The following is a 72,089-nucleotide window of genomic DNA, read 5'->3' as shown; positions in this document are numbered from 1 at the left end:
CTTGTAGTTCACTCTTTGCTTTTCTCTTGCTGCCTTTAGAATCATTTCTTTATCCTTGGCGTTGGCCATCTTGATTATGATATGTCTTGGTGTGGGTCTATTTGAGTTCTTCCTGTTTGGGACCCTCTGAGCTTCCTGTACTTGTATATCTGATTCCTTCTTTAAGTTTGGGAAGTTTTCAGTCATGATTTCTTCAAAAACCTTTTCAATTCCCTTTGATCCTTCTTCCCCTTCTGGGACCCCTATTATGTGAAGATTGGGACGCTTTATATTATCCCATAGGTCCCTTATGCTATTATCATTATTTTTTATTTGCTTATCTTGTAGTTCTTGTGAATGGGTGCTTTCTGTTGCCCTTTCTTCTAGATCACTAATTCGTTCCTCTGCATTAACTAGTCGGCTTTGCACAGCTGTTAGATCATTCCTCATCTCTGTCAGTGAGTTTTCCCATTTTGCTTGGCTCTTCTTTATAGCTTCAATTTCATTTTTGACATATTTTATTTCTCTAAGCATTATCTCTTTTAATTCCTTCAGCAATTTGATCACTCTTTTTTTGAAATCTTGATCTAGTAGGCTATCGATGTCTATTTCATTGAGCTTTCTTTCAGGGGATTCCTCTTGTTCTTTTAATTGGGAAAGGTTTCTCTGCTTCGTCTTGCTCATACCTCTCTGGCACTGTGGTTTATGGAGTATCAGTTGTCTATTTTGGATCTTAAGGATTTTATCTATCTAATGCGTATTTAGGAATAGAACTTAGGAAAAAAAAAGAAAAAAGAAAAAACAAAAAAAGAGAAAAAAATAAGAGAGAGAGAAAAAGAGTTTTAAAAGAAGGGAGAAAGAGGGTTTGAAAACAATGTATAATGAATAATAGAAGAGGGAGTTGAAGCAGAGTATTAATCAGGTGGAGACGTCCTTTTAAAACCTTTAAAAAAAAAAGGGGTGGGGAGATGAATATATGTGTTTGAAGCCTGTGTCTAATCTATAACAGGATATCAAAACCCAAGAGAAATAGAAATGAATTAAGAAGTAAAAATTAAGAGAGTAATTGAAAATAGAAGAGGTTAAAACAGAAAAAAAAAAACAAAAACAAAAACAAAAACAGAAAACAAAAAACAAAACAAAGCAAAACAGAAACCAAAAAAAAAAAAAAAAGGGGGTTGTCGGTGTCGGTGTTCTCCTGGAGTCTGTGTGCTTTTAATGTGAAGTCCTTCTGTCTTCGTCCTGTTTTGGAAGCTCAGCTTGTTTTCATAGGCCCTCCGTTGGCGCCCTCTTCTGTGCTGCTCCCAGCACCTGTCAGCAAGCAGATCGCGCCTCCTCCTAACATGGGGTCAGATGCAGCTCTCCTCTGCTGCGGGCGGGCGGGTCACTGTCCCTCTGGATGCCGCAGACAGATGTTGCAGACTGGCCAGGCAGGAGGACGGGTCGTGCCCCTTCCCAGCACCTCTGTCAGGGGTTGTGTTCCTGCCCGACAGCCGGGGGGCCGTTCTCCCCCTGCCTGTGCCGCCGGTAGCTCCGCTGCTCTGTGCGGCTGCGCGCTCTGCGCCGGCGCTCCACCCTGGCCGGCGCTCCGCCCTGGTCGCGCTCCGCCCCAGTCGCGCTCCGCCCCGTTCGGCACTCCGCCCTGGTCGCGCTCCGCGGGTGGGCTCGGGGAAGACCGAGGGGCAGCCTCGTCCCTGCGCCGAGCCAAGACACAGCTGCTTGTTTGTCTTTGTGGAGCAAGTTCTCTGGGGTACCAGAATGGAAGGGTCCTATCTGCCCAGGGCTGTAGGCCCGTCTCAGTCTGGCCCTTGAGGCTGCTAAGCCCTTCGGTGCGGACGCAGGTTTCGTCTCTGCCCCTGCCTGGGTGTTAAGCGCCGGGGAATATGGCGGCTCTGCCTGGGCCCCGCCCCTCTTCCCCTGAAAAGTTTCCGCGTGTTTTCAGAGATGGGGGTATGCACCCTTCCCCCGAGAGCACATCAACCTTGCTGTTTTATGGAGGGCCCAGGTTGTTCTGTCCTGTACACCCACAGCCCCGGCGCCCAGCCCCTTGCAGTCCCCCGGAGTTTCCTCCGTGCAGCCGCCCCCGTCCTCCGCCCAGATTATGCAGCCTGGCCCTGCCCGCCGCTGCTGGCCCGTGTCTCAGGCTGGGTGTCGGGGGGACGCTCTGTGCCCGTTTAACTTAGTTCTGTCAGACAAGGGCTGCTCTGTACAGATCCGAGCCTCGGAGGCTCCCCCTCCGTCCCGCTGGCCTCTCAGTTGGAGAGGGGAGACCCAGCGAGCAAGCGCCAGTCCTCCTTTGCCGCTCCCTCCCCGCGGGACCCGTCCCGCGCTGCTTTGCCTTTTGTTCTTTCTTTTTTCCTTTTCTCCTACCAGATTTTTGGCGTCTTTGTCTTTTGAAGAGGGCGATGATCTGTTGGAGTTCCGCAGGTGCTCTGGTTGGCTGAGTGGGTCTGTAGATGTGGGTCTTGGTGTATTTGTGGGAGAGGGTGGCTTACAAGCGTCCTTCTACTCCGCCATCTTGCCCGGAAGTCTGGAATTTCCTTTAAAAACTGAAAATAGACTTAACTCATGATCCAGCCTTCCCACTCCCGGGCATGTATCAGAAGAAAACTCTAATTCAAAAAGTCACATGCACCTCAATGCTCAAAGCAGCACTATTTATAATAGCCAGGACATGGCAACAACCCAAATGTCCATTGACAGCTGACTGGATAAAGATGTAGTAGTATATTTATACAAAGGAATACTACTCAGCCATGAAAAAAACAAAATAATGTCATTTGCAGCAACATGGATGGATGTAGAGATAGTCATTCTAAGTGAAGTAAGCCAGAAAAAGAGAAAAATGCCATATGATATCACTTATATGTGTAATCTAAAAAATGACACAGATGAACTTAACTACAGAAGAGAAACTGACCCACAGACATAGAGAAACAAACTTACGGTTACCAGGGAAAGAAGGGGATGGGAAGGGATAAATATGGGAATTGGAAAAGTGTCCCTCTTGGGGAGTTATGGAAATGTTAGCTATCTTGATTGTGGTGATGGTATTCTGGGTGTAGACATCTATCAAATTCATCAAATAGTACATGTGAAATATGTGTAATTTACTATACAGGAATCATACCACAATAAAGTTGCCTTTAAAAAAAAGAAAAGAAAAGATTGGTGGCATTGTGTCCTACGTTTTTATGTGTCTGCAGTGAGTGGGTCTTCAAGTTTCCGGTCTGCCATGTTTTCTGAACCAGAAGTGCCCTCCTTCGCTTTTCTTTGGTAAACTGTCAGTGGGTGGCATTTATTCCCATGGCTTCAACTTCTCTCTGTCCACTGATTAACTGTCAAATCTTTTCCAGCAAGGACATTTCATTTCAGTCCCAGAAATATACTTATAATTGACAAGTAAACATTCCCACTTGATTAGCCCATAAAAATCTCAAGCTCTGTGTGTTTGAATTTACACCCGCTCAGAACTAAGTTTACTTCTTCAAACAATGGCATCACTATCCCATCTATTTTCCGTGCCATACATCTGGGAGTTTTCCTTTACTTTTCCACTCCCTCACCCCCATCAGTACTAAAATTCTCTTCCTTAATAACCCCCAACTAAGTCCCTTCTTCTTGCTTCCCACTGCATTAATTCACACCCGTTGCTAGTCTCCCCAGTGCTGTTCTTTAGAGTGAACAATCCACTTTTCTCACTTTTAATGACTAATCTGTGTCACTCTCCTCCTTAAAACCCCAAAGAATTCCCCGTTGCGTATGTGAGGAAGTCCACGCTCCCTGATTTAACGTCACACCTTCTCATCACCTAATTGTTGCTTTTTTTCAGCCTCAGCTTCCGTTAGTTCCCCATAGCCTCTAGCCTCACTGACCTTCCTTCCCTAAGTGCAAAGGGCTCATAGACACGACCAGACCTCTGCACGAGACACACAAGCTGCGGAGAATCCCGTCCCCACCACGCACTCTCCTGGTCTAGAGATTTGCTGGAATCCTTCAGATGTCAGTGCAGAAAGCTTTTCTCCTCTGACACCTTCCCTACCTTCTAGAACCCTGCCCCAGGCAGTGCAAGAGCCCCTCTGAACATACAATATACATGAAGCCAAGTGACGCTTACCACATTGTTTTGAAAACCTATTTAAATTTGTCTCTTCCACGACACACTGTGATCTCCTTGAAGGATGGGGGGCTGTGTGGTATTTGTCTAGACAGCTAATGTCTGGCACAGATCCCAGGCCATCGGAAACAGTCTGCTGACTCATCAAGAAGAATTGTCGTCTTTGCGACGTAAGAAAGACTACATGATCTCTGATCTTACACCATCCGGCAAGGGTCAAAATAATTTCACATAGAACTACACAGGCAAAATATGTGTATTCTTTTCCTCTTTGTGAGCCCGAGATCATAGGCATCCTGGAACGTAGGTGTCACTCTAAGCTGTCTGTCCCCTAGGCTGTCACATCCAACTTCAACATATTTTTTAGAAGTTGAAGGGATACATGTACATCACCCCGTCTTAGAACAAACGGCGCTTCAGCCTGACCCAGTTTAATGTCCATATGAAAATCAGTAATCTTCCAAACTGAAGCGTGAGGAAAGATTTCCCGTCTCTCCTTCCAGTCTGTCTGCCATCTGCATCCCACATCCCCACTGCTCACCTGCGTCAGACCACCTTCCATCTAGAAACATTTTCGGTGGGACACTTGGATGAGAACTAATTACAGCAGTCATGAAAATAGTCCCATGAACGTAGGCTCTGCACAACAAGGATGCTTTGACCGGAGGCCTCAGCCGTGGCCTGCAGGGTCTGTTCACGTTTTCTGCCTGGCTTCAATGCAGACGTTGTGCAGAAAATCAAGCCTGCCATTAAAGTCGTAGAAGGCCCAAGAAATCCAGGAAAATAGAGTGAGAGTCATCTCCTTGGGAATATTTTTGAAAACAATCCACAAATAGGAAGAAGAGCTTTAAGAAGTTCGTTTCAGAGCAGATGATGCCCAACTGCAGGTGGCTCAGTTTTGTTATTGTTGCTCGCTAGTTGGCTTTCTGCTGCTTCTAACACGCCTCTGTTTAGAGAAGTGGCCTGAGTCGGCCCTCAGAGCAGAAAGGTGAGCTGGGCCTGGCGAGAGCCGAGCTCCTCTGCTGTGTAGTAACCCGCTGAGAAGGAAGGGATGGCCCAGGGCTTCCTCTGACTCTCTCTCCCTCCGTTATAAACTCTCTGAAGGGAAAATGGAGTAAAAAATTCTTAATTCAGTATGGTATTGTGAAAGTGAAAAATTAACTGTCTTTGGAGGGGATGGTATAGTTGAAGGGGTAGAGTACGTGCTGGGTTCAATTCCCAGTACCTCAATGTAAAAAAATAATAAGAAAAATTCTTTTTTTTTAAAAAAGGAAAAGGACAAAGAAGAAAAGAGATCTCAAACAACCCAAATTTAAAAGTAAATAAAAACATTTTATACATAGTAATCAGTTCAGTCTTTTGCTAGATTAGGAGTTTGGGATTAACAGGTACACACTACTATGAATAAAATAAATAACCAACTCCCAGGTCCTTAATAACCTAGTTCAACCTGAATCCTTTCTCTTTTTTCCCCTAAGCAACCCGTGGAAACCCCTGAAATTCTCACCTTATAAAGAATTCATTTAAAGGTGGTTTGAAAGTTACTGCTTAAAATATTTATTTGTGATTCCGTGAATATAGGTCTAGTAAGAAAGATAGACAATAAACCAGTAAGCAAAAAATATATTATGTACTGCCAAGTACTAATAATTTCCACAAAGAAACATAAAACATATTAGGAGAGAAAATGATTGAATAGGAAATATGTGCATGCTATTTTAAATAATGTGGTCAGATAAGTCCTCTCTGAGGGTAAAATAATTTGAACAAAGTCCTGAATGAAGCAAAAGAATAAGCCACGTAGGTAACAGACAAGAAAAGCCTCCCAGGCCGGGAGAAGTGTAAGTACGAGACTTGGAGTTACAAACACAGCTGTCCTGGTGGAGACCATCTGGGCGGTGAAGATGGGCTGGAGCAGAACGGTGAGAACTGAGGCTGCAGAGACGGGTGAGGGTCCGGATCACACAGGGCCTTGGTAGGGACTCTGGATATCCTTCTGAGTACAATGGAAAATCATGAGAGTATTTTGCAAAGCGGAACAACTTGATCTTATTCATAGTGTAATGAGACAGCTGTGGGTAACATATGGGGAATAAGCAATGGAAGCAGGGCAAGGTAAGCTGATGGGAAGCCAGTGGGAAGAGTGCTGCTGACCTGGAGAGAGACACCGCGGTTGGGCTGGGATGATGGCGGGAGACGGGCTGAAATGGGGACACGATTTGGCAGTAACGGTCACAGGCCTTAATGCTCGAGTTGGACACAGACACAGAGTGCTTCAGGGTGATGGGTATGTGATATCCGGGGCTGAGCCACAGCTTTTGTGCAGAGACCTGACAGGAGAATAAAGTGGGGACGTTGACGTCGGTAAGAAGAGTTGGTGGGTGTTGAATTCCCCCTAGAGCCGCGTCTCTGTTTCTCTGTAGATGAAGTCAGCAGAGTAGGGTTGGGTGTTCCTACTTCTGCAGAGAATTGCGTGTCCTCCTCATCGACAAATTCGAGAGGCCGACCTGCCCATCCAATTGCAGCATCTTGAATCTGCTTCTTTCTATGCAGGAGGAGATTTCCAACTAAGATGCCAATCAAAAATTCCCGTGTCCAGGGTTAGAGCTGTGTGAGTTTGGGATGATCTCAGAGATGCCTCCACAGAGGCTCAGTGTGCTCTCTCTCCCTCAGAGCACACAGTTCCCTTCAGTCTGCTGGGTCTCAGCAGAGAAGATATCACAAATAGCCCCTCTCAGGCCCTGGAGACCAACCTCCCACTTGGCCAAGCTCTGAAAATGAGTACGAGTTCTGGGCAAAGGGCCTTCTCCAGGGCGCCATCTTGCAGATTACATGGGGACAGTGTACAAAAGAGTGGGAGGGTTGATGGTATAAATGGATTTTAATTTTTGCTCTGAATCTGATTCTGTCCTTCCGTTTTGTTAAGGAAGTGTTCTTAGGCCAGACATGATTCTCCTTTTTTCTTTCTATTTGATCATCCAAGGAGTTTAGATAGGGTATTTGTTTTAGGATAAGAATCTTTAAAAAAAGAAAACCCTTGCAAATAGCGTCTTGTTAGGCATTTGGACAAGACAACCAGTAAATTCTCCCAGCAGTATTGAACCCCCTTGTTCCTCCAGGGGTTCTCCAAAGTATACATGTTCCAATTCTGACCCAAAACCAATGAGACTTTTCTTTTTTTTAATCACTTCACCATGGACAAAAGATATCACTAAAGAAGGTGAGAAAAGAACAGGTCCCCATCATCCAGAGTCCCTACCAAAGAGCCCACAGAGGTAAAGAGGAGATGAAAGAGAGAAACGTTTTATTTATACACACCGCAGGAGCCAACCAGAAAAGTAACTACCATGTTAAATGGTGAAAGTTAAAAGGCTTTGTTATCAACCTAACTGAATAGGGCAAAGGGAGAGGAGAGAATTGGCTTCCATGACAGGTTTTCTTCTACATCTATTGAATCTCAGGTATCTTCAGCTAAAGGGCTTTTGTATTAACCGTGGGTTCCATCTGACTTTCCATTCCTCGAACTTTGTTCTTCTTTTTCAAGATTCACTCATGTATTCTGAGCCCCTGGATTTTCCACGTGAATTTTAGATTGATTGTCAATTCCTGCAAAACACCACCTGGGATTTGGGTAGGCATACTTTGAATCCTTAGATCTATTCGTGGACTACTGTCATCTTAGTAGAATGAAGCCTTCTGTTCAATGAATATGGGATTAATCTCTGTGAATGTAGGTCTTAATTTCTCTTGACAGAATCTCTCATGTATTGTAGTCTTCAGTGTCCAAGTCTGGGACTTATTCCTCACTTCCTGTGGATGCTGATTCAGAAGATACATGACCTCCTGGAGAACCTCTACTGCCATGGAGCTGACATGGAACTGAGTCCTGAGAAGGCTTTAAATTCTTTTAAAAATAGGATTAATGTACTTTAATTACTCCATAGATGAGTAATAAATGGGTCACATTAACATAGGATTTTATTCCTTTTAGAATTAGTAGAGTAATACACAGTACGAAAAATTGAAATATTGCCTAAAAGAGAAGAGATTAGTAATTCCCACACACAGAGGTGACTGTCATGAATGATTTGGTGCTTATGTCTCAGTCTCTGTGTCTCTCAGTATGTCTCTCTCCATCTCTTTCTCTCACACACTCACAATCAGATCAATTTACATCTATACTGATTTCTCACGTATGTGGTCGTGCAGATGGGACCTTGGATGCAGACTGTGGGTCTGCATACTTCCACCCTGAGGCCTCCCTTGACATTGGGTTGAGACCAGGCACCCACTTTTCCAACTGCACAGCATTCATTCATCCACATGAACCAGAACGAGTGGACCCCATCCCCTCTCCATCAACATTAGTGTTTCTTTAATTCCAACTGTTTCAACCAGTGCTGTGATGAACACCCTTGAAAAGGCATCTTTGAATAGGTGTGTAACGATTTTAGTGGGATGAACTGTAAGGATCAGAACTTCTGGGGAAGAGATGCATCTGTGGCCCTTTGATGCATCCTGCACCCTGTTCTCCTGAAGTGGAGCGTCCCTTCACTCTTCCCTCCAGGGGATCTGCTGGAGCCTCTGCCTGCTTACATTGTCACCAGGGCTGGTTGTCACCTGACTAAAGACCCGCCAGTGTGATGGTGACCGGTGCTGTCTCTGCAGTGTTTCCCTCTGCCTGTGTTCTCACCTGAGAGGTCAAGCATCTCTAACACACACTGGCCACCTGCATTGCCTCTCATTGGAACTGCCCATGTCTGCTCTGTTTCTGTTTAGAACACTGGGTTTCAAAAGATTTTTGGACTACAGGGATGGGAAACCTTTCTCCAACCTTGGGTTATGAGGAATGCTTTTTCCAGGTTGCGGTTTGTGTTTCAAGCAGTTTTTCTGGGCTTTTTCTAATTTTTTTGATTTGTTTGGTTTTGTTTTTGCCACAGGAAGAGCTAAGCATCTCCCTTCTGTCTTCTGGCTGTGGTGTCACAGGGGGAACAGCAGTGTCTACCCTGAGATCATGCACAGAGTTACTAAAAGGGCTTCATTTTGTACATCACATCTTTAATCCTCCTGGATATCCCCTTAAAATAATAAAAATGCTGTTTCAAGTGGAAACAAAAAAATCACCAGCCCCAGCTGAGAACATGTGGGCAGGCACAAAAAGCCAACTTTCATAAAGTTTCATTGAAAGGGAACACCCAGGAGAGGTAAAGACAAGCAGAGAGAAAGAGGACTTGGGGTTGTCAGGGGCTGGGTGAGGAGGGAGGGGAGTGCACTCTCTGGATCCATGGTTTCACTTTGAGGAAAGAAATAGTGTGAAACTAGATGGTAGTGATGGTCGCACAACAGTGTGAATGCCCCTAATGCTCCTGAATTGCACAATTTAAAAGGGGAAAAGTCTATATTTTAGTACATGAAACTCTAAAAAGAAAATTAAAGGATGCCATAAATGATGTGAAACAAACAAAGGAAACTAAAGAAAACCAAACAAAAACATCTCCAGCGGAAGGGACGTCAAGTTTGGGGGGGGGACTGACGGTGGGATATTGGAGATCATTTTGGAGAAGAAGGTGTGGGTGGGTGCAGAGGGGGCTTTGTCCCAGGTGTTGGTGATGCCTGAACTGGTTCTCCGTTGCCCAGCAGTCCAGGTGCAGATGCAGGTTCAGGAGGAGCTGCAGGAGCGGCAGGAGGGAGCTCGGGGTCTCCTGCTGGATCCAGATCGTCCTTTTTTTGGTCTCTGACATCTTCCCCTGCCCCTGCCTCCTCTGTAACTATTGGATGTGGAGAGAGTTTTAAGTCTTGTGGAAGAGCTTATGCTGTGAGAGAGGAAAAATTTATCCACCTGCCTCCTTTTCCATGTGCCTCTTGAAAGACAGAAAACTTCCCAGAGCTTTCCAGACAGCTCCCTCCCAGAAAGTGCCCACAGGATGTGTTCTGTGACTGAATTTTTCCAGACAGGTGGTCTGAGGCCATTCTTTGCTCTGGTCCCAACAGTAGCCTCTGGGGACTCCTCCCTGTGTGGCCCAGCCCTCACCCCTCCCTCACCTACACACATGCACCAGCCCTGCCTTTCTGACCTTCGGGCTCTGCTTCGGGGGCTCCTGGTCCTCCACCTGACTTGCAGCGAGTTGGGCACGGTGCTCTAGGTCAGAGCCGGGTGTGCTGAGCTACCCGTCAGCCCCGAGCAGGTCCCTGGTAGAGCCCTGGGTGATGTCTGGGTCGGAGGCTTGCCCCACTGATTTCTGGGCCATGGTGGTGGGGACTCATCATTATCCAGACCCACCTGGAGCCTGCGCTGGCCCTCAGAAGAGTGGCACACCAGCCCTTCACTTGGGGAGGGGGCGTTGGTGTCCTTATTCATCAGCTTCTGTTCAGTATGTGGTATCTGGCTCTGCAATGACAGTGACCAGCAGCTGACCGGCCTGGAAGTCTCAGAGCCCTGCCCGATCAGGAACACACCTCATTCTGTCCACTCGACCCTCTACTGCCAGATCAGACTGGGATCTTGTTCAGCTCAGACACCCGGGAGGGAAAAGACATACCCAGAGAGCATGGGCTCCACCTCGGGCAGCAGGACCCTTCCCAGGTTCTCCACATCCCAGCCAGCCAGCTTTGACCTGGGCTGTGGATGTGACCGGGCCCCCAGGCCTCTGACTTGCTCTTGCTTGAGGCAGAAACCCATCCCCAACATGACTGCTCCACCTCCACCAGCCAGGAAGGGGCCGTGGTTCTACCTGGGTGGGATCTGAATGGTGGCCCGGCCTGGGCGGGCCTGCCCTGGGCCTCCCTGTGTTTCCTGTGGGTCTCTCTGGCCAAAAGGCTAGAGGCGCCTTGAGTGAGACCTGACCCAGCGCTGGCAGCGTTGGTACAGCCCCTTGCTGCGGGCTTTCCGGGGGCTGCGGCCTCGGGATACTGGGATGCAGCAGAACATGCCTCTGTCTCCAACCAGGTGAGCTGAGTAGGGACTTCTCTACAGAGTGGGTGCCTGGTCGCTTCAGTTCCAAGTTCTGTTGGGCTCTATTGCCAGGGAAGTGAGGTCACTACCTGGGGTCCACTTATCCAAGCTTCCTCCTGACACAAAGCTCCCCAAGCGCCTTTCTGGGCTGCCGATCTCTCATTTCTCACTCCATGCCGTGTTCACACACAGTGACACCAACTCAGCCCCCCCATAGCCCTGGGGAGGCCTGGATGCAACCAGTGCCGCAGCTTTGAAGACACAGCTGGGTTCATACCCGGCTCTCCCCACTCAGCAGTGCTATCCCCTGGACAAGCCACGTGCGTCTCAGGGTCTCCCCAATCCCCCATCGGCACAGTGGGTATCATTCTGGCCCCTGCTTCCTAGAGAAGCCATCCTGTCTCTAGACCTAGAAACACCTACTGCTTCTGTCAACCCCAAGGGCTGGCATCACAGGGAGCTCGTGCACAGACTCAGCAAAGGAAGGACCCCACAGAGGGCTGGCGGAGCGCAGAGCACATGCCACACAGGCCGGGGTCTGCCCTGGGGTCTGGAGAAAGTCACTTTCCTTGCTGCTTGCTTCCCAGCTCCCAGTCGTGAGACTGAAATTAAATACAACTCTGACATCGTCTGCTCTGGCATACAACCTCCTAGGTCATTCTGTCATGTTGACATACAGGTCCAGTGTCTCATCTCGGCCTCTGTGGTGGGCTGCCCCACAGTGGCTACCTATTTTTTGCCTTCTGTTCCCACACAATTGTGTGATCCCCAAACCCTCCCCTGGAGGGTGGATGGACTTTGGGACCAGGTTCTGACATGTAGACTGACTTGTGAAAATGTGCGTGAGTTCCACTCATTTCCAGCTCCAGTGTTTCTTCTCTCTGTCTCTGTCTATCAGTGCCTCTCTCTCTGTCTTGTCTCTCTCTCTGTTTCTCTGTCTCCCCCTGCTTCTCTGTGTTTCAGTCTGTCTGTCTCTTTTCCTGTATGTATGTGTACATATATTTATATGTATATGTGTGTATTTATGTGTGTGTGTTGTTCGGGCCCACGGCATGTCACGTCTGAAAATCCCTTGATGACATATTCATTATTTTGAATTCATGTTACTGAAGAAAAATTATCTTTGAAAATTGTGCAAGAACGTTGGTGGGATCTTCCCTAAGGATCAGCACTGCTAGGGAAGGGATGCACCTGTGGCACTTTGACGTATCCTGCACCTTGTTCTGCCGGAGAGGAGCGTCCATTTGCTCTTCCCTCCAGGGGACCTCCTGGGGCCTCTGCCTGTTCACGTTGCCACCAGGGCTGGTTATCACCGGGCTAAAGACCTACCAGTGTGATGGTGGCCAATGCTGTGTCTGCAGTCTGTCCGTCTGCCTGTGTCCTCACCTGAGAGATCAAACAACTCTAGCAGACACTGGCCACCTGCACTGCCTCTCGTTGGAACTGCCTGTGTGTGTTTTGTTTCTTTTCAGAACACTGGGCTTCAAGAGGTTTTTGGACCACAGGGATGTGAAGCTTTTCTCTGACCTTGGGTCAAGAGGAAACGTTTTTCCAGGCTGTGGTCTGTCTTTCCGTCTGTCTTTCTTGGCCTTTGTTTTCTGTTTTTGTTTGCTTTTATTTTGCCACAAGAAGAGCTAAGCATCTCCCTTCTGGCTCTGGTTTCACACTTAGGACAGCAGTGCCTACCCCGAGATTATGCCAGAGTTACTAAAAGGGCTTCACTTGGTACGTCTCATCTTTAATCCATCTGGATTTTCCTCTCAAAATACAAAAATGCTGATTCATGTGAAAACAAACAAAAATTCACCCGTCCCTACTTAAAATATGTGGGCAGACAGAAAAAAAAAGCCACCTTTTATATGATTTCATTGATAGGGAACCTCTAAGATAGGTAAAGACATAGGGAGAGAAAGGGGATTAGGGCTTGACATGGGCTGGGGGAGGTAGGATGTGGGGTGCGCTTTGTATACAAGCTTTTACTTTGAGGAAGGAAATAGTCTGAAACCAGTGGTGTTGGTCTCACAGCATTGTGAATGCACTTAATGCTCCTGAAAATTGCACAATTTAACATGGGAAAAGGCTAAACTTTATTATTATAAACTTGAAACTAAAATAGAATATACTCTAATAGAAAAGAAAAAAATCTGACTCCATAGAAGATCTGTTTTTTGGCTTTAACCCTGTGCCCTCTTTTCTAGGCTTAGTCCTACTAGCTCTGCACCTTTTGTAAAACAATGTTGCCTTTAGCCTGAAATATAGAGAGCCTATTTTCAAGGCTTTGATCTTTAAGGTTATTAACACTTTTGCAGTTATATAAAGACAACAAGTTTCAGAATAGAAAATAACTTTTGTTTTGTTAGAGGGTTTACAGAGGCATTATGACCTAGTCTACGTAGACAGCTGCAGACCAAGATAATGGCAGACTAATATGTTGGAGAACCATCTTCCCCAAGTCAGACTTCAGGCTCCTTTTCTACTAAAAAGGGGAGGGGCTGTGGTTGGTTGTTGCAAACTTCTTGGTGTAGGATTTCTTTGTTCTTGGAATCCTTTGCAGCTGTCCACGTGGGTCAGATCATGGTGTTCATGTAAAACCTGCAACAAAACATACTTTTTCTATTCTGCAACTTGTTATCTTTATAGGAGTGCAAAAATGTTAATATCCTTAAAGTTCAGAGCCCTGAGAATAGGCTCTCCTGTTTATTTCAGGCTAAAGGCAACATTGTATTACAAAAGGAGCAGAGCTAGCAAGACTAAGCCTAGAAAACACGGCAGAGGGTTAAAGGAAAAGGAACAGATCCAATATGGAGTCAGATTTGTTCTTCTCTATTACAGTGACTTTTGGTGAGAGCTATGATGATGATTCCTGTGTGGGTCCTCCACTGTCCCTGGCTGGAGTTCAGGCAGGATCACTGCCAGATTCCCCATGACTTTGGACCTAATCTCCCGCAGAGAAAGTGACAATTATTGGATTAAAATTACCTGTCAAAATCCCTTCAATTGCCTGTAAACTATACCACAGCAGGGGATGTCTCATTCACCAGTCAACTGCCACTCTCCACTGATGCAAGGGAACAGCGTCGCGGCAGGATCCATGGTGGCCTGGACAGTGCACCTTCCTACTTTGCTCTCCAGCCTTGGCTTCCTAACTTTGATGCTTTAAAAGCTTCCGTCCCTCTTCCCTCTGGCCTGGTGTGAATGAACAAGATCCCTGCACCCACCTGGGCTGAGCCTAGGTCACGCACACAGCCCCATGCACACAGCCCACCATCTGCTGTCTACCCCTGGGCTCAAGTGCACCCTCTGAACTCCCCCACCCCAAAGGTCCGCGTGCCCAGTGCCTCCACCCTAGGGATCCAGATCACCATCAGGACCATCAACCACCCAAGGCCCACAGGCCAGTGGCTGGCAGCCTGGGATCACCCTGACCCATCGGGTCAGATGAGACACAGGGTGTGGGCATCAGGGAGCCAGGGCGGGAATTGGAACCGCCTTCAACCCAGCCTGCCTCGCCCTGTAGACTCAGACATTAACTATGAAGGTGCACACTAGGCTGCATCCCCCACTGGTGGCAGTAGTCATCATTACTGGAGCCCGGATTTCCCCACCCCAACCACAGGGTGAGGGGTGAGGGAGTCAGCTCAGGGTAGGGGTGCACTCAGAGTGAAGGGGATCCCACGGTGAGGGGGTATAGTTTGAGGAGTGTGGGGCCCGCTCAGAGTGGAACTGACCTGGCTGAGAGGTGAGGGGTACAGTTTCAGGATGTTGGGGGTCCTGTGGTGAGGCATGAGTGTGTAGGGGCCATAGGTTAGGACCTAGCAGGACGGAGTGTCAGGGCAAGGACTTCGGTGTGAGGAGAAGAAGCCCTGTCTTCAAGGTCTGGTGGGAAACTGGGCCTGGCCAGGGGTGGGAGGGTAGTAACAGGGAGGGGAAGGTGAGCAGGGGAAGTGGGGCTGGCGGGGTGTGTCCTGGCCCAGGGCAGTCGTGGTTCTAGTTCTGTGCCAGGACCCAGTCGGTGGCGGGGTGAAAGCTCTGGGAATGGAGACCCGGCGGGACGAGCAGGAGGGGCCCCAGCCGGCTCCTCCCGGCCCCAGTGGCCAGGTCCGGTAAAGCAGGAGACCCACCCGAGCAGTTTGCGCTGTAGGCGGGAGGAGGAGGGGCGCGCACGCGCAGACGGACAGACGCGCGGACGCCGGAACCGCCCAGAACGCGTGGAAGCTGGCGGCAGCCGGTTGCTCCTGGACCAGCTCCTGGAGGAGGAACACGGCCTGGGGTCTGGGCCGCCGCTTGCCCTCGGCTCGGCTGCCGCTGCTGGGCAGTTAAGGGGGCGCTAGTGGGGGCCGCTGCTCAGGGAGCCGGCGGGTGACGCCTGGGCTGTGCAGCTGGGAAGGCGCACAGGGAGGGGTGCGGAGGTGAGGTCCCGGCCGCGCGTCCCGCTAGGACCCTGAGGCGGGTCCCAGCCGCCGCTGTGGTTCGTGGTAACCCCGCTATTAGTAGTTCCTGAACCCCGCGTTTGTGCCGCCGCTTACACCCGGATTTAGGAGAGCAGGTACAGCCCCAGGAGGTGGGAGTGTGCTGGACGGCTCCGGAGCATCTCCAACCAGCCCTCAGACCATGGCCTGCTCCTGGGAGGCGGGTGCGGTGCGGTCGCGGGGCCTCGGATGGAATGGGGGCTGCCCCATGAGAGCCCCTGGATTTGCTCCCATCTTCCCCGCGGGCTGACCTTGGGGGCGGCCTCTAAAGCCCCAGGTTCATGGGACTCAGGTTACAGGTCAGTCTGCTCCTGGGAGGTGGGCTCGGTGCGATCAGTGTGCTGGGATGGCTGCAGCAGCAGCAGGAAATGGTTGCAAACCCCGCTCTCTCACAGGGCAGCCCCAATCACGCCATGGCATCCACCGCCAATCCCTGACAGCACAGCACCCGCCTTCCAGGAGCAGGCTGACCTGTAACCTGAGTTCCACGAAACTGGGGCAGCAGAGGCCAAGCTCAGGCCATGCGCTGGGGAGTTTGAAACAAATCCACGGGCTCCCATGGGCAGACCCCATAACCCGCCACTGCCTTCGACCACACCGCGCCCTCCTCCCAGAAGCAGGCCGACCTGCGGACCGTGCCTGGAGCAGCAGAAGCCGAGCCCTGGACAGGCCGTGGGGGAGATGGGGGCAAGTCGACCAGTTTGCCAGGTCGCTGCCCATCTCCCTGCCGCTGCCCCAGGTTCGTGGATCACTTTTTTTCAAGTCAGTGGGTTCCTGAGAGGCAGGTGCGGTGCAGTCAGGTGGCGGGGGCTGCGGGGAGGGGTGCTGCCCCAAGGGGAGCAGGTAGACTTGCTCCCATCTCTCCCAGGACCAGACCTGGGGATGGCATCCGCTGCCTCAGGTTTGCAGGACGCATGTCATGTCAGCCTGTCCCTGGGTGGAAGGCTCAGTGTACTCGGGGCAGCCTCAGTGGCTGACAAGGATTGTAGATGTGGGCTCTAGCCCACCATAACTAACTCTCCTTTCTTCTCTTGCTTCCTCAGTTGGTGGCTGTATCGGCTTTTTCATTATAGGTTATTGCTGGATAATGAACATAGGTTTCTGTGCTATATAGAAGAAACTTTATTTAAAATCTCTTTTTATATATAGTGGCTAACATTTGTAAATCTCAAACTCCCAAATTTATCCCTTCCCATCCCCTTACCCTGGTAACCTTTAGATTGTTTACTAAGTCTGCAAGACTGTTTCTGTTTTGTAGATGAGTTCACAGTGTCTTTTTCTCTCTTTTTTTAGATTACACATATGAGTGGTATCATTTAGTATTTTTCTGTTTCTGGCTGCTTTCACTTAGAATGACGATCTCTAGCTCCATCCATGTTGCTGCAAATGGTTTTGTTTTTTCCTATTCATGGTAGAGTAGTATTCCAGTGTATAAATATGCCACAACTTCTTTATCTAGTCATCTGTTGCTACATTTAGCTTGCCTCCATGTCTCGGCTATTGTATACAGTGGTGCTATGAATACTGGGGTGCAGGTATCTTTTCACATTGGAGTTCTTTCCCGTTATATACCCAGATGTGGGATCGCTGGGTCATAGGCTAAGTCTACTTTTAGTTTTTTGAGGGATGTCCATGCTTTCCATAATGACTACACCAAGCTGGATTCCCACCAGCAGTGTAAGAGGGTACCCTTCCCTCTACAGCCTCTCTAGCATTTATCATTCATGAACTTCTGAACGATGGCCATTCTGACTGGTGTGAGCTGATACTTCATTGTAGTTTTGATTTGAATTTCTCTGTTTTTTAGTGATATCGAGCATTTTTTCATGTGCATATTGGCCATTTGTGTCTTCATTGGAGAAATGCTTGTTTAGGTCTTCTGCCTAATTTTGGATTGAGTTGTTTTTTTTCTGTTATTAAGTTGTATGAGCTGTTTATATATTCTGAAAATTAAGGCTTTGTTAGTCGTATCATTTGCAAATATTTTCTCCCATTCGTAGGTTGTTGTTTCTTTTTGTTTTACTTATGGTTGCCTTTGCTGTGAAGAAATTTATGAGTTTAATTACGTCCCTTTTGTTTATTTTTTCTCTTATTTCCATTGCCTGGGTAGATTGCCCTAGGAGAACTTTGATAAGATTTATGTCAGATAATGTTTTGCCTATGTTTTCTTTTAGGAGATTTATCATGTCTTGTCCGTCTGCATCTTAAGCCTGTACTCTAGATCTGTCTTCAGTTTTGAATTTTGAGCTTCTTGGAGAACACCTACTCTTAGCTCATATGTCAGATTCAACATGTCTAAAGCTGATTTCATAATCATTTTTCTTGCAGCATCTCCACTTATTCAGTGGTATAATCATTCTTCCGGTCTTGAATACCCTAGGCTTGGAATGGTCTTTGATTTATATTTCTCTCACCACCCTCCACATATTGTCGGCTTCTGGAACTGTATGCTTTTGGTTTCAAGCGTCTATTCTGATTGCTGATACACTGATGAAGAGCTTTCATCCCTGATACATGAGTTTTTCCTTCTGCTGAATTCTTGGATATTCTCTCCCCCCGCTTTCAGTCAACCTACAGTTTTGACGCTCCAACATCTAGAGTCAAGTAGAGACTTACCACAACCATATCTCAGCCAGGTAGTCTCGACCTTCCATCATTTTGGCCTTACCTTATGTGTTCCAATCATTATGTGACTTAGCCTCCTAGGGTAACCTGTGCCTTATTAAAAACCAGGAGTCACCAGCCTTTTCCTATCCAGTCTTCAGTTAAAACAGCTTAGAATTGCCCTGAGAACTAGTTGGAGCCCCATTCCCTTCATAGAGTCTTCCCTATTTACTCCAAATACTTCTAGCTCCTCTTTGTATTCCTGCAATGTTTATGATCGGTAGCCTGTAATCTTGGCTTTGAGTACTGACTTGGTACCATTCCCCGGTGGTTTCCAATGTGTCTCCTCACTTAGCTGGTAACTGGAGAAGACTCCCTTGTTCAGCCTCCTTTATAACCCTCACCCTGCTTAGCATCGGGCCATAGCAGGCATCCAGGCAGTGCTTATCTACTTCATTTATTCGCAGGGGTGGTGGTGTGGATTATTGCTAATAACTATTAATTCAGTGTTGCAATTAAAAAAGAAAGCCAAGAAAATCCATAAAACTTTATCTCCATGTTCAGTTTAGCTCTTTACCTCAATAGTTTTCTTAACTCTGTGTTTACATTCACATAGTGTTCAGTGCTTGTACAGTTCCCTGAGGCAAGCAGGTGAGATATCATTATGTTTGACTTTCACGTTACATTTCATATTGGATATATTTGTGCAATGACAAAACCTTCTTTTATAAGTAAACAGCCGGAATCCCAGAGAGACTAAGAGCCTAACCCAGGGTCACCTGGTTAGAGTTTGGCACAGGTCAGGATTGCGTTTCACATCTTCCAGCTGATCCTCTTCCAGTGCCTTTTCATTCCAGTGCTGGGAAATGTAGCCCCATCAGCCAAACGGCCAAGTCGCATTGCTGCCCCTTTACCTGCCAGTGATGGCAGTGCTACAAAAAATGGCAAAGGAAAGGTCAGAAATAGGAGTGATAAAAGACATGGAAGTGCTGGAAATGGATCCTCAACCTCCTCCTCCCTATTTGAGCGCCTCACAATTGTCCAACTCTGACAGTGCTGTTCATTGTTTATAACGGAGTCTTTAAAATCAGACTGATCTTTTATAGGACATGCTTTTATCCTGGTCCCTTTCCTGCTAGTAGTCACCGTCATGGGCAGAAAGTGCCTGACTGGGCTCTGTTTGTCACGTTGGTGGGAGGGAAAATGGGAGAGGGAGCGTGTTGAACTGAAGCCTAGCTATTTACAGCTCTGTTGTTCTAGGATCAGAGCAGTTCCACTCTTGCTTTCATCACCTCTCCACCTCCGAGTCCAGCCACCCACTCCTGCCTGCTTCCCCACATGCCACGTCCTGGGGGAGGACAGGGTGGTGGGCAATGCCACCTCCGCCCTCCGCTCTGGGAGGTGCAGGGGTCTGCTTTAACTTTTGAGCTGTTTTGGTAATTGGGCTTTTCCAGCTTTTCTAGACATCTCCTTTCCAGCTCTGAGAAATTGGAGATGTAACTTAACCGTACATGGACTATATTGATGTATTCAGTGGCATTAATGTGATGTTGTCTTTAAGGTGTTCTGTGACTGGATAGGAGGTTTTTAACTCACAGGATGCTTCACATCCAATTCTAAAGGCCTACAGGATGCAGGTGTAATTCAAGTTCTTACATGTCTGTAAGGCAGACATGAACATTATTTGATAATATGACCATATGTTCATAGATTACGGTTAGTCCGCCGGCTCTGTATCTAATAAAAGTTTAAATTCCAAACGCTTGAAGAAAATTTGCGGACCATGTCTTTTTGCCTGTAACTAGTTGCAAAAACTGAAATCACAGCTCTACCACAAGCCACAGTGTTTCCCAGTAGAGAAAGCCCTCTACTTTTACAACCTGTAAGTAATGCGGTGGTTCTTTGGGTGAGATGAGGGATGCCACAGTATTTTGTAGGGATAGTAGAGTGGCATGACAAGTATTCTGGGACTGGTTACAGTTGAATCTCTACTTCCTGTATCCTGGACTGATTACAGAGGCAATGTTAGTGCGATAACCAGCTTCTGAATGCAAGTGTAGCTAGGAAGACAACAGAGAAAATAGAAGGGATATAAAGTAATGGAGGGACTTCATAGCAGTACAAATGGTGACTTTGAGACCACCAGCTGCTGACGTGAACTTGGCAAGAATTTGTGAGAAGCGGTGGGTGTCATTGCAAGCAGGAGAGTCCTGCAGCTTTTGGGGTGAACAGGCAAAGGGGAGAGCAGATATGGTGGCTACCCAGGGTCTATTTGTGTCCTGAATGTGAAAATGTCTGGTCCCCTGTTCAATTTGCAGCCACAACTTCACATGACTCAGGGCATTATTTCCACCAGAAAACCATAAAAACATAAACAACCTCTGTTTCCCAAAGTGTTTGTTCTCGATCTGAGATGATTGTCCTTTGGTGGGAGGTAAGTGGGCGATGGGGCCTATTACATCACCCCCTTTCACTGGAAGTCTACCTCGCTGCTTTTCACCCGACTCCTAGAGGTGCTGTCATTCTGTTACACCTAGGCCTGTAAGACGGGCTCGACTGAATCCTCACGTGAAGAGGAATGGTTACGTGCAGTTTTAAAAAATTGCTTGGGTCATGTGGTCCTTTGTTCCCTCCATTGGAAATCACTAGTCCAGAGCAAGTAGTATGCATCTATAGAAACTATATTGTTTGTAAGATGTCTTCAGAAGTTTTGCAGTAGGTTTAAATATTTGCTTGGTGATGGCATCTTGATTGTTTGAAGGAGGCAACCCTCACTAGGGGCTTTGTGTGCTTCCTGTCTGAGAGTTCCTTTACTGGCAGTAGAGTGTTTGTAGGCAGAGTTAGAAAGTTACCTGGTCTGAGAATCTGAATTTGCCCACAGCTGGGAATTGGCAGAAGAGTCAGTTATGGAAGGAAGGCTTTAGGATTATCTGGTAACAGAGTTCTGGTATCCAAACCCTGGGAAACCTCAGCTTTTGTAGAGTATGTTCTGTAACAATAGGCTATTGGATAATTTTAACACTTGTTATGGGATGTAGAGTTGGGGAAAACCTTAAAAATGAAAGAACCTTAAAAGAGAATCTCCAAATATTTTAAAGAAGACAGTTCTCAGAATGAGAGCTTTTCTGGAAAAGACTAGTCCTTCACTTCACAGGGGAAGCAGGGAGCAGGTGTAACTGCACTTACGGTAACTTAAAAGGTAAACCTTACCCTCCCACTTGGCTGTTTCCTGGTGTACGTTCATCTTCCACATCTGTAGTTTTAGACATGATGTGTCATTTTCTGGTACTCCATTCTGCTTCTGAGTGACAGACTGACACAAAGACACATAGCAATTGAAAAATTGCGCAAAGGACTTTATTGTTAAAAATGTAGACCTGTGGCAGGGTGCTGCATTTGCAACTGACTTTCAGTACAGAGAACACTTAAAAGAATGCAATGTTATTTCTTTTTTTATTCCTTTAAGCCTTTGAATAGAAGGTTTTCTTTGCAGAGTTTCTGGAGTACATCAGAACAAGCAGGAACTAAAAATACCTTTAAGAAAGCACCAGTATAGACGTTGCTTATAGTCTGGTATGTGTATTAAAGTTAATTCTTTAAAGCAGGAAGTTGTAACACTCAATTTCTTAAGCATATATAAACATTCTTGACTCAGTGACATTCTTTGTGAGGTGAAGCTGCTTTTGCTTCCATTCTGAGCATTGAAATGCCTTCTATGATTCTTCTACCAGTCCTCAATATTTTATTTTCCCTCTGTTGTGAACTTGTTATTAAACCTGAAGCAGATATAAATATCATTAGCTTGCTACATATGTAGATATTCAGTGTTACATAGTCAGAAAGTTTGTGTACATCACACGTATCTACTTAATTCCCCCTTTTCCAACTGTGTTCCTGATGAAAGGATGGTGGGAAATGGCATTATGGGGATATGTCTTACAGTACACAGTGTTTTCCCTTTTCCCTCTACCAGATCTGGATATTCTTTCAGCTTTCGGCTTCTAGACTTACTAGCTCTTTTTCTTAAGCCAGGTGTAAATCATCCCCCTGCTCACACACACATGCGTACACACACACACACACACACACACACACACATTCTGCCGTAGGGAGTAGTGTGCACCATCCCATCCTCCCACTCCAGCTCTGGACCCAACCACTGGAGGCAGTGTCTTGCACGAATTCATTTATAAGTTCCTTTTTAAAACTCGAGTGGTCGGGAAAAACTACTGATATCCACACCTAGTAGGCAGGCCCTCAAGGACAACTTCTATGGTTAATGCCAGGTTATCTTAATGTTTGAGTACCTGGGTTTCATGTCTTCCTCTACCACCTGTGTGACCCGTGATTTCCACATTTCTGTCTCCCGCTAGACTTTTTCTCTCCAACTCTGGACTCTTACAGTCTTCTGCTGATTTGACATCTTCACTTGGAACTCTGATATCTTAAAACCAACATGTGTAAAAACTGAGCTCTTGGTCCTCCTACCCCCCAAACTGGTTCTTTCTGCAGCCTCCCCCATTCAGTTAATGGAAACTTAACCCTTCCAGCTGCTTGGGTCAAAAAACGTGGGGTTATTCAGACTTTCACTGACATACCACATGAATTCTGTCAATAGATCTGGTTTAACACTGCCTTTAAAACATATCCAGAACCCAGCCACTTCTCACCATGGCTCCTGCCTCCACTGCTGCTTCCCTGCCCTGAGCCACTGTCCTCTCCTCCTGCACAGCCCTTCTCAGAGGCTTCCCTCCTTTCATCTCTGACCCGTTTCGACAATTCTCACCCGGCAGTCAAGTGAGCCTTGAAAACCTAAGTTAGATTGTGTCGTCCTTCTGCAGTGCCTCCCCATTTCACTCCGGGTAAAAGCCACAGTCCTTACAACGTCCTCCAAGGCCGTACAGGATCTGCACTGACCCTTCTCCGCAGCTCCAGCCGTGCCCCCATTCTGGAACATGCGAGGTGCACGCTGGCCTAGGTGATGGTTATTCCGTCCAAATGGGACTCCTCACATCCTAGTCCTAGTTCTAACCTCAGTCCTCAGTGTGGCCAGCTTTGGTATTTAATACAACATCACCCTCATCCCATACCCTCAACTCTCTTTACCTTGCCCTTTTTTTCATTTTTCCATGGTTCCTCTTTCCTAACATGCCACCTCCTCTGCTGCTCTGTTGTGTGAATTGTCATCGTCACCCCCCAACCCTGCTAGACTCCAGCCAAGCTCCGTGAGGACAGTACTTTTGTTTTGTTTATTGATTTATTCCAAGTGCCTAGATTAGTCCTGTGTACATATTAGGCAGTCAAAAATTATTTGCTGAATAAATTAAAAGACTATTTTAAAAATGAATCATCCTTTCAGGAACGGGTGAGGAAAGGAAGCTGCATGAATGAAAATGGTGCAGTAAATAATGATATTTGCCTGTTGTTCTTTGTGTGATATATATATATATGTGTGTGTGTGTGTGTGTGTTTTAGTCTTAATTTGGTATCCCAGTTTCTCAATTTAAAAGCTGTATTAAGGTGTAATTTACAGGCCATAAAATTGACACATTATAATTGTACAAGTCAACAATTTTAGCTATTTGTAGAGTTGTGCAACTGTGTCCTCAAAAAGTCCCCTTGTGTCCGTCCATACGCAGTTCACCCTGCCCTCAGTGGCACCCTGATTTTATTTGTTTTTGTTTTTTTGGCAATCACATCTCAAAAGAATAATTTACACAGCAGTACTAATATAGCTTTGCACTTTTCGAAATGACACACTTAAATATGAAATCAGCGGTCATTGCTGAATGTAGGTAGCAGTATCAGACATTGGTGAGAAGAATGGACTTGAGTGTCAGACTGGCTGCAGTCTTACCCAGCTCCAACATTTACCAAGTTACCCAAATTATTTTCTGCCTCAAGCCCTTTATCTGTTATATGGGGGTAATAATAGCAGCTTACAGAGTTGTTGTGAGGATTAAGCAAGCAGGGAAACAAAATTTAGTATAGTGGCCAGCTTATGTTATTACCTAAGAAATAGCGTTGCAGGTAGAGAGCAAAATTCAAATCAGTTTCTAAAGTATGTGTAAAATATGATCCAGTTCCTGCCTGGTTTGTAAACACGTATGCTTACTGCAGAATGTAAAAGCAGGCTACTTTCCAACAGAAAAGATCATTTCTCAGCATTTCTTTCAAAGGTAGTTGCAAAATCATTCTTACTAAATTTTCTGTGCCCATCTCTGACAGAGCTTTGACACCAGGGAGGTAATTATCTACTATTTTGTTAAAATCATGCTGACCATCAGAAAGTGTTCTCAATTATATTTTAGCCTTTATGTTGGGAAATACTGTGAGACTTCTTCTAAATTAATGGGGGGTGCATTCATTGTAGCTCTTGTAGCCTGATAAGCCTGCACTAAATTATCTTTTTTTAACTTTTAATTAAAGTAATTAATTAATTTCTTGCAGGGGGTTGGTAATTAGGTTTTTATTTATTTTATTTTTAGAAGAAGTACTGGGGATTGAACCCAGGCCCTTGTGCATGCTAAGAATATGATCTTTCACTTGAGCTATACCCTCCACCCTAAATTATCTTTAATAAGGTCTTTTTCTCTGTTTGTTGTTTTCTTTTATGTACAGATACACAAAGCAGGGTCATCAGAAGCCTCTCAATTCCAAAAATAATAATAGTGAAAAATATTTTGCAGTGACAGTGAATCCTTGGCAGATGAGGAAAGATTGTAAAGTCCTGAATGAATTCAGAAGGTATTGTTACATTAACATACATGTAACCATGGTTCTCTTACCTTTATTTTTCACTTTATAATGAAGATACTCCCCACCCGTCAAGGTTGCTTTGTTTGATATAGGGAATATCTGAAGCCTTTTCTGCAAGTTTTTTAAATAAGTAAGAGCAGGTAATTTATCAGAAGTGTGAATGGTGTAATCTGCCCTGTCTAGTATGGAAGCCACCAGCCACATGTGGCTATTGTGAATTGAGATGTTCTATAAGTGGAAAATTCATAATAGATTTTCAAGAGTTCGTACAACAAAAATAATGTAAAATATTTATTAATAAGTTTTAAAAGTGTTAATCACACTTTTGAAATGATAGTATATTGGCTATTTTGGGATAAATATAATTATTACTGGAATTAATTTCACTTGTTCCTTTTTATTTTGTAAATGGGGTTACTGGAAAATTGTGACTTGCACTATGTTTCTATTGACAGTGCTGGCTTCTAACTTATTGCAAATAATATGAAAAGAAAACTTTGATTAAAAACTTTGCAATTTAGTAGTTGATTTACATCATATTAGTTTCAGGTGTACAACACAGAGGCTCAACATTTTTATAGATTATATTCCATTTAAAGTCACCATAAAATAATGGCTATATTTCCCTGTGCTGTATGATACAGCCCTGTAACCTGTCCATTTTGTACATAGTACTTTTTACCTCTCAATCCCCTACCCCCTTCCTGCCTCCCCTCTCCTCTTTCTCCCCATTGGTAACCACCAGTCTGTCCTGTGTACCTGTGAGTCTATTTCTGTTTTATTATAGTCATTAATTTGTTTTATTTTTTAGATATACATAGAAGTTAATACATAGAATATTTGTTTTTCTTTCTCTGACTTATTTCACATAGCATAATACACTGTAGGTCCATCCATGTTATTGCAAATGGCATTATTTTATTTTTTATGGCTGAGCAGTATTCCATTGTGTGTGTGTGTTCATGTGTATATATGTGTGTGTATATATATGTATATATATACATATATATATATATATATATATATATATATATATATATAAAATATACCACAACTTCTTTATCAAGTCATCTGTCAGTGAACATTTGGGTTGTTTCAGTGTCTTGGCTATTATAAATAGTGCTGCTGTGAACATAGGGGTGCATGTGTCTTTTTGAATTATATTTTTCTCCAGACATATACCCATGAATGGGATTGCTGGATCACACGTAAGTCTATTTTCAGTTTTTAAGGAACCTCTATACTGTCTCCCATAGTGGCTGCACCAATTTACATTCCCTCCAACCGAGTAGGAGGGTTCCTTTTTCTCTTAAAAGGTCAAAAATTCTCTACATTTATATACTTTCCTTACAGTTTAGGACACAATTTGGCAAAAGCCAGATAGAAATTAATAGGAGTAAATACAGTATTTTTTTTAAATGTCCATGCATTATGGATAGATATGTTACTGATGAGTTGGTTCCCTTTTTTTGTAGATGCAGAAGTTTTTATAGCTTCACAGACATTTCAGTCTTGCAGAGAGAAAAATTTCTTTGCATTTTGCTGAACTTGTCCGGGTGGCTTTATCGAATTTGGTCCAGGCCTCCAGAGGTGAATACACATCCAAACCTGAACCATTTGAATGTCTGCAAGAGTTTAAGAGTCTAGAATGTCAGATCTGGACTATAACTCTGGTGAATGACATCAGTGAGTGGACTCAAGAAAACTCCATTTGAGTGCAAAACCTTTCATAATTGAAAAAAGGCTTTGAAATTGTGGCAAAGCCAGAGACTTTTATGTCACATATGGCCACAAACACATGGGGACAACCACAGGCCTTCTGGAGTGCCAAGGGAATTCCATGTGAGGAGTCCAGCACTCACAGGAATCCAGCAAGTCCCTGCCAGCCAGAGCACCTTCATTGCTACTGTGCAGTTTTGAGCAAATGTCTTTTCATCAGGTTCAAATTGGTTTGTTGTTATTTTATTGCATAAAAAAAATCAAACAACTTCTTGCTCCCTTGGTGAAAGTAAAAGCAAACATTTTCTGATTTCTTTTGACAGAGACAACATGAGTCTATGAATCTAACCTCATCTGTGATGGTCTGCAGCTGGGAGCAACCAGATCAGTGTCAGCCCCATTGCAGCCATTGGCTGGGAGCCTGCATGTTATCTGGAATGATATTTGAAACATGTCACACTAGCCGTGTCTTCGCTGTGGGCTGGGAGGCGAGTCAGTCAGAATCTGCATTATGGAATGTATGTTTCAGATCCAAAGCTAGGAGATCTTTTTTAATAGCCAGAGAATATAGTCATAAATATATCTATTAATGTATTTATGCAAGAACAATTTTAAAGAGTTTTTTATTACAAAAATTTACCCCCCAAAATTGAAAATGAAAGAACAGTGGAGTTAAAAATCATCTGTACCTTAAATATACATAAAGAAACTTAAAATCCTCTTAAACATTTTTTTGTTCAAATGAAGATATTTTTCCCTTCCAAAAAGGAAAATTATTATTTCACATTTTTTTTGCTTTCTCCTTTTATTATATATTCCATATCAATAAATATAATTCTTTTAAATCCCTTTTAATGGCTGTTTAACACTATATTGAACAGATATGCAAATAGTCCTAGGTTTCAGAAATTTAAAAAGTTGTCATTACAATACCACTGCAAAGAATATTTTGGTGTTTCTATTTTTAGTTACTAATTTGGACTAAAATTAACAAGTTTGCTTTTCTTCATCTAAAACATTGGTTATTTTATGAATGAACTGTAAGGATTTTAAATAACTTTTCAGTAATTTCAACAAAGAAATTATCTTTTTTTAAAATTTTTTATTGATTTATAATCGTTTTACAATGTTGTGTCAAATTCCAGTGTTTAGCACAATTTTTCAGTCATTCATGGTCATATACACACTCATTGTCACATTTTTTTCTCTGTGATTTATCATAACATTTTGTGTCTAGTTCCCTGTGCTATACAGTGTAATCTTGTTTATCTATTCTACAATTTTGAAATCCCAGTCTATCCCTTCCCACCCTCTACCCCCCTGGTAACCACAAGTCTGTATTCTCTGTCCATGAGTCTTTAGATTCCACATATGTGCGATCTCATATGGTATTTTTGTTTCTCTTTATGGCTTACTTCATTTAGAATGACATTCTCTATGAGCATCCATGTTGCTGCAAATGGCGTTATGTTGTTGGTTTTTATGGCTGAGTAGTATTCCATTGTATATATATACCACTTCTTCTTTATCCAGTCACCTGTTGATGGACATTTAGGCTCTTTCCATGTTTTGGCTATTGTAAATAGTGCTGCTATGAACAAAGAAATTATCTTTAAGGCAAAAATGTATGATGGTTTGCAAATCTATTTTTATTATATCTTCACTTTTACCAGTGTCATATGTGTGTGTGTTTGCACAAGTGCTTTAACTACCAGCAACGTAAGAAAAATCTGTGTATTAAAAATGTGAAAATAGTTAGCTTCCTTGTTTGTGTTTTCATTCTCCCAATATAGGTTTTGGATGACAAGCTTGTATTTGCAAAAGTACACAGCCTGTGGGAGGTGCTCTGTACATACGCTGAGATACTGCACATAAAATTGCCTCTGAAGCCCAATGATCTGAAAACCCGGTCCTCAGCCTTTGATAATTTCAGCTGTTTTATGAAAGTCCTCCAAGTGGATGAAAGTATCATCAAGCAGGAGCAAGAAATTTTCATTACCCTATTTGAGAAGAGCTGCGTGAATGACTTTTATATTCAGGATAGAGATACATTCTTCAATCCAGCCACCAGAAGCCACTATGTAAGTCTAAACCGAGTTTAGCTGCTGTCTTGTGGGTGATATAGAACCTGCTGCTGAATTATCAGTGATTTGGTTTGGTTGGTTTGGTTGGTTTGGTTTGGTTTTTAAAAGCTGCCCATAAAAAGGAAAAAAGAGAAAGAAAAGAAATATGCCTACAGATTCCCGTTAGGATAGTAAAGAGTGGCTGGTTAGTTACCCTGTGTACACCACACGCTCTCTTAGAATCTTTTCAGGTTTACTTCATCCTTTCTCAGATCAAGTATCAAGTAAGGGACAGTGTTAAAAAAAATTCGGGATAAACAGGCTTGTGAGCTCCGGGATCTGCAAGGCAGCTTTCCCTCCCCATGGTGTAAGTCAAATGGCAGAAATGAAATAAAGCACCTCATGTATCCTCCGGTGTTAACAGGAAAAGGCTAATCTTCTTGACCTTGTTTCTTCCTGGGTAAAATGAAGATAATATGTCGGGAGGCGACAGCTCATTTACGGCAGGAATCATGTTGTCTGGTTCACTGCTGAATCCTAGGCACCAGGAAGGCTGAGTTTAACGAGTGAGTGAATGAATGAACTGTAGTTCCCCCAGAGTTACCATGTGGGGCAGTGCAGATTAGCAGCTAAGAGTATAGACTCGAGAGGGGAGGGTACAGCTCAAGTGATGGGGTGCACGCTTAGCACGCATAAGGTCCTGGGTTCAGCCCCCAACACCCCCTCTAAAATAGACAAATAACCCTAATTACCTCCCCACACCCCACCAGAATTACCGTATTATCTCCCCGCCACCAAAAAACAAAAAGAAAAGTGGCCAAGAGTGTAGAATCCGGCTGGAACACATGTGCTGGTTTCTTGCTGTCGACCTTGTAAAAGTCATTTAGCCTCTGTGTTTGTCAAGTTCCTCATCAATAAAATGTGAATAATAATAGTACCCACCTCGTAGAGTTGCTATGGGGGTTAATGAATCTGTGTCAATGTTAGAACAGCCCTGGCCAATACTAAGTACTTTGCATCTGTCAGCTCTTTTCATAATTACTGATAGATGTTATTATCAACCAAAGAAGAATTAGTTCTTTCTAAGGGAAATGCATGTTAGACCATTTCATTTATCATTTTCTGTAATTCAGGCTTTTTCCCTCTGAAATTCCATTTTCTGTCTGTGCACTAGAAAACCACAGGGCTTTGCAAATTTCATCTGTCTGGGTTCTTGTCATGATGGCAATACTGCAGAGTGTTGACATTTCTTAGGGACTCCGTCTGAGATGACAGAAACCCCTCAAATTCAGGAGCGCTTCTCTAACTGATAATATCTCGCATGAAATGAAGTTTTTAAAATGTAACAGCTTCAGACGCTTAATGATGCCATAAATGCAAGGATGTTATATCTAAGCTCTTTAAGTAAATCCTGTCATTGAAATAAAGGAAATACTATATTATAGCGCTCTATGACTTTGTTATCTTTGCTATCCACTTATCTGACTCTCTAAGACCAAAGAAAGCAAAGACTGAGATTGATCATTACTACTGTGTGGTACACGTATTTGTGGATGAAGACAATAGTGAAATGCACTGTTTAACATATTAAAATGGACACTAAACAGCTGCTTGATGCACATGCATGAACAGAACAGGGAGCTAGGGGCAGGGAGCAGTCACTGAGCTTCCTGGATCAGAGACACAGCATAGCAGTCCAGCCAAGCAGTCCACATATTTCATATTTATGTCCCAGCAAAATTAGCAGTGAGAGTCTTAAATGAACTTTGGGGACACTTGCAAACAGCTGTCATGATTACTAATGTGGGACACCAGGATTCTACAGTGTTTAGTTGGCATCTGTGCACAACCAGTTCTTTTCCACTAAAGCCTCTTGTAATTGCTGGTCCCACATCTAGGCTGAGGAATCATCTCATGTGGTGTTTGGGAGGGAGGTAAGTGGAGTCAGGACCCATGTTAAGGCTGGGTGGGTAATAATCTGGTTCTAGTACAGGAGAAAGGAAAGTAGGTCAGGTGGGAAGGAGAATGACTGGATTTAAATTTTGTTTCTTGAGTAAGCTAAATATATAACATCATGTCAAGTTTCTTTGTTGTTTATATTCCATGTGCTGTCACCGAAAATCTACTGAATTGTGGGGACAAAAAAGCCTGGGTTTTAGAATTGACCCTGCCCCTAACCAGCCAGAGTCCAGGTTCGTCTGGGTGTCCAAGGAGGAGGCTGGACCATCAGGTGTCCCTCCACTGCAGCAGTTTGGGCACTTGGGTGGCCTAGGATTTTTGCTGTGGAAGACTGTCCCGGTTGTAGGACATTAAGCATCTGCAAGGCTCTCACCAGGTACCCATGGTGGTCCCAGGACTGTAACACCCAAGCATTCCTTTCCACCCACGTTTGCAAATGACCCTCAAGGGGTTAAAATTAACCCTGGGTGAGAATTATGAAAAATTATATGGTACCTCCATCCCTCCTGGCAAGTGAGGGCCCGTTATTTACAAATGACCACGGAGTGTTAGCACCACATTTTATCAACAGAACATGTGAACAGGTTGTGACAGTGACGTCCACCTGTTTGCTTCTGCTTCCCAGTGCAACTTCAGCCTCCGTCAGAGGACCTCAGCTGCCCCAGCGAACAGGGCCTTCTGTACAGGGAATGGGCTCCTCCTCGAAGCATAGACAAGAAGCAGCCCTTAGATCTCATCAGGTGAGCTGTTGTGGAGAGCACTCCAGTGGGAAGGGCTCAGGGTTGTCCTCATGGCATCTATGTGTGACAGTCCTCCAAGAGTGTTACCAACCAGGAAGCTCACAGGAGCTCTGAGCTTTGTTGCCCCAAGTTTTTACTGCAGGCTTTATTACAAAGCCATGATTTATTGGGTCACTACCGACATGGCTAACCCAAACCCTAACTGTAAGTCAAACCTTTCCCTAGCCCAAACCATTGAGCCCCTTCCTCTCCTGGTGGTCACTCACTTGTCACAAATCTCAAAGCCCCACTCCTCTAATAACATGGTTGGTGTCTCTGGCTGGCCAGTCCCCATCCTGAGTCATCTCATGAACACAAGCCATCCAAGGTTCCACCATGAATAGCAAAGACACTCCTATCTTGGGAAATTTCAAGGCTTTAGTAGTTGCCGTCCAGGAACTGGGAGCAAAGACCTACCAAATTCTTCATTAAACAGGAGTAAATGTTAGATTTCACTTAAATTATAAAATAAGAGAAATTCTCACTGCTTTGCTGTATCTGCTGTTCGACACCGTTTCACTACACCACGTGACTGTAATGTCGCGCTCAGCATGTGTCTTCTCAGAGCACCAGTGCCGGCTGCTCCCCGGGAGCTTACGCTGTTTGGGCAAGGCTGCTGGGGGGAGGGAGGCCAAGGGCAACCGAGCAAACAAAAATAATCGGGCAAATAAGGAAACAATGTCAGATTGAAATGAAGGAAATAAGACAGTGTTGAGATGGGAGACTTGGGGGGAAGTGAGTCAAGAAAGCTATCTTTGAGTAGGTTACATGTGAGCTGAGATGGTGATAAGGAGGTTGGATTTTGAGGATCTGGGAAAAGTCACCCCAGGAATAGAGGCAGCTTGTCCATTGGCCCCGAGGCACAAATGTGCTCAGCAGGTTTGAGGAGATACTGGAGCCAGCGCTGGTGAGAGTGATGAGACATGAGGTTTAGAAGGGCATCAGGAGCACGGAAAGGAGTGTAGACTCTAAGTGCAGTGAGATGCAGTCATGATAGTTTAAGCACTAAAGTAATTTTCTCTCACTCACATTTTGCAAAGATAATGTGGAGAATGAATTGCAGGGACCCAGGAAGCAGGGAGGCCGGGTAGGAGGCTCTTGGAGTGGGCCAGATGAGAGATGGTGGGAGCCAGGGAGGAATGCGTTTGGGGAGTGGAGCTGACACGATGCAGTTATGGGCTGGCTGTGGATGGTGAGGAGAAGAGGAGGGTCAAGGTAGCCCCAGGTAGGCCTGGAGCCAAGTGCCTTTTCTTTCTAATCTCAGTGTCCCATGCAGGTGCCCACCTACTTGGGCAAACCTCTTAACCTTCAAAGTGAGGGTTTTAAAACACTGAAGACTTTTTGTTTGTTTCACATTTTACGGAAAGATTCAAACATGTACAGAAGTAGAGAGAACAGCACAGCCAGCCTGCCTGTATCTGTCACCCAGCTCCAGAATTATAAACTCAGAGTCACTGTTGTTGCATCTTTCATCTCTACCTCCTCCCCTCCCCCACTACGGGATCATTTTGAAGACAATCCTACATAGCTTAACCTTTCATTAGAGAAATGACAAGGTCTCTTTCAAATACAATTGGAATATTCCTTTCTTTTTTAGGGTTACAAAATAATTCCCTGATTGTCACAAAAATACAGTTTTAAGTAGTTTTGGGGTTGAAATCAGGATCCAGACTAGGTTCAGACCTTGCAACTAGCATATCTCTCAAGTGGGTTCTAATCTATAATTTTCCTGTTTCTCATTTTCCTTGAAATTGCTGAGGGGTTTCTCTATTTCCTGTTTGGCTAATTTCATTCTCCCCTGTGGTGTTAGACTTGTTTCTCCATCCTATGTATTGGCTTTAGCTAAGTGATTTGATCCTCCCCTAAAAGCTTGATCTGATTGTGGTTCAACTTTGTGCAAGAATACTTGTTATGTGAAGTTTTGTACTCCTGTAATAAGGTACATAATGTCCAGTTGACTTTCTTTTTTGTGATGACAGCAGCCAATAATGATTGTCACCCGGGATCATTATTTCATAAGGGATTTTATTTCATGTGGTCATACTCTAATTTCCTCCCTCAATTATCAGCAGGATCACAGTCATGAGGAGGCACTTTCTCATTAACCCGGGTTATCCTGTAGAACACAGTTTTAAAAGAGGACACTTGTAAATATGTAAATATTTAAAGTTGATACATTTTTCTTTTCTTTTTAATTTTTTTTCTAATGGAGGTACTGAAGATTGAATCTAGGACCTTATGCATGCTGAGCACACACTCTGCCACTGAGTGTACCCCATCCCCCTTGAGATTCATATTTATATGATATTTTCCTTCTGTTATTTTTGTTTTATGTTATGCAGAATTTGAAGGCAGGGCAATGGGTTTGATGGTCTTTAATCATTCTTTATGGGCTTTTGGGGTTTGTGTGTGTGTTTGTGTTTGTAAAGCAAACAATTTTCCCACTATTTTAAGTATGTTTGCTAAGGAAATTATGTTGATCTTTTCCCTGCTCCTGGTCCATGTATTCCCTTGTTGCTTCCCACTGGTGGCCCCTTGAGCTCTGTGACAAGACTAGCATGTCGTTAATGCAGGTTGAAGGAGATCTGAAGAGATTTATTCAAGGAGATGAAATTCGTAGACAATGTATTGGAAAGTATTGAGAAAGTTATTCGTTAAGAGAAGGTCTGGGGTTGAAGTGTTAAGTGCACAGAAATCTAAGTGCACCATGAACGACCAAGACAATTATTAACTCCAGGAAAAACAAAGTAGGGAAGAAAATGTAAGTCTAGCAGACAACTTGCTACAGCTGTGAACAGTCTGTACAGAGTCCTAAAAATGTAAAGCAAGGATACTGAGCTGATGAAAATTATAATGTAATTGTATCAAAAGGTTGGAAGAATGAAGGTTTGGGTGTGTAGATGAGATGGGGTTTGAAAGACAGCTTAATCCTCATTTTCCAAAATAGAAGTTTAAATAGGTGATACATAAAGCTGAAAAAATCAGTAGGCTGTGTTACAAGGATATTAGTCAGAGAAAGGGAGTAATTATCCCAAGAGTCAGCAGTAGGAGCTGAACATGGTTGCTTCTGGCCAGGAAATGGGGCGGTTGTTGGGAACTGCTCCTTTTTACAATTGGTATTCGAGAACTGTTTGACTCTTTATTGAATGTATGGTATAACTTTGATAAAAAGAAATCAAAGCTGAATTTTGAAAAATTGATGTTAATAATTGGGGTGTTTTTGACAGAGAGAGATAACAATCAGACAAAACTACATTTGAAGGGATCCTCATTATTTCTAGCCTTTCAGCAAGGACTAGGAGGCAGACATCTGTTTAAGGTTCAAAAAGTCTTTCTGACCTTCTTGCCGACATGTAACCTTGGGAAGTAATGAAATCCCCATCACTGTAAATATCCAGGCAGTGGCTGCCTGACCAGCTCTCTAACTGTAGCAGGGTGTGTTTACCATTGGCCAGTTGGAGCAGGCAACTTCTAAAATTCTTTCAGTTTTGAATTTGGCATTTTCAGGACGGATAGTTGATAAGAATGTATTATAAAAAGCTTAACAAGAAAGAGTCCAAGACATCTCAAACCCATTGCCAGGGTTTTCTCTGCCAGACACCATCCTGAGCCTGCCATCCGTGAGCCAGGCCACAAAGCCCAGTCACATGAGAATGAACACACTTTGTCCCTCCTATCTGATTTGGCATCGGGCTCAGCCCTTTTCCCCATGGAATGGTCCACACCCAGGTCTCTGACGATGGAGCTGGCCTCACAGCAGCCCTGTGAGTGCTGGTCCAGCCCAAGGGGGTTCCTGCGTGAAGTTTCCCAGGACTCCAGGCTGTTCTCAGAGCTGAGTCCCCCCTAGGCTAAGCCCACGGAGCTCATCTCAGCTCCAGCCTGAGCCAGAAGCCTCAGAGAGAACTCAGAGCTGAGGAAATCCACAGGTTTTACCCAGCACTGCCGAGTCAGCAGTGAGCCAGTTGAGGGAAGTATCAGCAACAGCAAGACACACCTGAGCAGCCGTCTCATTGTTCCGCCTCATCCCTAAACCCTCTGTGTCTGCCTGTCTGTGTCTGTCTCCCTTTCAAGATCAGCCTGGTACCACTTCATGCCTTGCCTCCTTTCTTCTAATTTTGCCTCCCTGGCCTGTTCCATCTACTCCAGATTAACTGAGAAACGTTGAGGAGCTTTTAAAACCTAGGAGAAACAGACGTGCTAAATACAAAAAATACAGGGCAGTACCTTCCTCAGTCACATCCATCCTGCCCTCTCCCATTCCCACAATGAGTTTTATAAATATTTTGTCAGAGAGACATTGCACTCCCAGTTGTTATCATTATCAGCCATTTCCTTATTATCTGTGGTTTACCATGCATTTGCTCCCGGGACGTTCCCGAGATAAGGCAGGAGCAGATGACTGAGCCAGTTGTTGATGTCCACTTGTGTCAAGCCTGTTAAGAATGATCTATGGCGGGATTTGTTGAATGTGCCAGACTGTCCAGTGAGTGGTGATGATCCCTTGTAACTGTTCCGGAGTTGGCCTCGTCCCCTCTTTTGCTCTGTTCTCATTTATCTCTCTTCAGCAGGTGAACCAGTGATCTGTACTTCTATGATATGTAAAATACTTCTTATTTCACGGTAGAATTTGGGGACTGCTATGGAAACGCATGTTTTAAGTGTGAATTGAGCCAGAGGTATAAACTTAAAGCCCCCTTGATTTAGAATCAGAAATTAATATGATGGAGGGAGGGAATAGCTCAGTGGTAGAGTGCATGTCTAGCATGCATGAGGTCCTGTGTTCAATCCCCAAAGCCTCCATTTAAAAAAGAAATAAATAAACATAATTATGTCCCCCCCAAAAAATAAAAAAGAAATTAACATGAGGATGAAGCTACAGAGTGATTATGTGTGTCTTCTGAAACTACCTTCTGTCTTTCTGCAGGAAATTCTACGGAGAGAAGGTCAGAATCAAATTTGCTTGGCTGGGCTATTACACTCAGATGCTCCTCCTGGCAGCATTCTTGGGGGTGACTTGCTTTCTGTATGGAAATTTTAATCAAAATAACTGTACCTGGAGATAACTTCTTTTTATTCCTTGTTACCGTGCTTACTTAACTTAGAATGACATTCTCCAGGAGCATCCATGTTGCTGCAAATGGCCCCATGTTGTTAGTTTTTATGGCCGAGTAGTATTCCATTGTATAAATATATCACTTCTTCAGCCAGTCATCCATTGATGGACATTTAGGCTGTCTCCATATCTTGGCTATTGTAAATAGTGCTGCTATGAACATTGGGGTGCAGGTGTCATTCTGAAGTAGGATTCCTTCAGGATATATGCCCAGGAGCAGGATTCCTGGGTCATATGGCAAGTGTATTCCTAGTCTTTTGAGGAATCTCCACACTGTTTTCCACAGTGGCTGCACCAAACTGCATTCCCACCAGAAGTGTGGGAGTTTCCCCTTTCTCCACAGCCACTCTAGCATTTGTCATTTGTGGATTTTTGAATGATGGCCATTCTGAATGGTTTGAGGTGATACCTCATTGTAGTTTTGATTTGCATTTCTCTGATAATTAGTGATACTGAGCATTTTTTTATGTGCCCATTGATCATTTGTATGTCTTCTTTGGAGAATTGCTTGTTTAGGTCTTCTGCCCATTTTTGGATTGGGTTATTTCGTTGTTTCTTATTAAGTCATATGAGCTGCTTATATATTCTGGAGATCAAGCCTTTGTCAGTTTCATTTGCAAAAATGTTCTCCCATTCTGTAGGTTGTCTTTTTGTTTTACTTATGGTGTCCTTTGCTGTGCAGAAGCTTGTAAGTTTCATTAGGTCCCATTTGTTTATTCTTGCTTTCATTTCTATTGCTTGGTAGACTGCTCTAGGGGAACATTTCTGAGATGTATGTCAGATATTTTGCCTGTATTTTCTTTTAGGAAGTTAATTGTATCTTGTCTTATGTTTATCTTGCTGAAGAGACTGTCTTTATTCCATTGTATATTCTTGCCTCCTTTGTCAAAGATTAGTTGACCAAAAGTTTGTGGGTTCATTTCTGGGCTCTTTATTCTGTTCCATTGGTCTATATGTCTGTTTTTGTACCAATACCATGCTGTCTTGATGACTGTAACTCTATAGTATTGTCTGAAGTCTGGGAGAGTTAGTCCTCCAGGCTCTTTCTTTTTTTCTTCAGTAATGCCCTGGAAATTTTATGTCTTTAATGGTTCCATATAAATTTTATTGTGATTTGTTCTAGTTCTATGAAATATGTCTAAGGTAATTTGATAGGGATTGCATCAAATCTGTAGATTGCCTTGGGCAGTGTGATCATTTTAACAATATTGGATCTTCCAATCCAAGAGCATGGGATACCTTTCCATTTTTTAAAGTCTTCTTTAATTTCCTCCACCAATGGTTAATAGTTTTCTGTGTATAATTTTCTCACCTCTGTGGTTAGATTTATTCCTAGATATTTTTTACTTCGGGTGCTATTTTAAAAGGGATTGTTTCTTTATTTTCTTTTTCTGTTGATTCATCATTAGTGTAAAGAAATGCAACTGATTTTTGAACATTAATCTTGTAACCTGCTACATTGCTAAATTCTTTGATCAGCTCTAGTAGTTTTTGTGTGGACCTTTTAGGGTTTTCTATATGTAGTGTCTTATCATCTGCGTATAGTGACACTTTTACCTTATCTATTCCAGTTTAGACCCCTTTTACTTCTCTTACTTGCCTGATTGCTGTGGCCAGGGCTACCAAGTCTATGTTGAATAGGAGTGGTGATAGTGGGCATCCTTGTCTTGTCCCAGATTTTAGTGGGAAGCTTTTGAGGTTTTCACCGTTGAGTGCTATACTGGCTGTAGGTCTGTCATATATAACTTTTATGATGTTGAGATATGTTTCCTCAATACCCACTTCGTGAGAATTTTTACCATAAATGGGTGTTGAATTTTATCAAAAGTTTTATGCATCTATTGAGATGATGATGTGGTTTTTGTCCTTTCTCTTGTTGATGTGAAGTATTACATTGATTGATTAGCATATGTTGAACCACATTTGTGTCCCTGAGATAAACCACATTTGAGCATGATCTATAATATTTTTTATGTGCTGTAGGATTCTATTTGCTAGTATTTTGGTAAGGACTTTTGCATCTGTGTTCATTAGTGATATTGGTCTGTAATTCTCTTTTTTGGTGGTGTCTTTGCCTGGTTTTGGTATCAGGGTGATGGTGGCTTCATACAATGAGTTTGGGAATATTTCTTCTTTTCAATCTTCTGGAAGAGTTTGAGAAGTACTGGTATGATTTCTTATTTGTATGTGTGGTAGAATTCCCTGGTGAAGCTGTCTAGTCATGGACTTTAATTTTTAGGGAGGTTTTTTTATTGATAATTCGATTTCATTCCTAGTGATCAGTTTGTTCAAGTGGTCAGTTTTTTCTTGATTCAGTCTTAGTGGACTGTATGTTTCCAGAAACTTGTCCATCTCCTCTAGGTTATCCATTTTTTTCCATGTAGTTTTTCATGATATTCTCATATGATATTCTGTATTTCTATGTTATTTGTTGTAATTTCTTCATTTTCCTATCTTATTTTGCAAATTTGTGCTCTCTCTTTTTTCTTCTTTGTGAGTTTGGCCAGAGGTTTGTCAATTTTATTTACTCTTTCAAAAAAATTGCTTTTGGTTTGATTGATTATTTTCTCTATTTTTTTAAAATCTCTATTTTATTTATTTCCTCCCTGATCTGTATTATTTCCTACTTTCTGCTGACTTTTGGGTGTTTTTGCTCTTCTGTTTCTAGTTCTTTTTACTGGTGGGTTACATTGTTTATTTCATATTATTCTTCTTTTTTCAGGAAGGCCTGTATCGCCCTAAACTTTCCTCTTCGTACAGCTTTTGCTGTGTCCCATAAGTTTTGTGTGGTTGTGTTTTCATTTTCATTTGTCTCAAGGTATTCCTTAATTTCAACTTTTTTTAACATTTTTTATTGATTTATAATCATTTTACAATATTGTGTCAAATTCCAGTGTTCAGCACAATTTTTCAATCATTCATGGACATATACACATTGTCACATTTTTTTCTCTGTGATTTATCATAACATTTTGTGTATATTTCCCTGTGCTATACAGTGTAACCTTGTTTACCTATTCTACAATTTTGAAATCCCAGTCTATCCCTTCCCACCCTCTATCCCCCTGGTAATCACAAGTCTGTATTCTCTGTCCATGAGTCTATTTCTGTCCTGCATTTATGCTTTGTTTTTGTTTGTTTGAATGTTTGTGTTTTTGTTTTTAGATTCCAAATATGAGCGATCTAATATGGTATTTTTCTTTCCCTTTTTGGCTTACTCACTTAGAATGACATCCTCTAGGAGCATCCATGTTGCTGCAAATGGCATTATGTTGTCGGTTTCTATGGCTGAGTTGTATTCCATTGTACAAATATACCACATCTTCTTTATCCAGTCACCTCTTGATGGACATTTAGGCTGTTTCCATGTTTTGGCTATTGTAAATAGTGCTGCTATGAACATTGGGGTGCAGGTGTCATCCTGAAGTAGATTTCCTTCTGGGTACAAGCCCAGGTGTGGGATTCCTGGGTCATATGGCAAGTCTATTCCTAGCCTTCTGAGGAATCTCGACACTGTTTTCCACAGTGGCTGCACCAAACTGCATCCCCACCAGCAGTGTAGGAGTGTTTCCCTTTCTCCACAGCCTCTCCAGCATTTGTCATTTTTGGATTTTTGAATGACGGCCATTCTGACTGGTGTGAGGTGATACCTCATTGTAGTTTTCATTTGCATTTCTCTGATAATTAGTGATATTGAGCATTTTTTCATGTGCTTTTTGATCATTTGTATGTCTTCCTTGGAGAATTGCTTGTTTAGATCTTCTGCCCATTTTTGGATTGGGTGGTTTATTTTTTCTTATTGAGTGATATGAGCTGCTTATATATTCTGGAAATCAAGCCTTTGTCGGTTTCACTTGCAAAAATTTTCTACCATTCCCTAGGTTTTCTTCTTGTTTTATTTCTGTTTTCCTTTGCTGTGCAGAAGCTTGTAAGTTTCATTAGGTCCCATTTGTTTATTCTTGCTTCTATTTCTTCTAGGAGAAAATTTTTGAAATGTATGCCAGATAAAATTTTGCGTATGTTTTCCTCTAGGAGGTTTATTGTATCTTGTCTTCTGTTTAAGTCTTCAATCCATTTTGAGTTGATTTTTGTATATGGTGTAAGGGAGTGTTCTAGCTTCATTGTTTTACATGCTTCTGTCCAGTTTTCACAGCACCATTTGCTGAAGAGACTGTCTTTATTCCATTGTATATTCTTGCCTCCTTTGTCGAAGATGTGTTGACCAAAAGTTTGTGGGTTCATTTCTGGGCTCTCTATTCTGTTCCATTGGTCTATATGTCGGTTTTGGTACCAACACCATGCTGTCTTGATGACTGTAGCTCTATAGTATTGTCTGAAGCCTTGGAGAGTTTTTCCTCCAGCCTCTTTCTTTGTCTTCAGTAATGCTTTGGCAATTCTAGGTCTTTGATGGTTCCATATAAATTTTATTATGATTTGTTCTAGTTCTGTGAAATATGTCCTGGGTAATTGGATAGGAATTGCATTAAATCTGTAGATTGCCTTGGGCAGTGTGATCATTTTAACAATAGTGATTCTTCCAATCCAGTAGCATGGAATATCTTTCCATTTTTTAAAGTCTTCTTTAATTTCCTTGATCAATGGTTTATAGATTTCTGTGTATAATTCTTTCACCTACTTGGTTAGATTGATTCCCAGATATTTTATTACTTTGGGTGCTATTTTAAAGAGGATTGTTTCTTTACTTTCTTTTTCTGTTGATTTATCGGTAGTGTAAATAAAGGCAACTGATTTTTGAACATTAATTTTGTAACCTGCTACTTTGCTGAATTATTCAATCAGCTCTAGTAGCTTTGGAGTGGACCTTTAAGGGTTTTCTATATATAGTAACATGTCATCAGCATATAATGACATTTTACCTCTTCTTTTCCAATTTGGATCCCTTTTATTTCTTTCTCTTGCCTGATTGCTGTGGCTAGGACTTCCAGGACTATATTGAATAGGAGTGGTGATAGTGGTCATCCTTGTCTTGTCCCAGATTTTAGTGGGAAACTTTTGAGTTTTTCACCATTGAGAACTATGCCAGCTATAGGTTTGTCATATTTAGCTTTTATTATGTTGAGATATGTTTCCTCTATACCCACTTTGGCGAGAGTTTTTATCATAAATGGGTGTTGAATTTTATCAAATGCTTTTTCTGCATCGATCGAGATGATCATGTGGTTTTTGTCCTTTCTCTTGTTGATGTGATGTATTACATTGATTGATTTGCATATGTTGAAACAGCCTTGTGTCCCTGGGATGAACCTCACTTGGTCATGATGTATAATCTTTTTTATGTGTTTTTGGATTGTATTTGCTAAAATTTTGGTGAGGATTTTGGCGTCTATGTTCATCAGTGATATGGGCCTATAATTCTCTTTTTTTGTAGTGTCTTTGCCTGGTTTTGGTATCAGGGTGTTGGTGGCTTCATAGAATGAGTTTGGGAGTATTCCCTCCATTTCAATCGTCTGGAAGAGTTTGAGAAGGACTGGTATGAGTTCTTCTTTGTATGTTTGGTAGAATTCCCCGGTGAAACCATCCGGTCCTGGACTTTTATTTGTAGGGAAGTTTTTAATGGCTATTTCTATTTCCTTTCTTGTGATCGGATTGTTCAAGTGTTCAGTTTCTTCTTGATTCAGTTTTGGTGGACAGTATGTTTCCAGAAACTTGTTCATCTCCTCTAGGTTATCCAGTTTGTTTCCATATAGTTTTTCATAATATTCTCATATGATATTCTGTATTTCTATTTTGTTTGTTGTAATTTCTCCATTTTCCTTTCTTATTTTGCTAATTTGTGCTCTCTCTTTTTTCTTCTTTGTGAGTTTGGCCAGAGCTGTGTCGATTTTATTTACTTTTTCAAAAAACCAGCTTTTGGTTTGGTTGATTTTTTCTATGGTCTTGTTAATCTCTATTGTATTTAATTCCTCTCTGATCTTTATAATTTCCTTCCTTCTGCTGCTTTTTGGGGCTTTTTGTTCTTCTTTTTCTAATTGATTCTGGTGGTGGGTTATCTTATTTATTTGAGATTTTTCTTCTTTTTTAATTAAGGCCTATATCGCTATAAACTTCCCTCTTAGCACTGCCTTTGCTGTGTCCCATAGGTTTTGAGTGGTTGTGCTTTCATTATCATTTGTCTCAAGGTATTTTTTAATTTCAGCTTTGATTTCCTCATTGATCCATTGTTTTTTCAATAACATATTGTTTAATCTCCATGCTTTTCTTTTTTTGTCCTTTGTTTCTCTGTTGTTGATTTCCAGTTTCATGGCATTGTGGTCAGTAAAGATGCTTGAGATAATTTCTATCTTCTTAAATTTGTTGAGGTTTCTTTTGTGTCCAAGTACATGATCGATCCTGGAAAATGTTCCATGTGCAATTGAAAAGAATGTATATTCTATTTTTGGGGGGTGTAAAGCTCTGAAAATATCCACCAAATCTAGTTTTTCTATTGTAGTATTTAATTTCTCTGTTGCCTTGTTTATTTTCTGTCTGGAAGATCTGTGTAGTGATGTTAATGCAGTGTTAAAATCTCCAACTATGATTGTATTCCCATCAATATCCCCCTTTATCTCTGTTAGTAATTCTTGTATGTACTTAGGTGCTCCTATATTGGGTGCATATATATTAACGAGTGTAATATCTTCATCTTGTATCACTCCTTTAATCATTATAAAATGTCCTTCTTTATCTTTCTTTATGGCCTTTGTTTTAAAGTCTATTTTGTCTGAAATCAGTACTGCAACACCTGCTTTTTTGGCTTTTCCATTTGCATGGAATATCCTTTTCCATCCTTTCACTCTCAATCTTTATGTGTCCTTCTCCCTAAAGTGGGTCTCTTGTATGCATCATATTGAAGGTTGTTGCTTTATTATCCACTCTGCCACTCTATGTCTTTTGACTGGAGCATTTAGTCCATTAACATTTACAGTACTTAATGATAGATATGTGTTTATTGCTATTTTGAACTTATCTTTGCAGTTGAATTGGTATATCCTCTTTGTTCCTTTCTTCTTCCTTTTGTGGTTTGGTAATTTTCCTTTGTATTATCATGGATTTTATTTAATTTTTGTGACTCCCTTGTAAATTTTTGACTTGTGGTTACCCTTTTTTCTAAATCTATTAACCTATACCCGTTTTTAATAAACTGATAATAACATGATCTCAAACCCATCCTACTGTTAAGAAAATTTAAAAAAGAAAGAAAAAAATTCTATATTTCCCTGCCTCCCTCTCCCACTCTCAGTGATTTGTATGTCTTCTTTTATAATTTCTTGTTTTCTTTATTTGTAATTCATGAGTTATCACCTTTCCAGTTGTACGTTTCTCATTTCTGTAGCATCCTGCTGCTTTTCTATTTGGAATAGCCCTTTCAATATTTCTTTTAGCATGGGTTTAGTGTTGCTAAACTCCTGCAGCTTTTTTTTGTCTCTGAAACTCTTTATTTCTCCTTCTATCCTAAAGGATAGCCTTACTGGATAAAGTATCCTAGGCTGCATCTTTTTTTCATTCAGGGCTTTGTATATATCTTGCCACTCCCTTCTGGCCTGTAGTGTTTGTGTAGAGAAATCAGCTGAGAGCCTTATGGGGGTTCCCTTGTAGTTCACTCTTTGCTTTTCTCTTGCTGCCTTTAGAATCATTTCTTTATCCTTGACTCTGGCCATCTTGATTATGATATGTCTTGGTGTGGGTCTATTTGAGTTCTTCCTGTTTGGGACCCTCTGAGCTTCCTGTACTTGTATATCTGATTCCTTCTTTAAGTTTGGGAAGTTTTCAGTCATGATTTCTTCAAAAACCTTTTCAATTCCCTTTGATCCTTCTTCCCCTTCTGGGACCCCTATTATGTGAAGATTGGGACGCTTTATATTATCCCATAGGTCCCTTATGCTATTATCATTATTTTTTATTTGCTTATCTTGTAGTTCTTGTGAATGGGTGCTTTCTGTTGCCCTTTCTTCTAGATCACTAATTCGTTCCTCTGCATTAACTAGTCGGCTTTGCACAGCTGTTAGATCATTCCTCATCTCTGTCAATGAGTTTTCCCATTTTGCTTGGCTCTTCTTTATAGCTTCAATTTCATTTTTGACATATTTTATTTCTCTAAGCATTATCTCTTTTAATTCCTTCAGCAATTTGATCACTCTTTTTTTGAAATCTTGATCTAGTAGGCTATCGATGTCTATTTCATTGAGCTTTCTTTCAGGGGATTCCTCTTGTTCTTTTAATTGGGAAAGGTTTCTCTGCTTCTTCGTCTTGCTCATACCTCTCTGGCACTGTGGTTTATGGAGTATCAGTTGTCTATTTTGGATCTTAAGGATTTTATCTATCTAATGCGTATTTAGGAATAGAACTTAGGAAAAAAAAAGAAAAAAGAAAAAACAAAAAAAGAGAAAAAAATAAGAGAGAGAGAAAAAGAGTTTTAAAAGAAGGGAGAAAGAGGGTTTGAAAACAATGTGTAATGAATAATAGAAGAGCGAGTTGAAGCAGAGTATTAATCAGGTGGAGACGTCCTTTTAAAACCTTTAAAAAAAAAGGGGTGGGGAGATGAATATATGTGTTTGAAGCCTGTGTCTAATCAATAACAGGATATCAAAACCCAAGAGAAATAGAAATGAATTAAGAAGTAAAAATTAAGAGAGTAATTGAAAATAGAAGAGGTAAAAACAGATTAAAAAAACAAAAACAAAAACAAAAAAACAAAAAAACAAAACAAAACAAAAAAACAAAACAAAACAAAACAAAAATAGGGGGTTGTCGGTGTTCTCCTGGAGTGTGTGTGCTTTTAATGTGATGTCCTTCTGTCTTGTCCTGTTTTGGAAGCTCAGCTTGTTTTCATAGGCCCTCCGTTGGCGCCCTCTTCTGTGCTGCTCCCAGCACCTGTCGGCAAGCAGATCGTGCCTCCTCCTAACACGGGGTCAGATGCAGCTCTCCTCTGCTGCGGGCGGGCGGGTCACTGCCCCTCCGGATGCCGCAGTCAGATGTTGCAGACTGGCCAGGCAGGAGGGCGGGTCGCGCCCCTTCCCAGCACCTTGGTCGGGGTTGTGTTCCTGCCCGACAGGCGGGGGGCCGCTCTCCCCCTGCCTGTGCCGCCGGTAGCTCCGCTGCTCTGTGCGGCTGCGCGCTCTGCGCCGGCGCTCCGCCCTGGTCGAGCTCCGCCCCGTTCGGCACTCCGCCCTGGTCGCGCTCCGCGGGTGGGCTCGGGGAAGACCGAGGGGCAGCCTCGTCCCTGCGCCGAGCCAAGACACAGCTGCTTGTTTGTCTTTGTGGAGCAAGTTCTCTGGGGGACCAGAATGGAAGGATCCTATCTGCCCCGGGCTGTAGGCCCGTCTCAGTCTGGCCCTTGAGGCTGCTAAGCCCTTTGGTGTGGACACAGGTTTCGCCTCTGCCCCCGCCTGGGTGCTCAGCGCTGGAGAATATGGCGGCTCTGCCGGGCCCCGCCCCTCTTCCCCTGAAAATTTCTGCGGGTTTTCAGAGATGGGGGTATGCACCCTTCCCCCGAGAGCACATCAACCTTGCTGTTTTATGGAGGGCCCAGGTTGTTCTGTCCTGTACACCTACGGCCACGGCGCCCAGCCCCTTGCAGTCCCCCGGAGCTGCCTCCGTGCAGCCGTCCCTGTCCTCCACCTGGCTTGTGCCGCCTGGCCCTGCCCGCTGCTTCCGGCCCGCGTCTCAGGCTGGGTGTCGGGGGGACGCTCTGTGCCCGTTTAACTTAGTTCTGTCAGACAAGGGCTGCTCTGTACAGATCCGAGCCTTGGAGGCTCCCCCTCCGTCCCGCTGGCCTCTCAGTTGGAGAGGGGAGACCCAGCGAGCAAGCGCCAGGCCTCCTTTGCCGCTCCCTCCCCACGGGACCCGTCCCGTGCTGCTTTGCCTTTTGTTCTTTCTTTTTTCCTTTTCTCCTACCAGATTTTTGGCGTCTTTATCTTTTGAAGAGCGCGATGATCATTTGGAGTTCCGCAGGTGCTCTGGTTGGCTGAGTGGGTCTGTACATGTGGGTCTTGGTGTATTGTGGGAGAGGGTGACTTACAAGCGTCCTTCTACTCCGCCATCTTGCCCGGAAGTCTCAATTTTGCCTTCTAAGTTTCCTTGTAAGCATTTAGTTAGCCTCTGCTGGCCCCACTGCCTCAGGCAGTTGTAATGTTAAATACTCACTGCTGATTGTTTCCCACACACACTCTGGGGACTGGCTGTTTGCACAGCATGAGTTTGAGATAGGTCAAATTGTGACAGCTCTCTGGGGGCGGATTTTTTGGGTAACTTCAAATCACTTCTGCCCCTACCTTGATTGTGAAACTGTTGCTTTTAAAGGCCACCATATAGGTGAGGATACGGGGATGGGGGTAGATCAAGATACAATGGCACAAAATTCACTATCATTATGGAAATTTAGCTGTTTTTTTTTCTCAAATAAACACCCCCCGGATTGCTGGAAGCCTTGGTTTAATTTCCAGAGACTGCAGAGGTTAATTTTGACAAATTTTGCCATTGTCATTGCTTCATAGGGCCCTAAGTTTTCCATGATTTTTACTCAGATACTCTAGAAGTGTATCCCATTTGCATTTGTTTTTAACTGAGTTACTTGTAAGACTAACTAATTCTACAGCTCCAGCCCCATTCACATAAGAGTCCATCTGCATGGCTTCTCCTACAGGAAGCAGTGTGCAACCTGTTGTCAGTTTGTTGTTTTTCTTATTAAAATGCAGGGGTTTTTAAAAATATGCTCATGAATAGCCCTTTGTCATTTTTACACGTAACAAAACTTCCACTAGACTGTGGCTATTTTTTTCCCTCTCTTTTCTTTGCTTTAATGAAGTTCTCACTTTTAAGGATTTTCAGTACAGCAATATGTGGATGCTGATCACACGGTTGAGGCATTTAACTACTGTCTAAACCTCAGTCTTTGCTCTGATTCACTGTCTAGAGCATCTGAACACATCTACTGAACCCCATATACCAATGGATGCTGACAGCCCTAATTAAAAATATGCTTTTTAAGTAAAGCAAAAAATAATAGCTTTGACACTGGAAAAGACAAATCTCAAATTTCCTAGCTGATCTTGCTTTCTGTGATCATTAGCTACATCATGTTTATAGAGCCGACAGGCATATTGAGCTACTGATTTTATTTCATCGGATTTTAGAATGCAGAACACATTTCAGGCCCACTTATAGCACCATATGTGTATCTTTAAGGATATATACATATGATGATGTCTTTATTATAAGTGCCTTATTTTATTTTAAGTTCCAAATGCTGTGAACCTCATTAAGGAAACCTTGGAACTGCAGAACTGAAATTTTTTATACCACCATCATCCCGTAGCATCTCTTTTGCACTTAGATGTTCTGTGGCAGAGTATTTTTCTGCTCCCAAGAAATGATCAATGTTGAAGGGGAAGAAAAAAACCCTCCTCTAATAAATATATTCCAAATCACACACTTATCTGAACAATGGCCACCATTATAGTCCACACCAATCCATCTACTCACACTGACTCAGAGTCCTCAACAGAGACAATCCACCACTGAAGTCAGGGTTCTCAGCACACGTCCTATCCCCTCTCCATTCCTTGTTGATTCTGACCTACTTTTGTCCAACACGTCCTGCCAGGCTCTTCGCTTCCTGACTGCAGTTTTTAATTTTTACCTTTGGGTTCCAGGCTGCGCCTAGTGATTTCCAGAGAAACACCAGACACCTGGCTCATCAGGAGGGGTGGGAAGGATTTCAGGAAGCTGTTACCCTAACTCACTTGCAGATCAGTGAGTGGCTGTTGTGAGCATTCCTTCTAGATCTCTGACATGCCGGCTGCATCCACCCCAGCAAAATAACGTAGCTCCTCCAACTACCTCTGCCTCCATTCATCTGGGTTTCTGCTTTCAGTGACACTCAGATGCTGCTGATGGTCATTATATATGTATATATATTTTTTTTAATTGAAGTATAGTCAGTTACAATGTGTCAATATCTAATGTACAGTACAATGTTCAGTCATTCATATACACATATATATGTATGAATTCCTTTTCGTATTCTTTTTCATTAAAGGTTATTACAAGATATTAAATATAGTTCCCTGTGCTATACAGAAGAAATTTAGTTTTTTTAGCTATTTTTGTATATAGTAGTTTATATTTGCAAATCTCAATCTCTGATGGGCATTTTTAAAGCCACATCTGGAACCCTTGCTGCAGAAGAGTCTGAGGAATATATTTTCAACCTCATAGCCTTTTGGTTAGAAAGTTGGAATAAAGGCTGAGCTGGCTCACCTAACTTGTCTGCCTTTGTGAGTAAAGAGGTCTGGAGTTTCAAGGCCCAATGAAATGTCCCAGCCCTTCAGTAGCAAACTCTGAAAGCAACCAAAGTGCTCCCATCTACAAGAGCATGACTTGTCCTTAGACACTGCTGGACATAACCACCAATGCTGTCTAAGGCATCGTCTTCATCTGGTGCACACTTTCTTTAGATGTGTAATATCCTGATTAACAAGACAAGCTGGTTTGGATTCCCAAGGTCACAGGCAGCCTTCTGCCTGACTTTGGTGTATATGTGTTCATTGAAGAGTCCTCTCTCAGATCAGCTAGAGCTGCCTAGTGTGTGGTTTGCCAGAGAATGTGGGTGCAGTGCTCCCCACCAGAGTCCTACCAGTTGTTTTATTGCAGGAAGAGAGAGAGCAAAAGAGACAGAACAGGAAGTTCTTGTCCAGCCTCAAGCACAGTCACCCCCGCCCAGGGCTCTTGCTCTGGGACACAAAGAAGTCCAGGTCAGCAGCGATGTGGCCCCGGTGTACTCCAAAACATGGTTTGGTTGTACTGGGATATCTGTGTCTTTCATGGACCCTGCAAAGTTCTCGGCTTTGTGAAATGGGGAACTAAGGAACTCCTACCCATGCCTGTAGCTCCCAGGGTTTGTACCCTTATGGGTTTTGAGGATTTACTGGCAACTCATTCTCTTTCACCAGGTCATTTCTCGGTTACACGGCAGTCCTGTGACTCCCTTATCAGAACTACTCCTTAAGTTCAGGATTTAGTGAAAGGTGCCATTTTACCCTGTAAGTTCATGTTCAGGAAGGGGGAGGAAGACAGCACAGATCAGAATTGCTGTTCTGCTTTTCTTGTTGTTGTTTTCATAAGCCATCTCCTGTTGTCGAATAGACACTGAGCAAATGAATGACTGTTACACTCCCATTTGATCGATGAGGAAAATGCCACTCAGGGAGAGGAGGCAAATTTCCTGAGGTTCCAAAGACAAAAAGGGATGAGCACAGAATAAGATCTCTGCAAATTTCTTGGCTGTCATTAGCCTTTAGGTCAGTGACAGAGTGCCGTGTGTAGTAGTAAAGTTGTAGCGTGCTTTTAGAAGGGTGCAGATGTTCTTGTTTTTGTTGATACAATCACATTGTTTTGTCTGGGACTCTGAAAAAGAGAAATGGGTTAGAAAATGTTGGCTTCTCATCCTTGGTCCTTCCTCACCCTCACAGATATGGACCCTTCCATCTGTAGCAGGAATAAGACAGCCCCAGCCTTCCCGTCTCATGAGATCAGTACTCATTCATTTCATTCCTGCCCACCTGTAGGTGATAAAGCACAGCATGATTTTCATGTCCTGCTTCATTGATTCTTGTGAAATTAGGTGTTTGAAGATAGAAACTCATGAAAGGAAGATGATTTTTAATATAAAGTGCAGCAGTTTTCTTAGCAGAGAAGGAAATTGAGGATTTTCTTCATTGAAAATCAAGAGAGATTTCAAGAGCATCTGTATTTCTCATGCGTAGATTAAAATGACAAAATTTAGAGGGATTACAGAAACACAAGGAAGATACCAGAAGTGTCTTTAAAGAGCTTTTCTAAGACTGGGCATGTAAAGAGACTGTTATTTGACAGAGACCCTCTCCTCACCCATAGTCCCTCTCCTTAGGTTGGAAAGGGCCAGCGTTTCCCCTGTGTGCAGTCCTGGTGCTTCAAGTGAGTTGTGGCATAGGGCGGTGCCCATGGTGCTGCCTTCAGTTTGTCCATTCTAAGTAACCCCTGGCAGTCAAAGGGCGTGTGTTTTGCAACGGCATGAACCAGCCGCCATGCTCTCCGAGGTGTTTGCTTATCTCAGCTCATCCCGGCTCAGGTGATGGCAGAGCAGATAGTGGTGGCCAGAGGTCAGCCATGAATAGCAGGGAGCAACTGGAGTCAGCTGGGACCCAAGTGGCTAGGAGTTGCAGGTGGAATTCCCAGGAATTCCCACAGCTCATTCATTCAGCTAATAGTTCTCCAGCACCTGTGATGTGCTGGTGCTTCCGTTGTGAACAGAACCAAATCCCTGTCCTCATGAAGGTGACGTTCTAGTGGACATGAGAAATGATACACGCAGAAGCAGACCCAGGTCAGGACACATGAGTGCTGTCTACTTTGAAGTGCACAAGGTGAGATCCTTTGGGAAGGAATGTATGATACAGGAAAATGTGGGGGAGAGGATGGCCGTAGCCCAGGTCTTATTTGGGTCCCTGGGATGCACCTCGTGAAGTGTGGGTCCTTGGTTTGCACAGGAACAAATTCAAGAGAGAGCCACATTTCAGTAAATGTAGATTTATTCGGAAAGATATATACTCTGTAGACAGAGTGGGCTGTTTCAGAAGGCAAGAGAAAGGCCATGAGGCGTGGGGGTTGGGTGCTCCAGTTTAAAGTAAAAGTAGATACACACTCCACAGACAGAGTGTGGGCTGTCTCCCTCAGCAGAGAGAGCAGCCACGAGTTGTGCGGTTGTTAGTTTTTATGCGCTCAGTATCTTCATATGCTAATAAGTGGGAGGAATATTCCAACCGCTTTGGGGAAGGTGTTGGGATTCCCAGAAATTGGGCCACCACTCACCCTTTGACCTTTTATGGTCAGCCTTGAACCTGTCCTGGCACCTGTGGGAGTGCCATTAAGCATCCTGCTGTATTTCGGTGAGTGTGTATTGAAGCTCAAGATCTACTGGGAGTTGACTTTCCCACCGTCTTGTTGCTAATGGCTGTGCCATTGTTTTAATGGCTGTGCCCGGCCACCTTCCCTCCTGTCTCATGAAGGAGCTCTGGACTGATTGCACAGTTGCAGAGCAGGGGACAGAGTGGAAAGAACTTCATAAGTGGATGGTGGAAGGCAGTGTTGGCAGAAGAATTCTCAAGTCAATTACAAAGTAAGGGTTTTCTGTTTGCCGGGGGTACCTGGTGTCACATTAGGGAACTGTGAGCCTTGGGTACTTCAGTGAGTGGGTGGCTCACTGTGTATACTGTGTTGCTTCTTAGGCGGCCCGAGGACAGTTGGCTTATAGGTGACCCATTCATTCAAGCAGGGGTCTCTTTGGGGATTTTCTGCATGTGAGGCTAACATGGGTCACATGGGGGGCAGGACCGGCCAGTCAAAGCTTGGTCCACAGTCACCTAGTGCCCTCAAGGCTTTCATCCCATGGATGCGTCACCTCCCCCTGGATGGGGATAAGGGCACAAGTGGTAGGGCAGCTTCTCAGTGGTGGAGGCATTGCTCTCCAGACCCAACACTCAAGAGCATGGACCCCTGGTGTTGGCCACAGTCTTGGCTAGATCAGGCTGTTGGGTAGCTCATGAGATGTGGGTGCCATGCTTCCATTCTCACCAAGAGCTCTAATTTTGAAGGTTCTGGTCAGACAGCCACAAATACTCCCTAGCCCATAAACAAAGAACAGTCTCTTTCACTTGGGAAAGGGCACACAGAAGGAGAACGGATCATCCCGAGAGCAGCAGAGGCCAAATCAGTCCTGCCATCAGGGGTCTGATGGACGAGCCAGCTCAGTTCCTCTTACTAGTTGTTTACTTGGAGTATCTGGGGTATTTCGGTGACCTGCAAGTGTCAGGAAATAGTACACGAGGGCTTTGTATATTTTCTGGTCCGGTGTTAACTCACCCCATTGTAGCTGTCATGCAAGGAAACAAAACTTGGTGGACAACAGGCCAGGGCCTCTGCTCTCTGGTGGAGCCAGGAGATTACGGTGTTAAGTATGACTGCGAGGGCATCATATCTATGTTGAGAGGCCAGATGGCCTTACATAACTCTCATGCTGGATGTCTAAGCTGCAGAGGGAAACTGGATTCCATCCAGCTCTCCAGCCAAGGAGGAGATCAGACTTGACCTCCCCCGCCAACTGTGAGCTCTTTGCCTCCATTCACAGCAGCATCTATAGGAAAAAGCTGGGCTGCCACCTGCATTTCCGTGTAAACATCCGAGCAGCCACAGCAATGGCCTCGTGAGGGTTGGTGTGCCCAAGGAAGCGGTGTGTGGGACGGAGGGAGTAGTGCCGGGATCAGACACTGGGCGGGCAGGCAGGTAGTGACGACATCTGTGCAGCACAGGCGCCATGGAACTGAGCCAAAGGGAGGCGGGTTTTTGAGCAGGGAGCCTGGGCAGTGCCGTGTTGTTCGTAAGAAGATCCTGGGCTCTGGATCCACGAAGACGTTGGCTTGATTCCTGACCCCAACCCTCACCTTGGGCAAATGTTTGAAGCCTTCTGTGCCTCTGTTTCTTGGTGTCCCAATTGGGGACAATAGGAGCAATTACCTCTGAGACTCAGGAGGGACTTTATAGATGTCGTTTCATTACGCTCACAGCAGCCCACGAGCACGGTTCTAGGTCCCCCAGTTTACACGTGGCAGACGGGTAACCTTTTAATCAGTAATCACGCAGCTAAGAATGGTCATAATCAGCATTTGAATTTGATCCCTGTGTCCAGATTATTTCTATTCTCACCCAGTATTACTGGAAAACAAGTAAACTCAGAACAAACACTGCTGGGAAGTGGGTGCTTGAAACATGTTTGTCATTGGGCAGTGCTGAGTTCACGTTCCTCACAGCCCGTCTGAGGCTCCCTACGTCTCCGACTGCCCCTAGTGGGGTCTGCAGGGCTCTGGGCAGCTTCTCCTTGATCTCTACCCCAAGGCTCTCTGCTCTCTAGAGGTTGATACTCAAACCTGACTGCTCAGTAGAGCTAATGTCTAAAAACAAAAAAAAAGGTTGGGAGGGTACGGCTCAGTGGTAGAGCATGTTCTTAGCATGCAAGAGGTCCTGGGTTCAATTCCCAGTATCTCCATTAAAATAAATAAAGCTAACTCCCCCCCCAAAAAAGGAAAGAAGTATTTAAAAAACAATAAACAGTACAAAGGCCCCACTCCAGGCTGGGGCGCACTATGTTTTAAAGGCTCCCAGATGCTTCCCATGTGCAGGAGGGTGAAAGCTACCCCTCTACACCTCTTCTCGTGAGCTTGTCAACTCACACCCATTAGCCTCTTGAAACAGGAAAAGTACTTGTCTCAGCGTAGAACTTTCTCCTGATTTCTAGACTTTTATTTGCCTACTGGACATCTCTCCTGGAGCCTACAGACACCCAGCCAGAACTGAATCAGTTGTCTCCTCTCACGACTTGCTCCCCTTCCTGCCCTTCTTATTTCAGGGAATGGCACTATAATTTAGGACACTGCCAAAGCCAGAAAGCTGGCCGTCATCTTTGACCGCTTCCTGCCCTTCCATCACACCTGTGGCCAATCCGTCCACCTGCTGAAATGTTTTCTTCTCTCTCCTCCTGGCGGGGCCTCAGCAGGCCTTCACATGAATCTGCCAATAGGTCTCCCTGCCTCTATCTTGTCTCTTTCTAGATCACTTTGCATGTCCCCTCTACCTTGGAGGCACACAGAGTCCTTTGTGATGTGTAGCTGTGATCTCTCCACCTGGTTGCTTCACCTGCCTCCCACACCCTGTACTCACTTCTAGACTATTTGCAGTTCCTGGAAGAGACCTGGCTCTCTTTGGCCTCCCTCCTTTGCATGTGCAGCTCCCCAGGTAGAAATGTCCATAACATTATACCTTCACCTGATCACTTCTAGGGCATCTCAGAACTCACCACAGCGGCTCCCTCCTCTGGGACAGCCCTGACTGCAGTTCTGGCTCTCTGCCCCGAGCACCCTCTGCTGACTGTTATCCAAGCCCCCTTAACACGCCTCCTCAGCCATCATTTCACGATGAGTCCTGTGCACCTAGGAGCTCCCGGAAGCAGGGACTGTGTCTTTTGTCTCTTTATTCTCAGAGCATGGTAGAGACTCAGGTATAACGGTGGAGGGAATAGTGGTTATTCTGGAATTTCTCTAGAGTTGGGGCCTAGGGTTAACAGTCTGGTTGGAAGAAGGGCTTAGGGTATTTACCCTGAAGCCACATTTTCAATTAACATTTCATGTTGTTTTTGTCTACTATTTCAAGTTACAAGTCTTAAAACAGAATGACGATTTCTAAAAATTACTTTACTGAAGATTGAGGAAAATGGCAGTTTTCCATATTTAAGAATATTATCTTAATTTTGTGTGACTGGGGTGGTGGAAAATAGAAATGCAGGGGCTACTAAAGCATTCTCATCCCCTTCCCCACCCTCAGGTCCTTCGGACAGAAGAGACAGAGGGATGTGAGGAGAAGGCTTGGAGGGTGGACCGTGCACTGCTTTTAAATTATGACAGTTACTTCTGCTTTTATTAACTTTCTTTTTTAATGGAGGTACTGGGGCTTGAACCCAGGACCTTGTACATGCTAAGCACGTGCTCTACCACTGAGCTATACCCACTCTTCCCCCTGATATTTGTGTTTTTAGTAGGCATAATATGTTGGTAGCAGGTACTTTAGCATCAGACACAGTAACCTGCCTCTGACCATCACGTTAATACCTTTCCCCTGAGCTAGAGAACTACATAGTCTGTTTTCACAAGTTCAATAAGTTATCTAAATTTTCTTTTTTCTTAAAAAAAGGCATTAACTCATGTTTCTCTTCAGTATCGCCTATAAATAAAATGTGGTTTTGTTAATCATTTACCAAAGTGTTAAGTGTAATAAATATTAAGTACAGATTTCTGAAGCATCAGTTATCACTGGAGATTCTGCTGTTCTCTCTCTATTCCATCACTGCAAACTCTGATGGCACTTAGTGGCCTGGGGTGCATTCTGGCATAGGGAAGTTTTTAAAGCTCCTCTGGTTATTCTAATGTGCAGCCAAGGTGAAGGAGCACTGCTTGGAATGGTGGACACAGAAGAGAAGTGTGGTCCTTCATTCATAATAACAGTAAAAATGGGGAAATGACAAAGACTGGTATAAACGTATAAGAAAAGAGGCATTGATTTTTATCCTTTCAAAACACCAATAAAAAAATGCAAAATAAAAATTAGCTGCTATGGCATGAATGTAGAAGGAAAGACACATTGGTTTTTATAGTTGACTCCCATTTTTTCACATGTGCATTCATTATTGCGGCCTCCTTTTCATCATAGACTAGGTGCCCCTTTGCCTTGAACTAAGTCCCAGTCACTGCTCCCCCTCCCGTTTGGGATGTGCACAAAGCAGCGTGGCTCTCATCCTAAAGTCAGAGAAGGGTAGGAGAAGCAGGGAAACCTTTGTTGATGTGCCATCAGTGTTTGAGCAGTGTTTGAGCTAGGCATTTTCTATAATTGGAAATGTAAATTTATTGCTGCCACTCCTGCTGCAAAATTAAAAAAATAAAACTATACATCTTTGTATTAACATTCCAGAGCTATGAAAAGATGGTTTTTTGAGTCATCTGTATTATTGCTTCTTTCCATCAGCTGAGATAATTTAGAGCTGATGGTACTTGCAGTCAGCAGCAGCAGGACAGTAGGTTGTGAGCATGAATAACACTTGGAAAGAAAATGCTTTTACTAGGAGCATCTGAAAATGTCTCCAACTATAGATTTTATAAATTGAATCACAGATCTACAGAATGTTGGCACTGAAAAGGTCTGGAGGGAGCAGGTCAAACTCCTCTGTTTATAAATGGAAAAAAATGAAGTTCAGCTACCAATAGAAAATGACATTTGTCTTTTACAATGTAATAAGCTTCTAATAATCCCCATTATGAATAGTTCTCATTGTTTACAACTGAAGTTGGGTGTAAAAGCATATGTTGGTAAAAGACTGTACATTCAGAAATGAAAGCTGAAACTTAGACAAAATTAGATGTTCATAATGTTTTTGAGTCCTGAAAAACAAAAACTTATATTGGCAGCATACAAAAAATACTGAAGAAAAGTATTTTGGTCATTTAAACTGCCAATTTTAAATTTAAAATTGCCAACTAATAAGTTTAAATTTTCATTGGAACATGCATGTTGAAAAATTGAAGATGAAGACTCATTTCATTTTATCGTTCTTCCTTATTTAAAAAATTGTTTAATCTTTTTTTAGTTATTTAATTGAAACATTTTACTTTAATTGCGAATGCATGCTCCATTGTTTAGAGCGGCCAGCGTTGTGGTAGTGAGACCTTGGGAATGAAGTTGCCTAAATACATATTTGAACAGAGTAGCTTGCTTCCTGGTAATCTTGGACAACTTAAATTCTCTGTGCCATAGTTTCCGATAAAATAAAATAAGAGAGTTGCTTCCTCATGACTGTGGTAAGGACAGGTCGAATTAATGTTCAGAATCTACTTGAAAGACTTCCAGGCACAGAGGAAGGGCCATGTACTTAGTTACAGCTATTATTATTCTATATCTGGTTTTATAATCCAGGTAAATCTTGAGTCTTACTGATTTCATCTCTAAAAAAAAATCTAATTATAACCTCTAAAAGGGAAACTCTAAAACTTCATAGTTGAAGCTAATTAACGCATAAAATTCAAACAAGAAACACACAGCGGAGACCAGTTAACTGCAGAAACCTGTGAAAGTTCCTGTCCTGCACGGACTCTAAGCTGTCACTACAGTCACTTCTGAAATCAAAGGCAAGCTAAGGAATAGAGCTTTAAAGCTTGGCCTTGTCAGGTATCCAGACGCCTAAGCTCAGACCGTGGCAGGGAAACAGTTTATTGTTCACATGTGCATTTCCAACAAATACTATTAAAATGAACACTGTATGTATTTTGTTGTGTGTTTTACATCGATAACAGAAAAGAAAAGAAAAAAAAAAAAGGAAAAAAACCCCATGCAGTTACAAATAAGGAGGCTGTGTCTGAAAATTATTATTTTTTTAAATTATGTTTAGGATTTAGTGACCAGTTAAGAGAAAAATCATTTCATTGGTGTAATCCCTTGATTGACTAAACTTGTTTTTTTAATTAGGAAGAAGAGCGTGTTTCCTTTACCACCTGGGGAAAGTGGGTACCTATAACCCTTTGTGCAAGTGCTCTTTTTCTGGGTAAGAACCTGCCACAGACTTTTTGAAATCTAATGTGAAATGCTGAGAAAACTGAAAATCAAGCTGGGAACTATGTAGTCTCCTAGAGAAAACTTTTACCAGAGAACATCTGAGCCTACACAGGGCGCCACTCTGGAGGTTCCACAGTCTCTTCTGCTCACAGTGCTTCCCCCAATTCTTTTCATCTCATTTGTTAAAATCAGATCAGTGGTTTAGGATTCTCCAAGGTCTGATTAAGAGACCAGATGGAGGTATTAAAAATTCTAAAATTTTCCAATAATAACAACCAAGGTAAAATGTCTAAGAATAGCCTAACAAAAGGATAGTAGGAACTAACAACAAAAATAATAAGAACTACTGAAAGATATAAAAGATGCTTTAATCACATGATTTTAGATTAAAAGATCATATCTCCAAAATATCAGAAGTTATAAAATTGATTTGGGATTTATTGTGAATAAAATCATATTAGTAATATAATAATTAATAAGATAATGAGAGTTTTACTAGTTCAAGAATAGCCAGATTAGAAAATAGGACAGGAAGTCCAGATATGGGCCCTGATATCAATAATAATTTAATATAAGAGATGGAAGGCATGACAAATCAGGGAGATAAATAAAAGATATTCAGTAAATGGAACACTTGTTAGCTACTTGGGGGGAAAAGAAAAGATTGAAATCATACAGTGAACCATATATTGTGATAAAGTCCAGAAACATTTAAAAAAGTTACACAATTAGAAAAAAACTAGAAATAAATATGGATGAATATACAACCTCTAGATGAACAGTAAGTTTCAGAGGAAAATATATAAAGATTTCCATGCATCAGAAGCATCCTAATTTTAAACGAAACACCAGAGGATGTTATTTGTTTCCAAATCTGACAAGGGGCTAATTCCTTCAATACATAGAGAGTTCAGATCACTTCAAAGGTAACATCAAAAAATCTCAGGAGCGTAGAAGGCAGAGAAGATGAACACACATTCACAAAGGAAAAAATAGATGTCACACTCCAATGGTAATTCAGTCAGTGCACATCAAAATGAAGTAGTTTTCCACCTCTTGAGTGACACAGTTCTGTTTATGAGGATGAAGTGCCAGTGATCACCAATCCCATGCCTAGGTTACTGGATATTTTTTGTGAAGTATGGTTGATTTACAATGCTGTGTTAATTTCTGGTGTACTCCTCAAGTCTTCTTAGATAGCAGTCTGGCAGTTCATATCAAGAGTCAAAAATATTCATAGGCTTTAATCCACTCATTCAGCTTTGAAAAACTTTTAATCAGGAAGTATTTCAAAAAGTCAGGGAAATGTCAGTATGGATGCAAGTCACAGACATAGTTTTCTATGTAGATATATATAAAATCTCAGCCAAAATATTCTTCCACCCTTCACATAGTAGAATATTATGCAGCCATGAAAAAGTGTGTCCATGAGAATATTTTATGACATGTCAAAGTGTTGTGCTTATGATAGGCTTGAGAATAAAATTAATATATAAAATGATTTGTAATATACAAACAATGCACAGTTCTGAAGGAATTATGTCTATAGGTAGAAGCATTTTTCTTATTTTATTGTTTATTCATTTTCAGAGTTGGAGTCGTTTGATAGTAGGTGACAAAATCAATCTCCAATGTGTTTAAACAACAACCAAAGAATGGGGATGCATGGGATTTATTGGTTCCTGTAAATGAAAACCTCAGGTCTGAGGTCTGGCTTCAGTCAAGGAGAGATACTGTAGCCCAGATGATGTCAAGGGCTGGTTTTGTCCTGTCTTCATTCTGTGTCCAAAGATATCTCAGCATGCTGCTTCTAGGCACTCAGCATCCCAGATCACACATCCATCCAAACCAAGAGAGGTCTCTTTCGCCAGCTTCCTCTCTTGATAGAGGAAGCTTATCATTCACATGGGCACCAGCACGTATCTCCTCACATAATAGTGGCTCTTCCTGGGTTATTTGCCAATTCACAAATCATGTGCGAGGCCAATAGAATGAGGGGTATTATTTGTCTTAAACCAACTGAGATCTACCTCTGGTGCTTCAGAAAGAGTGGGTCAATCGAGCTTAAATCACAGGACTAAAAACAGAAGGCAGGTTATTTATCCTAAAGCAAATTCTGGGTCCTCTCCTAAGACTGGGGACAGATACAGGACAGCAGTTCTGTCCACTACTGAGTACTTTCAAATTTTCTTTAATGAGCAAACATTAAAGTTATGATCAGAAAAGATGATAAGTAAGAAGAAACTTGAGGAAGGAGAATGGAAAGCTTTCCTGTTTTGTAAGAAATACTGAACCCATTAAGTGCTTGGAAGAAAAATGGAAATGTGTCAAGTTTGTAAAAGTTCTGGAATGAATTAGAATTGATTTCACAGACCATGTAGGAGACAGTGCTATACAGTTAGTGTGTCTTTGGGCTCTTTGAGTATTTCAGTTCTTTCACTTAATAGATGCTTCATTTGGGGCAAATTGCATCATCTCCACATGGCTCTATTTCCTCATTTGTAAAAGAGATATAATATTACATTCCCCACAGAGTGATTGTGAGGATTTAGAAAAATAGATGTGTGCTGAAGCAATAGTAAGCATTTAAGGAATCTTAACTCTTATGATTACTTAATACATAATTAAAAAATTATTATGCAGACTTTTTAAAAATGCATACTATTTAAATGGCCTATATGTGCTGTACAAGAGAGGAAGGCTTAATATACCTTCTATAATACATTTTTCTCAGCCTTAACTAATTTTCACATTTAATCACACACACACCAAAAAGTTATTCCTTCCCCAAGCATGAAGCCTTAACTGTGAAGAAAAGGATGATGAAAGAGAGTAGAGGAGGAAATAAAATGCTTTCTCTACAAACTGATGGCTTAAAAACTAAGAAAAACACCTTTTTAAGACTTTGGTCACCATATTCATAGCTAATACTTAGGTAGAGTTTTTCACATGCCTGTGGTTAATGTTCTAATTGTTTTCACAATTAGTAAATCATTGACTCATCACAATAGTCCTATAAATTGCTATTATTATCCCCCCATTATATGGGTGAGGAGATTGAAGCCCCTAGAGGTTAAGAAATTTGCACAAGGCCCCACGGCTAGCATCAGAGCTGGGATCCAGATCAGGAGTTTGGCTCCAGGAGAGGCTTGTAAACACTCCCTCTGCTCTCCCCTGCAGGTGCAAGCCAGCTTCCTGCTATTACTGTAAGTAACATGATGTGGTTCACTTAGTCTTGAAATTCACATTCTTTGTAGCTTTCTCTCTGGGGCAGCCATCAGGAGCAGCCAGGGACACTGAGTACATGCTTCTGGACTATGACCAAGAAGGTAGATGGAAGGAAAACAGTTTAAAAATGGGATCTTTAATGTGCATTCTTCAGTGGCCAGAAAATAACCTGCCTAGTGAGGAACTGAAACCCTATCAGCCACGTGAAAATTATGCTTCCGACACCCCCGTTGCCCTTGGGTCCACACAGTCAGAACTACAACGGATCAGGGACATGAATCTTGTGCAAATGCAGGGAGTAGGAGTACCTGCCATTTTAAGATCTCAAGGAGTATGAGAAGCATGTGAAGCTTTCATCAGCAGAGACCTGCTGTCACTTCCACTATTTCCCTCAGGGCATGTCCGCAGCTTCACTGGTCCTATTCAGAATGAAGACGACAGCTAGCACCTGCTGACCCCTGAATCAGTGATAGGTTCTCCCTTGGAAGGAAGCATATCCCCTTCATTGGTTACAACTAGTTCATAACCTAAGTACTTCTATAGATGTAGAAGGGATACTTTCATTGGTTCTGCTATCACAGACTTGTCTCCAAAAGAACATGCCACCAGTTACTCCATTTTCACCCATTTAAAGATATACTTAACAGGCTTCCTTCGTTAGTGCAGTTTTAGGTTTACAGAAATAGTCACAGAAATTGGAGTTCCCATATATTCCCTATGCCCTGCACACAGCTGCTCCTGCTGTCAGCATGTTACATTAGTGGATGCACTCATTCTTTTTGACATCCTTCATTCCTCCTCCCCTAAAGTTTAACATGCCTGATATTCACGTCTCTTGTGGCATTTACGTGCGATTTACATCACTTCTCACGTTTATGTGAGGTTTACAGCACATGCATGTTGTCTGTTTAAGCGTGGGGTGGGGGCAAGTTTTCTGTGTAAAAATACGATCATTAGTGAGTCTCATGCTGCTGGGTTTTTGGGTTGTCAGGTCCTGTTGACCATTGCTTGAGTTATTGGGATCATTGTCTATGGACTTTCAGTGTTCATTGTAATTTCTGCAAAACTTCCCAAGAACCTGAATGGAAGAGACCCAATCCAGAAGTACCTGACTGTGCAGGTGGGCCACGCCCATCACTGCTTCCCTCATCAGTTTTATCATCATCGTGACCCTGAACGCCATACATGAGAAACCGGCAATCATGATGACGGACTCTGGTAAGCTCCTCCTGCAGCTGAGGTCATTTCTACACCAGTTTTAGAACCAGGTCAAAACAGAGACTGTGTCTCTTAGGCACTTCAATTCCAGTACATTACAGTCTTTAGAAAACTTCAAGTGTAAACGTATTTTCTCTAGCCTATGTGAGAAGTGAATTAGCTCCAGCTTTGCATTAGTGAAAGGGACAAAGGAAGGATTAGAATGTCCAAGCTCTGTGTAAACAGGTCAGTGCTTAATAATAATTTCAATTACATTAGATCATGTACCCTATTGTTGAAAGTAAATAGTCTCTGTATTGCAAATAAGTGGAAGAGGGTCGTGGTTCCAGTGGCACATTTGCTTGTGTGTTACAGAGAGGACAAGTAATCACAGTGTTATATGTCTTCCCCCCATGCTTTTCTTGTTAGTGTAGCTCCATTCTCATCAGCTGTGGCTTCTTTAATAAATGTTTCTTCTCTCTGGCTTGTATCCCAGCCAGCGGCTTAGCGGCCCAAGTTAAGTGCTTCCCACACGCTGCATGTGGCTGGGTGGTTCTCCCAGTGGTCTGCTCAGTGGTCATCTTCTGAAAACACTAAGACCAATTCAAATTCAGAACTAGGAGGATGACCCGTTTTATGTTCCCCAAATGCTTCTAGCAAGTTGCCCCGTGCTTTGTTTGTTTTCTTCAATAGTCCTACCTTACTGCCGTTCAGGGAGACAAGAGAATATCAATTAGCAGGATGTATAGAAGTAGCTTTCTGTCAACTTACACCTGACAGAGGACAGTTCTTGCCCATTGGATACAGTTGTGCTTATAAATTTTAAGGAACGGGTGACTTTTTTTTTTTTTTTGCCTTGTGGGATATTACGTTCATAATGGGATAAACTCTTACCACAGTGTGTACACTTGGAATTAGCATAGTAGCTATGTTAAGGAATTCAAAACAGCTTAAATGAAAACACTGTGATTTGTGTGTGTATATATATATACACATATTTGGCATGTTAACTCATGTGTCCGTGGCTTTGATTAGGATCTAAAAGCCATTCAGTTTTACAGACTATACTTTTCTTTATTCTAACTGCAGAGTTCCCAAGGACCAGACTGACTATGAGAACAACCTAGCCATGAAGGTGTTCTTGTTCCAGTTTGTCAACTACTTCTCCTCGTGTTTCTACATCACATTCTTTAAGGGCAGATTTGTGACTTATCCAGGAGATCTGGTGTATTGGCTGTGAAAATACAGAAATGAAGACATGTGAATACAGCTTTGTGTTCTGACAGTCGAAGCTGTTTCAGATTTTCTCTTAGTTTCCCAATGAAGAGTGTCTTTACTCTCTGTTCCTTAGATTTTTTTAGGCATAAAATAATGACTTTATTTCATGTTAGAGCTATCTAAAATTTAAATGAGATTTTCTTTCTAATATTCCAGTGTCACCCAGGTGGCTGTCTCCTTGAACTGATGACACAGCTGACAATAATCATGGGAGGACAGTCAATCTGGAATAACGTACAAGAGGTGTTACTTCCTTGAGGACTAAGTCATGTGATCTTTGTGTGAGAACAGCCCACCCATCCAAGTCATTTTCCTGCATGCCCATCTCTAGAACAGGGGAGACTCTCTGCTTATTAAAGCTCTCCAGATAAGATGATCCAGCCAAAAGTGTAAACGTACCTTCTGTTTAATAATTATGCTTAAATACCTTCTTTTTTATGTTTAACTTAAATCCTCATGTGCTATAGTTTCTGCTTATTAGCCCATCACTGGGGACTGACTGATCAGAGCCCTTTGAGAGATGGCTCTTCTTGGGACCGTGAACTAAGTTTTCCCACAACTTCCTGCAACTTTCTCCTCCTTTTATACATGCATTTAAAAATCCATAACACGAATTTGTTGAGTGTCTAGTATGTGCTAGTCACTGTATTAAATGTTGTACATATATGTGTGTGTGTGTGTGTGTGTGTGTGTACAATTTAATCACCCAAACAATCCTTATTCTTGTCTTCCTTTTGCAAATGAAGATCCTGTGGCTTAAAGAGGGTAAATGATTTGCCCAAGCTCTCATTGCCAATAAGAGACAACTGTGGGACTCGGATGTAAGACCCTATCTCACGGAATCCATGTTCTTCTAAGAACAGAGACTCTCTTGTGGTCTTAAGGCACAATGTTACATAATGTTTTAAGAAATACTTGTCTAAAATAATAACTACAGAGGTTTTGACTTACTGTTCTCTTCCTAAAAATGAGAAAAGCAGATGTTAGCAAAGGTCACACTGTCCTTTTGTTGTTCACATAAGCCCAATCCCATATCAAAGTGGACAGTCCAGTGTTATCTGCAATTTCTGAACATTTCAAGGAGCTTACTGTATTCGCTTTCTGTTGATGTTGCAACAAGTATCCCCAAACATCATGGTAGTAGGAAGAAAAAAGAAAAAGTCCCCACTAAACAACACAAATTTAACCTTGTAGTGTTCTTGAACGCAGAAGCCTGCTGAAGTCAAAGTATTGGCACGGCTGTTTGTGAAGGCCTCAGGGGAACCTGTGTCTTTGACTTTTCTGGCTTCCAGAGGCCACCTGTGTCTCTTGGCCTGTGACCTCTTTTCTCTCTCTCAAGGTCAGCATGGTTGTGTGCCTCTGACTCTGATCCTGTGGTCACATCTCCTCTCCTCTCTCCCCTCTTCTGCCTCCCTCTTCCTCCCATAACGACCCTGGTGATTACACTGGGCTCACCTCTATAATCCAGCTCGTCTATCTTAGAGTCAGCTGGTTAGCAACCTTAAGTGCATCTGCAAACATAGGCCCCCTTTGCCAGGGAATCTGACCTCTTCCTATGTTCTGGGGATAAGGACATAGACATATTGGGGGGGACATTTTTCTGCCTACCACACTAACATTTTTAAGATAATTTCTGGCTTTGAGTTTCTGTTCTCATGAAACTGTTATTCTCTCTTCTGTCTTGCCTTCCACACCAGCATTCTGCTCCTGCCCAACCTAACTGCAGAGCTCACCCCTCTCTGTGGTGTCCCCCAAAACCACTTACACAAGCAGGTCTTACTGTTGTTTGGAGCATGGAGGAGAAACTCAAACAACTTGAATTTTGAAATAAAAAACCTCCATCATTTTAAAGTCTTCCATGTTACTATAAAAAATTTTATTTTTTTAACTTCATTTTTTAATTTTTAAACTATTTTAAACTTTGTAATTTTTTTAAACTTTACTTTTTTTCTTATCATCCTTCATTGTAGGCTCCAGAAACCTGCTCTTCTGCCCACCGCATCCAAGTTCCCTTTCATTGTTTCTCCTCCCTTTCCTAACCTTCCTTCTCTCTCCCTTATTACCAAGTTTCTGTCCATTCTGTTTATAGGGCAGTTAAATTATTCTTTCTTTCTTTCTTTCTTTCTTTCTTTCTTTCTTTCTTTCTTTCTTTCTTTGCAGAGTGAACACCTTTGGGTGTCAGTGTGTCCTGCCACATTTCTTCACAAGGGCTTCATCTTTCAGCTTCAGTGTGGATTACTGGGGTCTGTCCCTAAACAAAGGCATTTCCCTTGTCCCCCAGCTCACCACGCCCCTCAAGAAAAAGATTCTGATCTCCGCTGTGAAATGAATCTTTTTTTCCATCCTGTGCAGTAGACAACTCTTACCCTGAGCTCACATTCAGATATTTCCAGAGGAGTAAAAGTAGCTCGTGTGCAAATAATACTACTTTTCTCTGTGAAAAGAAATAGATCAGATAGAGGAAACACTTAACTCAGATTACGCAAAAGCATTTCCTGAAGGAAATAGGTTAAATATTTAACAGTAAATTTTGTTGAATCTGGTTATCAGTGAGCTACTTTTACCAATCAAGAAGGATATATTTCCTAAATTGGTACTGAGAAATTCATGTGGAATGAAACTTGCTCACATGAACTAGTTTAAAGTAAAGGATGCATTATAGTATCTGTGGTCTGTTTATACCTTCGCTTAAGTAAGCACATTGTTGTAGGTTCCAGTGAGCTGAACTTTGCCTCCATGTATTTCTACTATGGGCTAAAATATTTAGGGAATATATTTTGAATTATGTTCCCCTTGTTTGAAAACCAGGAATGCTGAATGGTAGCCAAGTTCGAGGGTGGCTTGTGTTTTCCTCAGTGCCTCTTCTCTTTGTATAAGGTGCCAGTTTCCTTCTTAATTTTCCATGTAAAATCCTAACATACCAAAGATCTAACAATTACTCGTGCTGCACCAAAACTATACCCATCCTCAAAAATACATAGGAAGGGAAAAGAAAACTTATCAAAGCTAGGGACTATTTTCATGCTATTTAAATATGTCTAAAGGAACATAATGAAATGAATTTCACCATATCTCACCTGCCTCCACCCCCCCAATCCCATGTGGGATTCTTGAGTAGGATTCTTGGAGCAGTGATGCCGTGATCCAGGCTCCCTCTGGGGTCCCCCCAGCACTTGATCGGCACGTGGTATAAAGTAGGTCTCAGTCCGAGCCAGCTGAGTGAGTGAGTGACTCACAGGCATCGAATGCGTAACATCAGTGAATTAACAGCATTCTCTGTAGGACTCAGAGAATAAGCTGAGTGCCCTGTGGCCTTCCCAACCTCACATACTATTTTGATGTTGGGGTCATTTCTGGGAATGTTATTCTGTACTTGACAAAAGGCTAGTAAAATTCCAGGGTTAAGCAACTTGCCCTAGGGAAATTTTATGATAAAATATTAAGAAAAATAGTTAAATGTCCAAAATGACACAGCATTGTCCTTTGGTGTTTAGATAATGTATGGCTGTAATTTTCTTACTTTATATGTTTTCTACATTTTCCACCGTGTGTATGCACTACTATATAATAAGAAAAAGCAAATGTTTAAAAGAGAAAATCTCTCTTCTCCGGATATGATTTGATTAGAGGATGAGTCAGATACATTTAATAAGAGAACCTTAAATACATGTGTCCATAACTCGCTCTTGAAATTCAGGAACAGGAAACTCAGGAATGAAATAGATTAAGAGAATCAAAGATACTTGTATTCAAGATTAGCAAGTAGGAGTGTCCTCAACAGAAATGGTTATAATCTATAATTCAGGGATTATATGTGATACTGAAGGTACAAAGACAACATGAAGTAGAAAATGCCACGTGGCAAGCACTGAGTAAAGGGCAATTTACTATGATTATGCCAATATGTTTGGTCAATTCCCAAGCAAATGATTGTGTAACCCCTGTTAGAGGGAGAAAGCTTCCAGCCTTGGCTGGAGAGGGGGAAGGATTCACTGTCTGTATTTTTCAAAATGTCTACAGGTGCTTCTCCTGTGCAAATTGATATCCCTGCACGAGAACCATAACCCAACAGAAAACCCAAAAGACCGAGGACAATGATGGGTAGACGACAGCCCAAACTTTTCTGCCACAGATGAGTGGTTCCACTGAGGAAGACTGAGCAAGAGGCTCAGATTCTTAGCTAAGGACAAGCATGTCGGGACTTCTAATGCGACCTAATGCCATCGATGGGGGAGGGCAGTTCAGCACAAGAAGGGAGCGCCAGGTGAGTTAACATGGAAGTTTCATCCCGAATCCAAACCGTAATGGATTTGGGTCCCGGAGGGTTAAAGCCCTGTTTCCCTGGGGCATGGACCGGATTCCACAAGAGGCTGAGACAGGAAGTATGAGGCAGAGAAAAACTCCCCCAGGAGACTCCCGTGTCTGGGTGCCAGGAAGGGTGATGGACGAGCGTGGTCTCAGCGCCACCCGCACCACAGGGGCCCGAGGGGCTGTGGAGCTGCGCGCTCCCGGCCGAACCTCAGACCTGACTGCAGCGCTCTGGGCTGCGGCCTGGGGAGCGGCCTCAGCAGCAGGCTGTCCCCGTCCTTCTCGTAGGTGCTGCAGTGACCCCCACCCCTGTGGCCACGGTGTTCCCAAGCCAAGGGTCTAAGTGACTTCAACCCTATTTACAGGTGGCCACAGCCGGTTGGCCTGTGCTGCTCAAAAGGAAGATCCCACATGGGGTTTTGATGTGTTAGGGGGGATTGTTAATACCTGGCCTGCTTTGAATCATTTCATCCAGACAGCTGCCTGGGCAGTGGAAGTTTCATCTCCCAATTTTATTTCAACTTATTTGTTGAAAGTATAGTTGGTTTACAATATTGTGTTAATTCTTGGTGTACAGCATAGTGATTCACTTATACATATATATATATATATATATATATATATATATATATATATATATATATATTCCTTGTCATATACTTTTCCACTATAGGTTATTAAGTAATTGAATGTAGTTCCCTGTGCTATACAGTAGGATCTTGTTGTTTGAAGCAAAAATTGCTAAACAAAGTAACAAAGTAAGCAGACTAAACCTAGCCATGTGTATGACAGAGTTGAGTTTATCTCAGTATTTAAATGTGGTTTTGATCTCCAGGATCACTTTATCAACTTATCATAAGTAAAGGGCCTGTGGACCACTTCTCAGAAAAATGTTTTAAAATCATGAGATTTAGAGAATAAAGAAGGAAGATAATTATACTGAAAAGCAGATATCAAAATATAGAAATGGGCATTTGTGATACAGTAATATCTGAATTATTGGAAGAACGTGTTGAATAAGAGGATCCAGTGATGGGTCTACTAACCACAACATTCTGCCACAGCAGTGAGTGTCAATCATCTTCTGAGATCTGCAACAATTGCATTTTGAATGTAAATAAAGTAAAATAACAAATAAGTCATGAAGTGTGGATTCAGATTCAGGGGTATCTCGAGTCCATATCCCCACCACTTCCCCGAGCTCCCTGCTCTTCCCCTAATGTCATTGAAAGAAATGGGGAAAGTTTGTGAAGCGAAGGGCATGTTCCATTGCAAAGAAATCTCATAGCAAACCTGGGAGCATGGCCAGTGAAAAGTTAACGCTGAGACTAGAGTCAGTGGGAAACCAAGCAGGGGCAGCTCTTTACAAGTCACATCATATCCTCAGTGTGTGTCCACGTGTGTGCATACAGACGTGTGGGCATGTATGATATATACACCTGCCTTTCGTGTGAAGCCGCCTCACTGTCCAAATTTGAAATCCATCCAGACGTGCAGTGCAGTCAGCCGGAGCTCAACCGGACGCTAAGTTGCCTGTTGTTGCTCTGTCTCTTCTGCTGAACTCCACGAGTACACCACACGCCAGCTGTTGCTTTCAGGGACAACAGCTCTGTAGGCTACAGGTCCATGCCTTGTTTCACTGCCAACTCCAATTTCCTTTCAGGACAAATTGCCATTTGAAAAAGGGGGAAGCATTCAGTTGGCCCACAAGCCTCTGAGTGAGGAAAAAACATAACCTTAGAGACAGCTCTGTGGGACAGCATCCAGGAGGGGCAGAGCACTGGGCTGAGAGTCGAGGCTGTGTTTCTTTCAAGCTCTGCACTGAATTTGAGGTGGCATGTCACTTCTTTGGCCCTTGATTTGTACAGCTTATATTAGGTTCTTGGACCTGTTCGATCCAACGTTAGAGTATCACTTTTCTGCTCGGTGACCCTCCATGGCTCCGCAATTCCTTCAGAGGGAAAAATGCCCACATCCTCACGGCAGCCTCTTAGGCTCCACCCCCAAAATCACCACTTATTTCCTATTCACTCTGGCCCACACCAGTCTCCATGCTGTGTGTCCAGTGTGAGGGACCTCCAGGCCTGTGATCACTGTTCCCTCTGCCCCTCCTCTGCCCACCCCTTTGCCTCCATCTTTGCCTTATTCAAAGGTCACTGCCCCAGCCCCACTTCTCCCTACAGACATTCCTCGCCCTCCTTTATTTTCCTCTGCAGCACTTATCACCAGCTCAAAGACCCTGTATTACTTTCTTTTACTTATTTTCTCTGACGATTTTCAGACTGGAAAGGCCATGGTGGATAATAGCAGAGAAATGGGGGGAAAAAAGACAAATTAGGGAAGGTATCTTCTAAAAGCTAAAATGCCCACCTGAAAAGGAGGTAGGAGATAAAGTAGTAGTCGTTACAATTTTGGTAAACCCAAGGTACGTGGTCAGGACTAGTTTTCACAATATTTCAGGGTACGGAGGCAGCAATAAAAAGAAATTTATCCTGAAAACAAGAAATTAAATTCTTTGGAAGATGATGTCTTCAGCTTGAAATGTCAGTAATACTTTTATGACCTTGGTCTGATAATATCCTGCCTTATAATTTGATCTGTTTGGCAGCTGGGTCATGAATCTAATGGTGCCACAGATTCAGGAGCAGAACAGACCACCCCACAATGGGAACAGGACAGCCATCTGTATCCCATGGGCAAACTGGGGTTATTTTATGAATACCCTGAAATGAGTCAGTCATCAGTGGAGATTTCTGTGCTGTCGGTTATACTAGAATATGCTTTGGGTCACAGAAGCATTGGTTACCGAGCCAAACAATGACCTAGCATACCGAAACGGAGCCCGCTTTTCTCCGTTATATGCATTTATGCAGTCAGGCTTTCAAACAGGGTGCCTGTGTGTATCTTTGTCAATATTTATGTTGCACAAAGCTGAAGATTTACTGCCAAGGAATGAAATGGAATACTCATTCAGGTACGTCTCCACCATTGATTCTCAGATCCTTCTGATCATGTCGTCTAAGGATGAACTCAGAACCGTTACTAGATGTGACTCAGCTCGGGCTGTAGCCCGTGTGGCACAGCTGTTGGCTGATATCCTTCTAAACAGAGTCATGTGAGCCTGCCAGCCTGTGCAGAAAGCCCACAAGAGCATCCTGCCTCATGGTAGCAAGGTTCACAGGGTCACCCCTTCCACAACTCACACCTGCCTTTCGCATTGTTCCTATTTCTTCTGGCCGATGGTTTCTGCCTAGTTCCTTGAGTGACCTCGTGGAAAATCACTGGCTTGAATTCAGGATGAATTTGCTGATCTGGAGTATCGGTAGAACACCGATCCCCTAAATCTCCAATGTCTTTGTCCATTTCTGTACATTTGCTTGGGCTCTGTTTCTCTTTGATTGAACTTGGTTTTGAGCTCTCGGTTGCCTTTAAATGGTTGCATCTCAAAATAGATTTCCATAGGAAACGTCATCTTTTCTATTATGCATGGCACACTTTTATCTACTAGAAGGCTGATGATGTGCACGTTTTGTATCTGAGCCCTTTCAGCTCACCAGTGCCTTGAATTAGTTTTTTTTTTTTCAAGCTTAGGAGACAGGAAAGGATTTTGGTCAATAGGATTTGCATTTATGCATGCGGGTTCATGTCTGCAAAGGCACCCCTTTGTGCTTCCTGTTTATAAGTCTACAGATTGAGGGAGTTTTCTTTCTCCTAAATTGCATTCTATATATAAAATAATAGTTTTTAAAAATATACAATATACATGGAAATGCATCTGGTTCCCTCGGTGAATGAAAGGTCATTTGTGGCATCTTCAGTCAGCTATGCTTTGTGCCCTGGTGTCTGATTTGAGTTTCATCTTTGCTTTTGTTGTGTTTAGTGATCAGGTTCCATTAAGGGTGCAGCTGCTGTCCCTGGTGTAGAAATTATGTTCGTTTATTCTGCTTATTATCAAAAGGACTTTAAGCCAATATCTGTTATTCAAAAATGAGTCATAATTTTAAATATGTCTTACTGGGGCTATTATCAGCATTAATAATAACAACAACTTTCTGAGGGCAGCATATCATTTGGTATTTTAACACACACGAAAAAAGCCTTGGAAAAAAGTTATTGTTCTAGTTAAGTCAAATAAAGGTCATTGAAAGGAAAAGTTGTATGCTTCTGGGAGAAATTGATAGGACTTTTATAACTTTATAGTCTCATTAAAATACCAATTAAATAATTCAGCCTAACTCTACCCTACATAACAGGATGGAGTAACAGCCATTCTAGAGAGATTTTTCAGATTTATTTGTTTTCCTATTATCTAAATAATCCCTAACGAATTAGAAAATTCAATCCATTTCTGAGAGTAGGCAGTGTGTTATTCTGTATTCAAC

General features: G+C 42.8%; 1 long non-coding RNA gene across 1 annotated transcript; it reads left to right on the top strand.

The window, feature by feature from the left end:
- The first annotated feature begins 28,441 nt into the window (after nt 1-28,441).
- Nucleotides 28,442-67,567, top strand: LOC140694603 (uncharacterized). Its single transcript, XR_012070187.1, has 3 exons — nt 28,442-28,680; nt 31,247-31,361; nt 67,420-67,567. It is a non-coding gene; the product is annotated as an uncharacterized lncRNA (long non-coding RNA).
- The last annotated feature ends 4,522 nt before the right edge of the window (nt 67,568-72,089 follow it).

This window comes from Vicugna pacos, unplaced genomic scaffold (genome assembly GCF_048564905.1).
Source record: "Vicugna pacos unplaced genomic scaffold, VicPac4 scaffold_65, whole genome shotgun sequence".
Classification (NCBI taxonomy): Eukaryota; Metazoa; Chordata; class Mammalia; order Artiodactyla; family Camelidae; genus Vicugna; species Vicugna pacos.
The sequence above is the reverse complement of the archived record's forward strand: the minus strand, read 5'-3'. Positions and strand labels throughout refer to the sequence as shown.